The sequence below is a fragment of the Poecilia latipinna genome, unplaced genomic scaffold (genome assembly GCF_001443285.1).
Source record: "Poecilia latipinna isolate Pla-1442-1.1 unplaced genomic scaffold, P_latipinna-1.0 Scaffold1532, whole genome shotgun sequence".
Lineage (NCBI taxonomy): Eukaryota > Metazoa > Chordata > Actinopteri > Cyprinodontiformes > Poeciliidae > Poecilia > Poecilia latipinna.
The window spans coordinates 71,532-143,620 of NW_015114148.1; the positions used below are offsets into that span (position 1 = coordinate 71,532).

General features: G+C 40.8%; 1 protein-coding gene across 1 annotated transcript; it reads right to left on the reverse strand.

Annotated features, from left to right (window-relative positions):
• Positions 1-3,552: 3,552 nt before the first annotated feature.
• ldlrad4b (low density lipoprotein receptor class A domain containing 4b) lies at positions 3,553-40,605 on the reverse strand. The gene is made up of 4 exons (XM_015058318.1): positions 40,147-40,605; positions 11,876-12,030; positions 9,930-9,980; positions 3,553-4,909 (listed from the first exon to the last, which is right to left on the reverse strand). The coding sequence occupies exons 1-4, from the start codon at positions 40,238-40,240 to the stop codon at positions 4,307-4,309; spliced, it is 903 nt and encodes a 300-aa protein (XP_014913804.1). The 5' UTR covers positions 40,241-40,605; the 3' UTR covers positions 3,553-4,306.
• Between the last annotated feature and the right edge of the window lie 31,484 nt (positions 40,606-72,089).

A 72,089-nucleotide genomic window follows, 5' to 3' on the forward strand; every position in this document is an offset into this window, starting at 1 on the left:
GAGCCAAACGTCCCTCTTTGTGATGTCAGAACTGAAAATCTAGCTTTAGCTTAACCTTCCTGCGGTCTTAAGAGACGGGGCCATTTGAACCCCACAAGCTTTTCGCACTTTTACAAGTTTTTTTTTCTGTGTGTGGTTTTGGGAACTGACGGTCTGACAGCTTCTCCACTGTCCGACCGTGTCATCTGCCGCGGTCCTCCTGAGCATCGTGCTAAGACCATGGGAGGGTTAAAAAACACAATGTGGAGGAACAAGTGGACTTCCAGGCACATTTTCTGTTTTAGTTTGATATTTCTAATTCACTCTCACTGCATCTGTACTGCTCAAGTCGCACTAAACTGTAAAGAGACTGCATCAAGAGGCAGCAGCCCTTGGCTGAACTCCAGGGAAGTTAAGGCGTCACTGCACCTGGAAATGTGTCTGTTCCATCTCTACCCAACCCAAATCAATGTTGGGGGTTAAACAGTGTCAAAATTCATTTAGCCTCTTTATATTCCATATTCTCCGACCCGTCCAACAGATCTCAAGCACAAAGTTCTAGTTGGTAAAAAAAAAAGAAGTCGTAGTCAAAAGTCTGGTTCTCATTACTGATATAAATTTGTTATAAAAGTATTACTGATTGCACTTTAAAAATTAGGTATCTTTATGTTATTAAAGGTAAAGTTTAAACAGTAATGATTTCTTGGTTAATGTCAAGTTGTCATAACAAATACATTTTGAATAATGTCAACTTTGTATTAAAAGTGTCATAATTTACCGAATGACACTTTATGACAACAGTCATAAATATTCATGAAGGCTTATTCATGTTCATGACAGGTCATCTTTATCTGTCATCTTTATGACAGTGTCATGACAGTCTTATTCATCCCCCTTCAAATAAAGTGTTACCGTTTCTTCTAACTGGAAGTAATACTATTAACTGGTCAATAACACCAGACGAGAAATTCTAAGATGATTTGATTGCGGTAATGCCAACAGAGATTTTTCTAGTGATTCAAAACAGCTGAGTTTGCCAAATGTTTGTAGGTAGAAACATGCAGAGATCCACTAACATTTCCTTCATTCAGAGCAGGGGGGGGGGGGCACACACTGTCTTGATGTGTTCTGTTTAATCTTTTTGTCTGAGCCATTTAAACTCAGTTTTTTGGCCCTCTCCCCTTCTTGGTTGAATGAAAACAACTAAGTTTGCCAGCAGCATGAATCACTCACTTGTAGGAATGGAAAACAATAAAATGCGATGTCAAGATAAAAGTAGCCTAATCTGTCAAAAAAGAAGAAACACTGTAATGCACGCCATATAGCCCAATCTGCATACATTATTTTAAATAGGGATGTATCAAAAGTGACACCAAAAATGTATAGAATAATACTGATGTTCCACAATGTTCCCTACTGTTAGATAGAAACATGTATGCAAAGAGAAGCAAGAATAGCTTATTTGTCATTTCCACCAGTAGTAACATCAGGCTGTTGATAACGTGACTTGTGTGATGTGAAAAAAACTACTTCTATTACAGTTTTGTAAAATACATATATTCTGATACGGTTGAAAAACCACTTCATCCTAGCGCTAAAACTTTTTATTGAAAAACCTGAGTTTTTTCAGAATTAGTGTTTCCATTATGAGAATTTATTTACATAATTTCAATTTGCGCATTTTTTATGGTCAATGGAAACGCAGCTTGTGTGATACTAGATTGAGCAAATTAGATAAATATGACGTGATCTGAGAACTGGTATTTGATCTCGTGAGTCATGTCTTCTCTGTCGCTGCAAATCTGAATTTATTTCCACCAGATCTGAGTGGGTTGGAATGGTCAGAAAATAAATTTGTCATGAGATTTGTTGACACCTTGCCGGAGCTTGAAACTGAATCTGAAGCTAACTTTGTGAATGTTACTGGAACCTGTTGCGTCTCTTTGGCTACTGACCCTCGACCATTCCTGGGTTTTTAAGAAGTGCTTTTCTGAATTCAAACAGAAGAAAACAAACAAACATGTAGTTAAATGTTTAAAACTCCCAAGCAGTCAGATCAGAAATCACTCAGCTGTACGCACATGCACACATACCATACCCATGCAGGAGCTTTAAGTGCTTTTCAGTGTTGCCTAGGGTCTGAGCAACGAACACGCTGACACACTCGTACTGCAAGGAGGAGACTGCATCAGCATGCTGCCAAACGACGACTCCACTCCAGTCTCAGCTTTAAAGGGCTTGGCTGACTCTGCATCATCTTTGCACACAAATGGCAGGATGGTCGATGAGCAGTTTATCTTTGCAGGGCGGAAGTGGAGGGGGAAGAAGGTGCACTGAAATGTGCTGAAGTGAGATAGAGCAAGCGCAACAGCAGAGATTGAAGGCAACAATGAGGTGAAAAAAAGGCTAGATTTTCTAGTTTATCAAAAAGGACCCTCTGGTAGCCCTTTGACTTCAACCACAGTCAGTTTTTTTTGTGGAATCCTTATTTAAGCGATCTTTACTTGATCTTTTTGTTGTGTATATGTGGGTCGTTGCTGATGTGAAGACGGAGCGTTGAGCCTTCTATTGGTTGGCAGAACTGCGGGAGGGTTCTGAGATCCGTGTGGCAGAATGCACTGTGTGGGTCGACAAAGAAAAGGGTCAGGTGCTCAGAGAACAGGACAGGTTTGGAGAGAAGAACCTCTTTTGACCAAGACGCCAAATAAAACCTAACACACGATGTTACCCATGGAGTTGAAACACAATTTTAAAAGGGCGGTATTGTGTGTTTTTCAGTGCCATTTTATAGCACAATCCAGTAACTATGTTACCTTCAGTTCCTATAAAATTGTTGTACATATCAAATATGACTTAAAAGAAATTTGACTTTTTTAACTTAACACCTTGAAATTGGGCCTTTGTCTCTTTAAAAACTCCTGCCCTTTCTGAAACTCCACCTTCAGGAAGTCATCACACCATGGCTCATCTATTAACCCTTTAACAAAGTTTTTACCAATAATGAACTCAGGAAATATGCAGTTCTACAAAATGTTTGCTAACTGCTGATGGCTAGTCTGAAGGAGCCGAGTTGGGGAATCGGCTGCTCTGTGAGGCGGAACCTCTGAAACTGGGGAGAGCTTTGTCCTTGAAGGCAGAGCTAGGTCAACCCTGGAAATTTGACTAGCTTAATGGTTGCCATGGAGATTAAAGAATTTCTTAAACATATATGAAAGAATCAAGGCAACAATCCAGGTATGGTTTTGGTGAGGGAATAACATTACAGCATGATGTAAAGCTCGATTATACATAATACTGCCCCTTTAAGCTTGGCTTAAATTGTTAGTCAGTTCAATGTCTGACTTTAAGAAGCATCACTGCTTGGTCACAAGACAGATTTCTCTCCCCGATTAGGAAGCAGACGTAAAGCAGTACACGGTTATTCTCTTACTAAGTTTCAGTGTGCCTGTTGTGTGAACAGATGTTTTAGGCTGGGTTCAAGGATTTCTTGCGCTTTTCAGAAAAGGATGGAGATAAGCTTATACTTGTTAGTTTTTGTTCAATTTTTTTCTCGTTTTTTTCAGTTTGTTTTTCTTTTTTGACAACTTTGGAGCGAGTCTTCAGTCAGTCATTCAGTCAGTCCATCTTTGAAAAGAAACCCTTGACTAAAAAAAACAAAAAAACAACAAAAAGCAAAGAGTAACCCTGCAACAAAAATAAAATGAAAACACAAACATCAGCATCACATGACATCATGTCCCTCCTCTCTTACGACAAAAGAGATAGTGCAACTTTTAGGGAACTTTTCTTTTTGTTGTGTTGTGAATGTTAGAAGATGTTATTTGCCCTCTTTGCTTTGCTTCCTTGTGAACCTTGGCACTAAGATTTGGGTTTGTGAGTCTTTAGTTTTGTTTTTTGTTGTGTTCTCTGTATGTCCTGGGTTCTCAGTTCTCGCGTTGTGCACAGATCCCGGTCCGAAAAGCAAATCAAAAAGACAAAAGAAAAAAGGAACTTTCTCCTCAATCCCCATGGTAGAGATTTCATAGAATGCAAAAAACCCAAAGGCTGTGCTAGCTAGAGTTTTTCTCTCTCTCTCCAAGAGAAGGAGGAAATAAAAATTCCCCAGCGGTGCCGGCTGGATAGAAAGTGAAATGAAATCAACTCTGGGTTTCTCCTTCCTTGTTTTGCTGTAGCTCGGGTCGAGATTTGTTTGTGCGTGGGAGTGTGGAGAGAGGACATGAGAGCGACAGAGCGATACAGAGGCCGATACTTCCATGTCAGCCGTAAACATAGGAGACGGTGCTGAGTCCGGGGTGCTTGGCCCCCGCCTGCCCCACTCCCCCTTTCCTCACACCAGGTCCTCTGGTTGGCCATCCTTGGCCTTGGCAGGTACTATTGTGCTTTCTGATTGGCCCTGCTGCTGGATCGTCCTGCTCCCCAGTCCCCCCGGATCCTCCGGTCTCCCTATTCTCTGGTTATTGCTGTGCTGGTGTAAAAAGAACGTGGAGCCTGGGAAATGGCCCATCACCTCACTGTATGCCGGCGGGGGCCCCTCCATGCGCCCGTGGCTGCAGGAGTTAGCCACGCTGATGCCAGAGTTACTGCTGGGTGGCCTTGGGCCCCCTCCTCCCAGGCCTCCCCCACCTCCCCCGGCCCCGACCAGGCCGCCGCCGTTCCCTATGTCGATCAAGTCACTGTCGTAGATGGTCCGGTTGGGCGGCGCCCTCACTGACTCCCGGTTCAGCTCCATTTGCTGCTCAGGGTCGCGGAGCTGCAGCGTGCAGGGCCCCTGGTACGGCGGGGGCTCCTCGCCGTCTGACAACGATATGGTGGGCGGCAGGTCGATCTGGTGCTGCATGTAGGGGTAGGTGGGCTGGAAGCGGCTGAAGCGGTCGCGCTGCATGAAGGAGGGAGCGGTGAAGCGATCCCTGGCCTGGGGAGCGTATAATACCTGGATCAGAGAGAAACATACAAGGAAAACAAAGCATTAAGAGGAGGAGGGACACCAATAACATAAAAACAAGCAAAAAACATACAAAGAAATTAACTCAAATGTCTGAGTTTTACTCATTCAGAACCTCTAAAACAAGAATCTATAAATGACCAAAGGAACTTTTGTTTGTTTAGACACATTGAAACGTGACATCACAAACCAAAGTTCCCGGCCTCCAGCAGGATCTGCTTGCTGACCATGAATACTATTGGTTAAAAAAAAAAAAAAAAAGTAGTTGTCAAAGGTATAAGAGTATCACATTTCAGAGGTCAGTGAGGGAAGTAAGTCAGTTATGCAAGCTTGACTAACAATCAGAGAGGTCTAGGCAAAATGAACCTCATCCTGTTGGACTGCTATTCCTATTGTTGGTTGACAACAGAGCAAATGTTCTGTCTTTCTGAATTCTTTCTTCCAGGGCAGCATACTCAACGCTCTATAAATGTCAGGGTCAGATTTGCTTTATGACTGTAAATCAGAAAATTTAAAGTCATAAATCAAATCCCAGGCTTTACAATTCGGGGGGGAAGCAATACAGCTGACCCCATGCATATTGACGGAGACCCCCTCAACTTTTCTTTGGAATGTGTTATCAAATTATTTGCAGAAAATAAGTTAGTTCACTGATTTATTTGGTAGAGCATATCTGAAATATATGATAGAAAATTCAGCTTCGGAAGCAGATAATCCAGGAGCGCCAATCATCTTTTTGACATCCTTTGGCTCTATCCCCAAGCAGAAATAAAGACTGTGGATGTTAGTTCATGCAGTGGTGTTAAGGGTTTCATTGTGCGTATAATACACATTTTTGTCAATTTGGAGTTTAAACTATACAGACAGGAAGTTCTGAACAATTTTAGAGGAGGTCTCAAATATTTGTGGATTTTAGCTGTTTGCGGGTGGCTGCGGTCCCTAAGCCCCACAAATTCCGGTGGTCCACTGCAATAAAGTAAGTGTATGTCGCAATGAAGGTCTGTGATTAAAAAAAAAGCACAACTACTACACTAAAAAATGGTAAATACTTTTTACTTTTTTTATTCATTGCAAACAGAGTCCAGACAATGAGAACTCATCATGAGAACAACATCCAAGGAAATAAATCCATTAGGTCTGTCTCAACATGGTTTTATTCAAAAAGTATCATTTAGTGCTTTGTTATAGAATTTCTTTAAAGTCCCAAAACACTTCTAGCAGCAAAACAACAAACACTGCCAAATATATTACTGGCTGAGATAATGGTGCTATTTTATAGCTCAGCCTCTCAAGATCATTTTTTGTCTTATTTTTGTTAACTGCTTAAATACAGATGCAGGCTCAATGGCTTTGATGTAAACGATGGTGGATCATCGTGATGTACCTCCACACAGACCAGTGAGCTACCAGTTAGTGGTTACAGATGTTTTAGCTTGATTACAGGAGAGGAAGGAAATCCCTCACTCAAACAGGACAACCATCACAAATTAGTTTATCTGCCAGCTTTTGTTCTTCACTTCAATTAACTCCTCAGACTGGAACGTCATGATCCATGTGTTCATATCTAACATTTCTATCCAGCCCCACTCCCTGCTGCTGCAGCAACTCATTATCAGAGGGAACTTATTTCAATTAGGGACTGTGTCTCTAATCATCAACCCCCACTGACAAAGCGGTCTGGGTGAAGAGAACAATAGGCTTGGAAACAGAAGCTGGGGGAGAGAAGGGGAGAGAGGATCTGGGCAGCTGAAATGGAGAGACTGACTGAAGCACAGAAAGAGTCAATCTGAAAGGATTTAAAAAGAAAGGCTGCTGAGATAAGGATGGAGAGAAAGGAGAAGGGAATAAAAAGAGCCATGGAGAGGGCCAGACAGGAAAAAAAAAAAAAAACAGAAGAGAAAGTGGAGACGGAAAGATAGAAAGACAGAGGGGGGAGAAAGGTGTAGAGCTGATGGAGGGAGCAGAGCGCAGCGGAGCAGGGCAGCTCTCAGACGGCTGTCTAGACAGTGTCAGGGGAGGTGTTGCTGATTAATGACGCACCAGAATCCACTGCCCCCACCCCATCCCCTCCTCAGCCCAAACTGCCACACACACAAACACACACACACACACACACACACAGATTCAGACAGCATCCCTGCATCTACCAGCCACCCACACTCACTGGCTGTGTCTCCCTCTGTGTTTGTCTCTGCATGGCCTTTTCCTCTCCAGCTGCTTCAGCACCAACACTGTTTCCACCTACCGTCACTCTCTTCCTCTTCAGCCACTGGTTTCTCTCAAACCCCACTTCCTGTCACTTCCCATTCTCGTTTCTTGTGTCTTTCCTCTAAGGTTCTCACTGAGGGAGAGCTGCAGCTTTAGATCTGATGTGTATGTGGAAGCACATTAGGACCATTTTAACTCATCGCTCCAATGACACTATGCGTCACGTGTTTCTCTTTTTACCTCTCCAACTCCCTCTTCTCACCTGGACTCAAACTCTTTCACCAGGCAAACAATCATTAAGTTAACCAGTCATGGCAAGTATGCTGGTATTAGTTTACATATCTGTACCCATGAATCCTTGAGAACATGCCAGCTTTGATCATGTCTGATGTACGGTGCCAGGCTTGCCCGGTGTGGCATATGAGCTCCATTCCTGGACGATCAAATATTTACAAGCAGCCAGAATGCAAATGTCAGGCTCCTTGTACCTCAACTGTATTCCTGTGAGCGTTGAACATTTACAGAAGGCCGCGAGCCAAGAAAAGTCGGCAAGGAAACAAAATAAAGAGCTGAGAGCAGATACTGAGAAGATTTGCTGAACAAAAGCATTCTGATTAGATAACAGACCCACTGGAGCAGTTTCAGATTTGCTTTTAAGTATACTACATTGGGCACCTGGTATTTGCGGGGGTTGGGGACCACAGCCACCTGCAAAAAGTCTAAAATCCGTTGATACTTGAGAATCCCTCTAAAAATTCTCATAATTTCATGTTTTAATAGTTCACACAACAAATATTCCTGAGTATGCTTTAATACATATGTTGGAAATCATTTTAATCTTACAGCAGAGCCAACAACAACAGTCTTCCTTAATTCATTCTTGGGGTTTCAGCCAATAAGCACCAAGGAAACTAAACTGAAGTCCTTGATTGGCTGCTTTGTGAACATGTCTGATATTGCAGTGTTGCTGCAAAATGAAATGCAGAAATTTGGGAAAATGTGAATGGGTCAGTTTGTGTCAATTTTCATGGAAATTAGTCTTTAAATAATTCATTTTTCTAGTATTGATTATATCAAGATATTGATTATTTGAAAAAAAAAGAAAAAAAAACATGAATATGGAAAAAAAACAGATTTTGGACTGTAATGACTGTTCTGATTGGCTGAAGACAGACAGGCAGGGTGATGTAGACGTGTAAGATCAATATGACGAATATTTCATTTTGGTCAAAATATGACTTGGTGAATTATGTTGTGAGGCTGACGATATAAGGTGTCGGAACGAACGGATTACTTTTTTCCACTTTGATGATGAGGATTAGTTAACTGGCCCAGGGAAGCTGGTGGGCAGACGGTGAGACTCAAACATCTTATGTTTGTTTTCTACTTTCAGTTCCAGTCATCTTGCATGTAATTGCCACTATAGCTCTTTAAAACACTTGCAGTGTTTTAAAGAGTATATATAGTACTATATGTATATATGTAAACAATATATGTACATTGTTTGAGTACTAATGTACTCAAACAATAACTCAAAGTTATTGTTTGAGTACATCTTTCAAACTGAGTCATTCATCTGCCGTTAATCAGCTGAGAGACATTACTCTTAGGTGTGGTGGCCGACACAGTTCCAGAATTAAACAGGGAGTCAGAGCTCTGAGAATATTGAGCGTGAACATCAGCACTTCAGTGTCGGTGTTAATCGCTGAATGTACTTTGAAGCGATTAAGTTCAAGGCATAAATAAAAACACTCAACCTTGCAGTTGTTGTTGTAATGCTCGACATTTACAGGTTCCATTGGAGTACATCTAGAGCACATTTCTTCATACATCTACTGCATGTGTCTACCTTGAAGTTGCAAACAGATTCCCTGGTAGTGAGATTAAAGCATTTAAAAGGAACCATTTGATCAGACATGTTAATGTTTGGCTGTTTCACAGCAGTTTTATTCTAAAGCACAACCAACTAGGGGTGGGGGACAAAATCTGTTTTTTGATCAATCCAAATGCTTACCTGAACGATCCTGACTGGATTAACAAAGACCAAAACTCGGTTGTCATTAATATTAGTACCAAAACCTAATTTAGAGGAACGCCAAAATAAACGCACAAGTCTAACAGTAGAGGGAGAAATGTCTTTTGCCAAAGACAAAAGAGAGAATCTGACATCACTCCATTTTTGTTTAGCCTTTGTAATGAATGAAGTAGCGCTCAGTGTCTTCTTCAGATGTTTCTGTTGTTTTCTTCAGTGGTTCGTGGTGCAACGCCCCCAAAGGCGAGGGGGAGTGTGTATGCAGTATGTATGTGGGGCCATTATGTCAATAATTGATACATAATTGTGTCATGGAACATAATTCATATGGAACAATGAAGTGTCTGAAGATTATTGATTTTCTTCCAAGTAGAGGTGATGTCTTGTTGTCTTTTTTCTCCTTATTTTGTATGTTGTGCTTTTGATTTTGGAAAAAGAGAAAAACTCTACATATATACATGTATTACAACTTTTGTTTTATTCTGACATTTTTGCAAGATTTAAAAAATAAAAAACAAAAAAATAACCATTGCAATTATTTGACCTTCCATGCATTCCCCAAACTAACCTGGCAAATACAGAGCTGAAATGAGTTTTCCTCAAAACGTTATGACAAGAAACATGTTAAAGTTATTTCAAGACAACTTCTTGTTTTTGAAATAGATATTTTATGAAATATTCTATTTTTCAATGTAACATTTGAGTCATGCTCATGATGTGCAGGAGTCAGCACTGTGTCTAACATGACGACCAGAGTGGTGGTCTTACCTCTGAGGCACCTTGTCGGGATCCGCTGTCTGAAGGCCAGAGACAGCCATCCTAAAGACAGGAAAACAACACAGGTCAAGCTGCTGGCTCACCGATCAGGAGCTTGAACGTTTAGCTGTTGACAGCTGTTAGATTTTCTGAGCAAATACTATGCAAATTGTATACTACTGATGATTTATGACTTGTGCAGCACTTTGGTCAACTTATGTAGTTGTAAGTGCGCTCTATAACATAAACTTTGACCTGACTTTGACTTCTGCCTATGTTTTTTATGTTCAAATCAGTCCTGAATTAAACCAGATACATTTAATCTGATCTAACTTCAGTCAGAAAAAAAGATGTATGTAAACTTTTGGTTTCCTTTTTTTCTTTACACATCCCCACTTTGAAAATGCTCTGCAGGTTTGAAACAGAGCTAATATCTCCACATCACAACCCAAGCTAATGAGAATGCTGTAGCCCAGTTGATTCAGCTGAGCCAGTTTGAACTGGAGAATGTTTGGCTGCCAATATTTCACAGCTGTGTTGTTAAAAAACAATATAGAGACCGGTTCCACCCAAACCAATTCAGCAAATTCACTTAACAGACTGCAGCAAAGCTGCTACCAGTGTAAAACTGGGACAAAAGCTCTAACTGGGATAAAAAGATTCATTTAGCTGCACTGTACTTTACTGGGAACATACTGGTAAGGCTATGTTTGTCCTGTTTCACAAATACAGAAATGTACTAACACAATGACTGCACAGGAACACTCAGTGAGAACAGATGAGCAGACAGCCAGACAAAAAGGGCCTCACTCACCATCAGCTTGGATCAAAACGACGGCACAGACTAGACTCTACTCTACCAAACCTACAGCAGCTAGGGGGAAATAGTCCTCAGAATGAGGAATCGTTTTACAAATTCAGCACTGGAATGAAATAAATGTGACCTCAAGTGAATGTCATAATGCTGTTACACATTCACTTAAGCTAATTCTGTCCAAAGTGACATTCCTCTCTATATGATTTGGAGGATTATAGAGAAACATTTTATCTTAGTGGTCCTTTAGATAGTGTCTTCTATAAAGGATCTAATATTTTTGTTCGCTTTGCACCAAGCCCCAAAAGAACATTTCAATCTGGACTTTAAATAGGCCACTGCAACACCTTGACTCTTTGTATTTTCAGCCATTTTGTTTTAGACTTGTTTCTGAGTTTGGGATCACTGATGATCCAGTGAGTCAATCTTCAACAGGCCCAAACCATTACCCCACTACCATCACTGTGCTGCAGTATTTAGAGTAGTTTGTGCTCTTAAGTTATGTATAGTTCTTTTCACTGTTGTGAATTATTGTCAAACATCTCCACTGATTTACTGTGTCTAAAAGAAATTGTTAAAGGCATTATTTACTTGAGTGCAAGACCAATTAAAAGTTTTTTTTATTTTGTTCCTGGTAACACTTCCAAACAAGCCATCCATGTTTTTCTTACATGTTCTTAGTGTACTGTAATGAATTTTAACCCTGAAGGCCTCGCTGAAATGATCAAATAGGACATATTTCCACTGTTATCACCAAGCCACATCATCGAATCACATATCTAAGTCTAATCTATGTTACAGAGTAAACACAAATAAAACATGCTTTATCTGTGGCATTGTTCATTAAAATGGCACATTTCTGATGTATTCAAATTAAATACGATCGGTTCACTTAATGATATTATATTAGGGATTAGGTAATGCATTCAGCAAGTACTTTTACTTTTAATACCTAAGTATTTTTAAAAGCCAGTACCTTTTACTTTTACTTAAGTACAAATGTTAATGTGGTAGTTTTACTTTTACTTGAGTACATTTTTGTGTGTGTATTTGTACTTTTACTTAAGTACATTTTTTGAGTAGTTTCTCCACCACTGGTAAAGATCAGCAGGTTAGCTGTAGAGTGAGAAGCAGCGGTCCTGACCTGCTGCAGGGCGTGGTCGTGCCTGCGGGCCTGGCTCTGCCGTGTTATGAAGGACCAGGTGGAGAGCTTGTAGTGGTTGAGCAGGCAGATGATCACCACCACCATCACTGTCATCACCACGATGATGATGACAATCTGAACAAACTCCAGTTCAGCTGCACAAAGACACAGAGAGAGGGAAGAGATTAGAACTAAATATTTGGTGATGATCTTTGAGTTGCTGATGGGACACCATTCTCCCAGGCCAGGTGTGACATTTACAGGACAAGCTTAAGAGAAACATTTTTTTGGCAGTCCGGACACACGGTACATTCTGACGGATAGTTTGTATCAAGTCATTCTGATAACTTTTGTTTCACAAGAAAACTGATGCATGCCCTCTTGTCTGCTAAACATGCTAAAGCAGAATCTCTACAACTCTTAACTGGTGCTAAGTGAAAGCTCCACAGCACACGGATTTACTTGAAATTAGTGCTAAATGCGTCAACTTGTTGGGAAAAATGGGGCTGGATCTTGTTGCAGCAATCATCTTCCTCCAGTGAGGCTGCCTGTTCAGAACAACAGCTGAACACTTTGGGGACTCAATTTCAATTCACAGATATAGACAGTAAAACAAAAAAGCTTTTTAACCATAAAAATAAGTCAGTGTTGTATCTCTATATTTTGATTTCACAGATGCAGCACACTATAGACTACCATTTTCACTTTGAATCCTACTCTGGAAAAGTGCTGTAGCATTTGTTTACCAGCAGGGGGTAGCACAGGTCAAACTCAGTAATAGTGTGTATGTGTGTGTGTGCGTGTGCGTGTGCGTGTGTGTGTGTGTGTGTGTGTGTGTGTGTACTCATGTATGTTACCTATTTTGGACCTTTTCTGGCATATTCTCAAACTTTCTGGAGACAGAGGGGCCTCATGGGGCCACATGGGGTCACATGGTGCCCAAAGCCCAGTCTTAGTGAAATGAACCGCCTAATTTAGGGTTAGATTATAGGCATGGTGCAAATTAATGTTTGAGGTCAGGGTTAGGAATATACAGGTAATGGTTAGCATAAATTAAGCATAACTTCAGTTTCTAAAATAAATAAGTCCTGATATGGGTAGAAACACAAACCGGGACTGCATGATTAGTTTAGTAATTGACTATTCTATTAATTATTCTGATGACATATTGATTAATCAAATCAATTAATTTAACCACTTACTCTTGTTTTACACAATATTAAAAATACATTAAAAATGCAAGCAATTTGATTCCTTTTTTTAAATAAGAAAATAAACATTTTATTATCTCAAATGCAGTAACAGCAATCCTCAAGTGAACACTTGATCATCTAAAGAAAAAGATGCATCTGCAGCTAAAAAATATTTCTAACATCAACATGTGAAAAGCCCTTTCTGCTTGACTTATTGTCAATACAGAGCAGAGCTGATCTGCTAATTATTTTCTGGATAAACCAATTTATAATTGAGTAGCAAAAGGTGCTTAATAGGAGATTTTTATTTATTTAACAGAATATGAACCAAGTGAAGCAAAACTGCCATTTGAGGAATTCTGAGTAGAACAAATTTACAGACAAAGAAGGGTATAATAATAATAATAATAATAATAATAATAATAATAACTATTATTATTATTATCATCATCATAAATGAAAAAATATATATTTTCTGTACCATTTTGTCTTAATTACTGACTTTCTTTAATCAAATTACTAAATTAGTTGACTGTTATTTCAGTAATTAATTAATCACAATGCATCCGATTTATCGATTCAGATCTAATGAAAATTGTGTTTGTGTGTATGTGTGTGTACATTCAGAAAGACTTCACAGGGGAGAGCTCCAACCCAGAGATCTGAAAGTGCAGTGACTGTCCCACCATACAGTGGTTCTTTTGTCAGAATGCTGAATGACTGTGTGTGCACATGTGTGCATGTGTGCATGTGTGTGTGTGTGTGTGTGTGTGTGTGTGTGTGTGTGTGTGTGTGTGTGTGTGTGTGTGTGTGTGTGCGTGCGAGAAACATTGTGTGCGAGAAACATTTTATCTTTATCTGTGCGAGTGTGTGTCAAACAGGCAACACACACATCTGGGATGACCTTCCCAATCAGGGTAGAACTGCCCACCAGTCAAGTCTGCATTTTGTCATTTTCAACTGGTTTGTGATTTGCCTCACTTGCCTGCTGCCTCTTCATCCACATTCCCTCCAACGGTTCCCATCCATTCTCTATCATCTTCCTCACTCCACAATCTTCATCAGTTGCCTTTCATCCTTCTCTTGCCTACAATCTCTCCTTCAGTTTCTCTTTCTACCAGTTTCTCTCCTTTGCCTCACTTTGACCTCATCTTAGCCTGCAGTCTGATCTCTGACTCACACTCTGACTCCCTTCTGGAAACTGCATTTCAAGTGACTTTCTTTGTGTCTCTGTGTGGATGACACATTTCACATGCAGCAATCTGACTTACTAAGGCTTCATTCTAGTGCATATTTTCTCCAAAAAACACATTTCTTGAGCACATCATCCACAGTCCACCAGGAAAGCTTTAGCAACATAGTTTGAAGTTTTGAAAAACTGGCAACAATTCAGTTGAAACATAATGCGACCCAAAAACGTGCCTGCATTCTTCAACAAGAGCTGTAGGGGAAGGTCTGGCAGGAATAAAACCAGCCACACTGAAGTAGGAGGAAAAATGCGATAAAAACCAACCACAGACAAAACGCTTAGGAATGTGGTACCATGTGGAAACCAGCAACACGAGATCTCACATCTGTCTTTTAGTGGAGAAGCAAATGTTGAGCAACTGAAAATACTGGATCAGAATATGATTTCCTTAACTTTCAGAAGAGCAAACTCACTGACAAATAGATGAATAAAACTTTAGATGATCCTGCGAAGCCTTGAGGAACAGGACTTGATCCGGAAGTTCAGAAAACTCATAACTGTCACTACCTGGTTTCTTCAGGTTGAAGCCCCATAAACAACTGGGTGCTAATGCCCAAATGAATCTTTTCTCCAGCAAACGAACTGCTTCATTCACAAAGAAATAATGTAAGACTGTTCACAATAAGGTCAGATGTTTTCAAAGTCCTTCGATGAAACAAAGTCTAGCTGGTTGCAATACTAAATTCAATTTTAACTTAGTTGCCAAGTCTAAACAGCAAATACACAGAAAACTAATGGAAAATGTCCTTTTATTAAACACTAGTCGGTGTTAATTTTTACTTCAGGGTCAGGTTTAGAAAAGAAAAAAACTTCAGCCAAATGTTTTCACATATAACCTAGACAGCGCTTTGAAAAAGTATTTGCAGAGGTGTGAAATAATTAATCGTATTAGTCGTGATGAATTGATTATTGAAATTATCGTCAACCAATTTAGAAATTGAAGAAAGATTAACTGGAGTGCACCGACTCAAAAAAAGGCCAGCTACCTAAAGAATGATATATTTAAAGCCATAATTAAGCCAAAACTGTAAAGAAAATATGGATAAAAAGATAAAAACAACAACAACAAAAAAAAACAGGTAGATGTTTTACCTGGTTCAAATTCTGCAAAATAAATAAAGTCTGAGTAAGCACTTTGTGTTATTCATTTATTAATCAGCTAATCCAAAATATAATCACCATATCAGTCCTACAGTTCTGTATTGATGCTAAGTCAAGCAGAAGAACTGATCTTTTCACATGTTGATGTTAGAAGTGTTGTGTTGGCTGTAGATGCATGTTTTGTTACAAATCACACATTCACTAAAGGAATCCTGTAATTTAAATTTAGGCAATTAAATGTCTATTTTCAAATTTATGAAAGGAATTGAATTATTGTTGTATTTGCATATTCTAATGTATTATTACTAAGACTGCATAAGAAAGGCTTTGATGAAAAATCTGCATAATGTACCAATTCTTTATCCAATTAATTGTCAGAATGATAGATTAATTGATAGCAAAAAAAAACAAAAAAACAGTAATAGCTCTACTTGTAATTTGAAAATAAAAAAACAACATGCATGTAAAGCCAAAAGTGATTAGTATAGGTATTGTGTGAAAATGTTATCAGTTTGTCACCATCAGTGTTACAATCACCGTTGGTAGCAGTAGTATTTGTGGAGTTTTTTATCATTTTATCACACTTAGAAAGTCTTCAGTATTAAATATGTGGCATGAATAAATTACAGCCTGCAGCCCGAACACACAATGAACACTGCATTCACTGTGCTGTTATTAGAGAAGATGGTATTGTAAGCGGCTTTAATTAGCTTTATGCTATTTGAAGTTCAGAGCGCTTTATATCTAGATAAGGATGTTATTATAAAAGGTTTGCAGTATTGATGCTATAAATAGAGCCATAGACCATCATGTTATTGTTTTAGCCATTCTGTTCGGTGTAATCAGAGCCTCTGTTGTAATGTTAGCAATCACAGCTAAGCAGTTAAGAGATGAACTAGAGTAACTGCATGTTAGTGAGTTCCAAACAGAAGTGTCCTGCTGCTGCTGTAGTTTCCCTCAGCATTTAGTGGAAACAAAACATCTTCAGAAAGTCTTCCTTCTGCACTTGGAAAGTCCAAAGTTCTCTCTGATAGTTTCCATATCTCTGCTCCGAGAATGTATGTGTAGACCGAAGTGTGGGGACATTAAAGGCCGTCACTCAGCCACAGAGGTGATGGGGGAAAGAAAGGTGAACTGAATTATAACTTCATGTCCACATTTCTCAACAGCAATTAGGTATACGGCTCATTCCACAGTGTAGTAAATAACTCATCTGAAACAACTTTAAGTTGGCTAAAATGCTGCACAGTGTTTGGTACTGTGTGTGAGGGTTCCCTCTGATGTAGAAAAACATTTTCTATAAAAGTTACATTTATCAGGTTTAATGATACACCATCCATATACTTACACTGCAACTAGGATATAAAATAAATACAACAGAAAATGTTAAATGTTTTGTTGGCAGATTACTTGTTGCCACCAGCAGCCTGGGATGGTGAGTTTGTCCTGGCAGCCACAGGAAGGAGACAGAGAGAGGTTTACTCAGACAGCACCATGCTGAGGAACCAAGCTAACCTGTGAGCCGACTCTTTAAACATCACATACTCTTCTGGTGCTGTAAAATCCTGTCTGAAGCCCAAAGTACTTCTGAAATTTAGCTACTAATTTGTTTGTTTGTTTGTTTACCTCCTGCAGGTTACTGTTCAAGCAAAATAAGTTACCTGACTTAGCTAACAGCTTGCTCTCTGAATGTCAGCGAGGAAGAAACCATGAAGAGGGGTGAGGCTGATAGAACAGAAGGAAATGTGAGGAGGAGGAGGAGGAGGAGGAGGAAGAAAGATGAGGCCTGTGCTGCTGAAGTTCAGAAGATGCAGAACACCATGCATGGAGAACAGTGTGCGCTTACAGTCTGCATTACCAGCAGCAGTCTGATGTTATTACTACTGTAATCTGCTTGTCAAAACAATATCAACTAACTGTCTGCAGCCTCCTTTTTCCTTAAGCGGGCTGAATCATTTGGATTGAAAATCTGCCTCCCCTTTTCACGGTTTCCTCTGCTTTGGTCAGGGGAAACGGGGACCAACTGGTTATGTCTTTGTGAGATCTTTACACAGAAATGCTAAAAATTTACTGGAAGCAGTTCATATGATTACATATGATTACTCATCTGGAAGCAAAACTCTGTAAACACCTCCTCTGAAACTTCTCCACATTCTGACAGTACAAAGTACAACATAAATGAAATGAAATGGAAAAAAAAAGGCTTTACAAAAATGACGCTTAAAAGTGTGAAACACATTTGTATTAAGTTGACACTGAAGAACCTTGTTTCATTCCATTGACAGCTGGGAGTCTTTTAGGGCATGTCTGCACCATCTTTACTCATTCCTCTTTGCAAAACAGATACAGAGCATCTCCAATCACTTTTCAAGTCATGTCACAAAATCTCAATTAGATTTAGGTTTGGACACAGGCTAGCTCACCCTTCCACATGAATATAAAGTCTTAGGATGTATTCCCACCAGTTCTGTTTAATCTGCTGTAGTTGAAGTCTAGTTGATTTGCCCACAAAGTCTGGTTTGTTTGAGCAGGTGTGAATGGATAGCTGAACTCTGATGCGGAGCAAAAAAGCAAACTGTGGTCTGCCCGAAACCTATTCTCTGTTCGATTGAAGTGAACTCTGGTGTGGTTACAACCAAAACAAACGCACACCTGAGGTTTCCGACCAGGTTCTTTGTATTTTTGTGTTTCTTGGTAGTCGTAAATCTGACGCACAAGCAACATCCACAAACAGCGATGGACGGCATAGCCATTTTCTTAACCCACTGGAGGTTAATTTTTGCTTCAAAAAACAATATGATGGAATGCTGTGAAAGATTACTGTTGAGTTCAAATTGTGCTAAAAGCAGCCTAAAATAGCGTATGAATGATAAACATGTAGCAGCAGCAGACGTCCCCAACGCTAACGTCTGCGTCCACAGAGTATTTAGCACTATGTACCAAGCTGATGGTAGAATAATCTATGTAACAGATTCAAATCAACAAATACTTTTGTTGTTGAGCTGATACATCTAGTCAATAAATTTGCAGCAAAAGAAGTTTTAAATTGAAAATGTTGCTTTTTTTCCTCGATATGTATAGTTTTCAATTAAAATACAATTAATTGCGGTTAATTACAAACCCTGAAATTAACTTGATTAAAATTTTTTAATTGAGTCCCACCACTAAAAATAACTTATGAAATTTATTTTAAAAACGTTTATAAACTAAACGTTAAATTCCCTTATGAAAACCTAGACACTTTCTCAACTTACTATATACTGAATATGATGTGGAAATTAAATAGTGGAAATAAGTTATGAGCACAAGCATGAGGTTTCCAATCTCTTCTCCAAAATGTAAAAATGCTTCAGTGGTGACCGTCCATACTGTGAACAAAGCCTCATGTATTGTTTGCCCTATTGAGTTTTGACATTTTCTGTATAATTTGTACTTTTAACTACAAATTAGAACTAGAATCAACAGCCAATGATGGTTAATAACAATATAACAACCAGAAAATACAATCCCCAGCAGCCCTTGCTGTGCCAGCCTAAAATGTCAGAATGTTTTAATGCCTTAGTAACTTTTTTTCTCAACAAAGTCTAGCAGCACATTAAAAAAGAGAAAAACAATTGAATTAAATAATGTGCAATTAGAGGCTGAAAGATCATCACACAGAGACAGTGATCCAATGATTGTTCTGCGAGTCAGTGTGAGTGTGTGTGTGTGTGTGTGTGTATTATAAAGAGAGATTAAAAAAAGGGGCCAGCAAGAAGTCAGACAGTTCAGCTGACCTGCTGGTGAAAACCTCCTGTCAGACACATGGCAAACATCAGCAACAATATCAGGGCATAGCTCTGTCTGAAGACACTCTGAAACTGAATCAAAACGTAAGTCTGTGATGGCAGAGGCCTCCTGTAATACATGAGTCCTTTAAATAAGCTCAATTGATTATATGATGATCTCAAACTATTGTATAGGAAAAGATTCAAATGCCTCAACAGATTTAACAAATTAAAATGTAAGCATATGGGTGGAGCCAGTGGGAAGATTTAGGTCGCATTCACATCAGCCCCGTTTAGACCGCTTTTATTCAACTCCGGTCCTTTTGGCTACAAAGTCTGGTTGGTTTGGGGATGCGGAATCGAACTCTGATGTGGACCAAAAAAGCAAACTCTGGTCCACTTAAAAATCCAGGTCTGGGCTTGGATGAAGTCAACACTTCTACGGTTTGAATGGACATATTAATGCCAAGTGGACCGGAGACCGCTTCAAAACCAAGAAGTTAACAGCGCAGGGCATTGTGGGTAAATGTAATCAAAAAAATAAAACACATGAGTCTAGCGATAAAAAGGAGAAATGGTTCATGGGCTTTGGCCAAAGAGAAAAGAGAAATCCTACAATCGCTAAGATCTCATCCCACCCCATTTTTGCTTACATTTCATGAAGAAGAAAGTTGCGCTCAGTGACTTCTTCAGAGGTTTCTATGTCATTTCCTTCAGTGGTTCTTGGTGCAGCGCCACCACAGGTGAGGAGGCGAAAAGGTTTGGATGGTTCGACACGGTCCAATGTGAAAGAGAACCACAGCAGCTAAAAGTGGAACAAATGTTGCATGTTTGGTCCCCAATCGAACAGAGTCTATGGGACTATCAGGGATGAAAGCACCCAGAGAAACAGGGTAGGAATTCAGCATCTATAGATCAGAAAATACATATTTAATACCACTCAGGAATCAAAAATGTGTTTCCTCTCGAAATACACAAAGTATTGAAAATAAAACACCAAGATGAAGGTCAGGAAAGTGATGACGATAATGATGCGGTGAGTCGCAGTTTGAAGTGAGTGAACCGGCTCAGCCTCAGTCTGGCTATGTGCAGATTCCTTCCTGCTGGTAACCAGACAGTTAATGCCAGGGAAAACTTCCTTCTGTGAATAATGAGGGCATGCACACTTACTCTGTTTGGCCCTGAAACAAGAATCAGGCTAATGGCCATCTATGGAGACTGCGCTCACTCAGCTGGGGCCTCTAACATTGTTATTGCTCAATAAACTTCACATCTGAGATGGGCTGACCTTAGACGCTTTGGTAAAGGAATCAGGGGTGTCTGGTTTAGTTTGCACACTGTAAACGTTGCTTTATCTGCAGCTAGCAGGCTGCGTTCTGAGATGCAGGTTTGAAAGCAGATTTAGCTGACAGCCAGGAGGAAGAGCACGCTAGCTGCTTGCTAATTTGGACTAGGAGCCTTCCTTCTACCAGCAAAAAGGAAATGCCATCCCTCTAAGCTTCAGCTGTCAGGAACCTGTGTGGCTGGACAAAAAAAAAAAAAAAAAAAAAAAAAAAAAACACTTTATATAATCTAAAAGAGGAAAAACTCCCATTCTGACTGGCTGCTGCCTTGGGAGGCCACAGGACAACAGGAAGCAGCTTAGGAATGACACAAAACTTTATCTAAAGATGAGCTTCTGTCTTGAGTTCAGATTGGATTTCTGCATACAACACAACCCACTCATCAAAACCCCGCAGCTGCCTCATTTCCTCTGTTGCCGTTTACAGTTTCCTGCTGCTCTCCAGATCTCAGTCATGAGCAAAAAGAGAAAAAAAAAGAAAAACTGTTACATTCTCAGCCACACCTGGCAATCCAGAGCGCACTTGGCTGTAAAACGCAGCACTTTTGCAGATGTGATGGGTGGCGGGGGCGCCCGTGTCCCTGTGCCTTATAACGCCTGGGTTTTCACGTTGAGCCGCCGTGTGTGTGCGTGTGTGTGTGTTTGTGCGTGTGCATTTCGGTGATAGCTTGTGCATTGATGTGTGTTGAGCAAAAAGAGAAGGAAGATGAGCGAATAGAGGGCGCTTTGTTTGCTCCGACTCGCTCGTCCTTCTCCTGCTGCCCAGATAGAGGCCTGCTGAGTTCACAGCCTGCTGCCCACCACACTGGGCCCACACACACGCGCACGCACACACTTCTACACAGAACCCTGTCTGCTGCCACTGCCGTTGCCATGGGAACCCCTGGGCACGGTGCCGTGATCAACAAGGCCCGGAGCTGCTGGGGCGCCATGGCAGCGACCTGGCTGGCACACACACACACACACACACACACACACACACACACACACACACACACACAAGTATGCTGTGGCACAGAGAAAGATGGAAAGGGACAGACTTGAAAAGGCTGGAAGGAGGAAGAGTTCTCAGTAATGAGGAGACAGAAAGAGTTGGTCGAAAAGGAAGAAATGATGCAACAAACACACGCTGAGTTCTGCGACGTCTAGACGGTGGTGAAACCCAGGCCAATCCGGATGGATGTGCTACAGCCGCCGCCGAGGCGGCGCTCTGCTACAGTCGGCCAGCCCTCTCTGTGGAAACAAGTGAACTAGTTTAGTTGTGATTAACCCCAAGAAGAGGGCTGCCCACTTGTGCGTGTGCGTCTTCCACCCATTAGACAAGCAGCTCAGAGTCAGGGAAAGAGAAGGAGACGGTGAGGACAAAAAGGTAGGGTGGATGTAATGAGTGAGAAGAACGGAGAGACGGCGACAAAGAGTGGAGGAGAAGAAGAGAGCAAGCAAGCGAGCGAGGTGCCAGACGGGCTGTGGGGACTTAGGGCAACAAGAGAAAAAACAATTACAGCTCTGCAGCTCCGTCTCTTTCCCCCCTCCGTCTATCCAGACCTTCTTCTCGTGCTCACACAGCACAGGGGACACACACACAGCACCAGCTCTAGGCTGTCTGGATTACAGAACACACTGCCTCTGACTAGTTCTCGCTCGATGACAACACATCCATTTTGTCATTAGTGAACTAAAAAATGGAGCTGGATTCAGGGCGCCAAAGGATTTAGACTAACCAGCTGAAGGCTGTTGAAAATATTCAAAGAATTCTGCCATTATCATCTCAAGCTGTTATGATCCATCAGAGTGGAGTTAAAGCATTACTCTGATTACATAGTTTGCTACTCACATCCTAGGTGTACAAAGGAGTGTTACAGGTGTACAGGAGATCCTTCCATTCCAACTCAAGAACCATCAACCCGATAAGTGTTTATATCCTTGTTGTTGCAGATTTATTTATTTTTTGTCATTTATTGTATATAGTTTTTTTTTTTTAATGTTCATATATTAGTGATGGGACTCAAACATTTTCAGTGGAGGGTCTCTGACTAATTGATATTAATCCTGTTTTTTAGTCAAAAACCACATCTCAACCAAATAAAGTTTTGCTACATTGTTGAATAAATAGACATATGAGCTCAATAACAAAGATATTTTATTGTTTTTAATCTGTTATTTAGGTTATTCATCCATAAGATTGGTGCAAAGTTTTACTCTAATCATTCAGCTTTCCAGAGTTTCAGAATCCCTGCTCATTCATGGAACTTCTTCAGAAATGTGGACTGATGATGTTAGCATTGGGAGACGTTTATGCTGCTGTTACATTGAGATGCTATTTTAAGCTTAAATAGATTCACTTTAGCACAACTAGAAAATTGAAAAAAGCAAAAAATGAACCATCAGTACACCAAGAAAAGTAGCTTCATCATCCATGGCTGTTGTCTTTGAGTGACTGGTGTGTCAAACTTGAGTACCATAAACAAGCAAATTTAGAAGGTTCTGGTAGTTTAAACATTAAAAAAAAAAGAAGTGATCAATCACATCAACATTTTTAATTCGTCAAAATACGTGTAGTTAATTAATCCAGATGAACATGTTAAAGTCCTGGCCCGAGGAAGTTTCTGTGTTCTGTGTTTCTGTTTAAAAATTGCTAAAAGCAATTAATTATGTTAAAATGTTCAATTAACTTGGTTTTTTAAGCAAAAATTGGGCCAGTGAAAGGGCCTTTGTCATTCATTGCTTTGTTTGCAGATGCTCCTTGTGCGTCAGATTTACGGGTGTACCAGAAACATAAACAAAGGTTCCAGCTTGAAACATTTTATGTAAAAAAAACAAACAAAAAAACAAAAAAAAAAACAAATGCAATCGATTGCATTAAAATTTTAGTAACACTTTATTTAAAGGGGGTTGAATAAGACTGACATGACACTGTCATAAACATGACATATCACATGTCATGAACATGAATAAGTCTTCATGAATATTTATGACTGTTGTCATAAAGCGTCATTCGGTAAATTATGACACTTTTAATACAAAGTTGACATTATTTAAAATGTCTTTGTTATGACAACTTGACATTAACCAAGAAATACGCTTTATGACAACAGTCATAAATATTCATGAAGGCTTATTGATGTTCATGACAGGAGTTATGTCATGTTTATGAAAGTGTCATGACAGTCTTATTCAACCCCCTTCAAATAAAGTGTTACCAAACTTTTTAATCTAAGTAATTAGTGAATCGAAATAAATATGCTAAATTTCCAGCCATATCAAATACACATTCACATTTTGTACATTTTTGAATTAACCTACTCTGTTGCACATTCCTGTGGACTGGAATACAGAACTACACAGTAATTTGAAATATTTCCCAAGTTACTTACAGTATTTTGCTTCTTATTGAGTTTTCATACGTCTTTGTGTGAATCTACTTGCTCTTGTTGCCTGTCGCAGAAATTTCCACATGAGGGACAATAATATTTCTATTCTCAGATTCCAACAGACCAGCTCGGCCATTTTATCCACCACATGAATCCCTCATTCTGCATACCAGCACGTCGTCTCTTCTACCCCTTTCTCAAACAAAGCTGAACTTTGATTACTGCTGATGGGGCCCATAATGATCAGACCAAACGCTGAGGCGGCAATAAATGGTTACTTTGGCTGGTGAGGAGGCCTGACGTAGTCGTATCATCTCCAGTTGCATGAATATAACATTAATAAGACAGGGAAAAGGCTAGGCTGTGATAACATATCATGAATATTACAGTGTCGTCTAATATTATCAATATTCCAGTGCTGTAATATTCATGAAGAGCTGTAAAAGGGGAGAGGGGGGCAGTATTAAAGAATTCATTGGCTGAGCTGTCACATGCTCTTGGTCTGCAGTTTCTCAGGTGAATGTGTGACTGGTGGACATGATCAGAGCCAGACAGGAGAGTGTCTGAAACACCAACCCCCCCCCATCCCACTCCTCTGCCATGAAGCCAGACTGACTGCACTCTGAATGTCTGAACCAGACTGGAGGGTCAGACTGATGTCAGGGTCAAAGTGCACACGCGCTAGTGTGCGTGTGTATGTGTGCGTGTGTGTGTGTAGGATGGTAATCAGGGTCAGCTGGGGTCGCTGTGCAGGAGGGCGTTGGAGGAGAATGTGTGTGTTTACAATTAGAGCTCTGTATGCAGCAGGATGGCGAGCTGCTGAAATGTAAACCGCAGTCTGATGGAACATAAAGCTGTTTAGTAATTGGAGACAATTCATCTTCTCTGTGTGCAGAAAGTTCCATCAGCTGCAGGAAGAGTAGACTGGTCTCTCCTACTGGAGGCACTGAGTCACATTTTGGACTGCTGCTCATTTCACCACTCCGTACTTATGCGGTTCTGGTTGCTTTCCACCCAAAAAACATCCAACTATGTCGCAATGAGCAATTATTCAATTAATCAATTAATAGCTTGAAAATTTTCCATTCTTATGACTAATATTTTTTTGATGGGCAATTTCATTTACGGAGTCGTCCGATTAGTTTTTTTTATTTTTTTTTTTATGATTTTGGTTTTGTGTGTGTGTGTGTTTTTGGTTGTTTTTAAAAAAATTTAAATTAAAAGATTTTCTGTGAAAACCACGTGTCACTTCCAAATTGTGCACAACTCCGAGTCGGCCAATCATATGAAGTCCCAACTGAATTTTGTTGTTGTAAAGAATCAAAGCTCCAGGGGTGTGAATACGTTTGTAAGAAAGTTTAATCATCTACATTTGGTGGACAGTTTTCTTTGGACTGTTTGAGCTCACGAGTTTTACATCTAAGATAAACTTCAGAGGAGTGGCTAAGTATCAGGCCTAGTCAAGCTGCAGAGCTCCTGTATTTTTGCAGTGTTGCTGCTGGTGAAGGCCAAATGTGAAATTATGATCTGGCAGAACAGAACCAAAAAGAGAGGGGAAAAAAAGAAAAAAGCTAAGCGACACAAAAATAATTTGAAAGCGGCAGCCAATAGCAGCCAGACTGGCACAGAGGCAGAGAGAATTAGCCATGGAAATAGAGAACATAACTCAGACTGGAGGGAGACGGAGAGATTGGCAGAGAGGGGAGACAGGAAGAACGATTGAGGGCGGAGAGAGTGAGGTGCATGGAGGCTGAGGTTCCATGCACCCACTATGCATGCAGGCTTCATGCCTCCTTCCTCAAGATGACGAGGAACTGTGGAAGCAGGAGGAAAAGAGTGGGATGTTGTATCTTCTAACAGGCACATGTTCGTTCTGTGAAACAGGAACCCCTCCAGCCCCCCCTCCATTCCTCTCCAGTTACCACACACCTCCACTCTCGGATTCATGGCGCAACTCTGAAACAGGTTTTCAACATCAGGGGGGTGAGCAGACACCTCACAGACGTAGGCTGCATGCTGCATATGTGCTGCAAACCCTGGGTGGCTGCTGTGAGTGGCTGAAGCTAGACGGCAGGAGAGGCTGTGGGTGGAACATGGGAACGGACCAGAGCCGAGCCGTCTCCTGGAGTAACGGGGAGGTACTGGGATCACACCAGACAGGCTGCTGCTGGGACAGCGGGGGGAGTTTAAACCAGCTTTAACTAAAGCTACATGATCAGGTATTAACTAAGGCTGTCAACTTTAACGCATGAGATTAATCACACGTTAATAGTACATAGCGCAGTGAAATCAAACTACCTATCTTGACCTAAAAGCCTCTCTCCATCAGAGGGTTATCTAGTTCACAGTAGCTATACACACACAGAGTGACTAACTACAGCAAAAGATGAAACTTTTCCATGACAGCAGCAAAGGCTGAATATTTTTCAACTTTCTCATGTTGCGTCGCTAGCCCTCGTGTGCATATCTATGTGTACGAGCTCAAAGTTGCATGAATTAGGCTGGACGCCGGGCTGGATGAGGACAGAAGAGTTACCTCATCGCACAAGTTCTGTAGGAAATGAATGGAGGGGCATTTCTAAATGAATGTTTAAAACTAAATTACTTCCTTTAAACCTTCCTGAATACAAAAACCCTGGACAACTGAGAACATTCAGACATGTTTGGTCAATTAAACATTTTTAGAAAACGTGCACACAGTGGCAGTTTTTTATATGGGCAGTTGCCCAGGGCAGCATCAGAAAGGGGTGGGGCCAAACTTTGACCTTCGTTGAAAAAGGTTTGAATATGAACTGTTTGAAACAGTTCAGAAAGATCGGTTTTTGTGGTTCTAGTTACTCCAAAAGCTAACATGACTTCGTTAATAAACAGGAATCTGTTTTTTTGTATTTCATATTTCTTTTAAGATGATGTTACTTATCTGTAAAAAAAAAAAAAAAAAAAAAATTCTTGCTGTACACGATGAAAAAGTGTCTATATGCATCAACCACCTATGCTTGCACTTTGGACACCCATCCCCTAAACACGACAGTTAAAGTCATCAGCTTTAGTTCACAATCAGCACAAAGCCACGAGAGAAACTTTGATACATTTTCAACATCCAGAATTTATCGTTAGGAAATGAAAAGTTTTAGGTGTCAGAAAAAAATCCCACATTCCCATTAGTTGTAATAACTCTACCATGATACACGCAAAGGTTTTATTTTTGCATCCTTGTCTACAACGTTCCTAACTTCCATTTTAAAGAAAGACGGCCCCTCAGCCGCAGCATATGCTTGTGTGGCAGTTTTTCAGCTATGACTCACTGTCACACTGGCTTTCTCTCCTCCAACGGGGACCGTCTCTCTGACTCTCTATTTTAGTCTGTCCTCTTTCTCTCTCATTATGTCTGTCCCTCTCTGTGTTTGTCACACTCCTCTCACTCTATTCCATCTGCATTTTTTTGGTTCAACCCATCTATCCTTCCCTTTCATCATCCATTGCTCTTCTCCTCCTCCTCCTCTTCTTTCCCTTTCAGCCTCTTCTGTATCCCACCTCTTCTCTTTTCCATTCACTATATATACACACACTTTTGTCATTATTTCTGCCTCTCTCACTTTGAATCCCACCTCCTCCTCCGTCTCCCACTTCTTCCTCCTCTCCCAGTCCCTCCAACTCGGAGATGAAGGGGTGTAAACATGTCTTCCACATGCGGTCTCATTGTGCTGAGCCAACAGAGCAAAACAACCACGCTTAAGTTGCTCAATAGGCTTCGGCAGATGACTAGAACCTCCTCGTCCTGCCGTTAGTCGCTCTTGCTTTTTTTTTTTTTTTTTTTGCGGCCCCTTCGGGTTGAGATGCATAACAACCATGAAGCAATGCCTGGCAGGCAGGATTAGGCAGGAGCGGGACAGAGGCAGAAAGGAGGGGAAGGAACAGAAAAAGAAAGCAAGAGCAAAAAGACAGTGAAAGTGAAGCGGGGATAAAGAGTCTGGGAGGAAAGCAGAAAAGAGGGAGTAGTGTGCAAGTGCTAAGTTCTACAAAGCAAGATTAAGGAATGTATAAGTAGGAGAGGGAAGGGGGGAAAAAAATAGAAAAAGTTTTCCCCTCGCTGGAACACTTTGCCGTGACCGCAAGCTGAACTTTAGAGCGGTGCTGAGCAACAGCTGCCGACAACAGAGAGAACTGCACACACACACACACGCGCACGCGCACACAAAGAAGAAAAGGTAGACAGGCTGGCAAGACCTGGGGTGGGAGGGGTGAAGGAAGCACCCCACACTAATGATAGCGCTGGTTTCTTCACGTGTCGGGATGTTTTAGCGTTGTTGACAGCAACGATACACAGATGAAGCGTGCCAGCGGAACAGAGTGAGTTCAAAACAGAAGGGAAGACCGTTAGAAGGTGAAGAACAACTTGTGTCTTTCTGAGGAAAAAAAAAAAAGCAAACCTGGCACACTCCGGGGGAAAAAGAAAGAAAGAAAGAAAAGAGTCCACCCTGCCAGCCAGACGGTGCAGAAACATGGTGTAAGTGATGCCTCGGCAGCTGACAGCTTCACACAGCTGGCACCGGGGCAGGAACGAAGGGAATTTTACAGCCCCGATGCAGGAATTTACAAGTTGTATATAGGTCATGACATCACTGGCAGAGGGTTTGGTCATGCTGGTCTTTCAGCTGTATTTTGGCGAATGAAAGAATTCTGGAGGCACAAGTTTTGCTGCCCTGTGAAAAGGTGAGGAGAGAGATACTCCATAAAGTGTGAGGTGGGAAGGTAAACCGACCCGTCTGGTTCCGAACGCTTCCCAAACCTCCACAAGTACAAACTCACAGGAACAAAACCAAGACTAGGGGTGAGTTAGCAGCAGCCAGGGAGCACCAAACAGATGTATCGATCAGAAGATCTGCAGCAGGTTGGAGTGACTGCAGGAAAGCAGTTTGATGGAGTGTTCAGGTGGGCTGACCTTGATGCTGCCAAAGAAATCTGTCAACATCAATATTTTTACTCCACACACTGTTTTTAGATTCTCATCTTTATTTTCTTGAAATTTCTACCAGAAAAATCGCAGCTTCCTCTAAACGCTGTGTGTGCAGAGAGTCCTTCATCGCGTCTATGCCTTTAATTCAGTCAGGGGTTTGGTTCCAGTCGTCTGTGTTGCCGTTTCACAAAAAGCCTGCCAGATGTACCGTTTGATAGCTCTATAACGAGAGTGGGGATATAAAAGTCTGGAAGGTTTCATAACGACCCTCAGCAGCCCAGCGACCAGCATTAGAAGCAGCAGGAATGAACCCAGAGGTAGGATTCATGGCTTTAAGCTGCTGATGTAGACACATCAACTGCTCCCCTATTTTCTCCTGCATGTTGGGTTGATTAATTACCTGAACATATAGTGTCAATATGAAGACGTTGAGCAAAAAATCCTAAATGATACATACAGCTAAGTTACAGTTTCTTTTATTACACTTTAACTAAAACACTCATATTCTCTGGAGTTCCACTGAAACAGGCCACTTTAATATCTATATTAAGTAGCAATATTAACATGGGTACGGCCGCTGTTAGTTATTTTTTAACATATCGGCATCGGCCCGACAAAAATAGTAATAATACTACTAATAATAAGTAACAGTAGATATTTATCTCCATCTTATTGCTGTTTGTAAATATCTTTTGGGTAGAGGAGGGGCTGGTCATGTTTGGTCATGTGACAGTGATGCAATGCAGGATGTGGGATTTGTGTTGAACTGAAGGAAAGAGGTAAAGTAGGTGGGAGGTTGGAAGGTATAAATAAAACGGGTAAATATCAACCATCAGCCATAACTGCAATATTAACGTCAGATATCGGTATGGGCCAAAACGTTTCACATCAGTTCATTCCTAATATTAACATATGCCATCTGAATACCCAGCCTTTTCAAGATATTTAAGTTATAAATAAATGTCACTTCATTTTGCTGGATGCAAAGAGCAACATTAAACCAGTCAGTTTTTTGAAAACTAAGCACTGACAGTTACCATAATGTTAGCAATGTGATAGGGCAATCAGCAATGATCTTAGAGAAACAGCAGTTGTAGAGGGTTTTTAAAACTTTTCCAGCTTCACTATTGTACAGTGAGAATGACTACTGACAAGTAGAAAACATTCAAGACTGTAAAACGTCTCTGCTAATATCCCAGAAATGTTTACCCAACTCAGTCTGATGTTGGTATGGTTTTTCCACCCTGTTGGCAATTACTGTACACTGAGGGTGTTATCAGGTGTAGGTGTTGGCTCAGTCAAAGTCCACACCTCAACCTGTCACTGTGGTGGGACTGCAAGAGAGTCAAATGGCTGCAAAACTCAGTCAACTGAAGCAATGTTGTAAAGAACAGTAGACCAAAGTTCTTCTGCAGACACTAAGCAGATTACTCTCTGCAAAGGCCGTTTTGCAAGCAGTGGAATCGTGTTCTGGCCTTACTTGTTATGCTTTACCATGACTGGTGGATCTTTACCAAGTGTATTATTGTATTATTTTTATAACACTACTGTCCTCATCTGGGAATAACACAGAGAAAACCACTAAATGAAGGTTTTCTTGTTTTTTTATTTCTGGACTAGAGCCCAGAAGGCCCAGTTCCTCTTCAGTTCTTAACTGTCCACAATTCAGCATTTAGTTAGTTGTCTTTAAATTAGGGATGCACCCATCCACTGTTTTCATTTCTGATACTGATATTTGCAGTTTAGCATCAGTCAATACCTAAAAACAGTGGTGAATTCACTTAAAGCATGTCTTTCTTGACTTAAATGTACTGAATTACAAATTTATTGATAACCCTGCACCAGTACAGCACACTTAAATACACCAATAGCTTCACAAGCTTGGTCAAACATGTAAAAACAATACAACTTTAATCTGTTCAGTCAGAGCAACTAGAAGCGGAACAGCCAATGGAAAATAAATAATAAAGAAACTGAAAGGGACAAAAACAATAGGTTGACTACCTTAGTAAAAATAAACTAACATATCTTCTTTCATGTGATTGAAAAACTGCAACTAGGAATTCCAAATATAATGTAAAATAGATAAAGTATGATGTGCTCTACAATTAGACTGACTAGATCTGCCCTTATGAATTGAGCACATTGTCATATTTCTTCTTCAATATCAGGACTGCTCTAGATCTTAATATCAAACTGGTGCATCTCTGTTTTAAATGTCACTCAAGTATGATCCACACTGTAATACCTGTTGCCTTTATTTGTTTAAAGCAGAGAATTTTGGCTGGTGTCAAGAGGGCAGAGGTCAGATGGAGGCCATGCTTTAGCACTGACCTCAGGAGACACTTTAAAAACAACACTAATCCCTGGTTCATTGGCTGAATGTTGCTGCAGACTCTGCTGGAGTCCAACAGCGGAAATGTGATCCAGCTCCTTGATATTTAACCACACCGGTTCACGTTTGTGGTCTACTACGGGACGAAAGCTATCCCGACGGTAGTCGGTGAAGTCACCGTTCGGAATCCACACCCACTGCAGACACGGGTGTTTGTGATCCGCTGGGTTAATCTGGCTGACAGATGGGGCAGGCCGTGGGTAAGCAGAGGGTAAGCAGGGGCCGTGTACTGTAATAGTGCTGGGACGGGCACTGGGCCGGGCCAAGCCGGATGCTGTGACTATGACCTATATTAATAATTTACACACAGGATCTCCATGCTGCTCAGACTGGGAGCCCTAATTATCATTAGCAACACTAGCCAGAAGACACACATGCAAGCCTCCAGGAAGCTGTCAGAGAGGGACAAACCCTTCGCCGTCCCTTTCCTCGTCAAGATGTCCCACGCAAAACGACAGAGGAACTGCTACAAAATCTACAACTTCCTTTTACTCAGTGATCAATTATTTCCATGACAACCAGCTTCAGGGTGAACACTAAACTTGTTCCCCACATAACTTTCAAGTCGACATGATTACATAATCACACAGACGGAAAACAGTCAGTTTACCAGGGGCTGCTTTCAGGTGTGGATGCATCTGCAACCAGTACACCAGTCTGTATTTTTGGTGCTGTGTTGGTATACCGAGTATTCAGTGTCAGCACCGTTAACCCTGATGTTCTTTCCAAACATAATGCCGATCCGTAACACTTTGTATAACAAGCATCAGATGCACTTGCCAAGAGGGGAGGAAGAAGAAAAGACTGAGGTGGAAAGAAAGAAATACTGCATTATGGTTGGAGGTTGGGAGTCAGCACAGCAGGCTAGACTAGACCAGACAGCCTCTTATCTTCCTGACCCCCGTCTGAGTCTGTGTATGCATGTGTCCAACAGTGTGTCCCCCTATCCCCAAGCCAGACAATAGGGAAGGCCCTGTTCCTGATTGGGGTCAGCTGGTGGCTGCCGAAGGGTGGAGGAGGAGGTGGTAGCAGAGGGAGATGGGGGTGGGAGGTACATATCAGACACCACTGTCTGACTTGTGTGTCTGGACTTGGACGATGACAGACTTAAAAAAAAGAAAAAACACACACACACACACACACACACACACACACACACACACACACACACACACACACACACACACACACACACATACAGACAGCCAGCCATCTGAATTGCTAATGAAGAGAGAGGAGCGACTAGACAACAACAAGGCTGTGGTTTCTCTTCCTGTCTCCCACATTTGTCCTGAGCCACTTGACTCCCTGCCGTGTGGTTAAACTGGGTCAAATTCTGAAACAAATATATATTAGTGAGATTAATAACTACTCCAGTGCCTTTCTGTGGTTACTGCAGCATACCAACAGAGCGGAATTTATATCTTAGACAATCCCTTTCAGGTTTCAACCAGCTGACCCAAACTGTCAGCCTATGATCAAAGACATCTGGATAGGATGTTTAAGACTTCCAAGGGTCAAGCATGCATTTATCTACAAAATACTACAACCAGCGTTTCACTGAGAAGGAACTCCTGTAATGAGCTCAGCAGATGCGTAGTTCCACCAGGTGTTTGCTAATTGCTGCTGGCTAGTCTGAAGGAGCTTACTGGGGGAGTCGTAGAAGAGGGGGTGGTGCTCTGTGAGGTGGAAGATTNGAAACTTGGAAATTGCAGCTCTGAGGAGGAGCTTTGTCCTTAAAGGAGGTGCTAGGTCCATCCAGGCGTTTTGCATAGCTGAATGGTTGCCATGGAGATGATAGAATTTCTTAAACATGCATAAAAGAATTAAGCCAACAATCCTGGCATGTTTGTGGTGAGGGAATAAAATTATAACATTATGTAAATCTTAAAAATTGGCTGTTTTAAAAACATTTAAAACATTTTCTTTCCCCTTCACAATCATGTTATAATATACCAACTAAAGTTAAAGTTTGTTGTACTGTGGCATAATGTGAAAAGGTTTAAGGGGTATGAACACTTGTGCAAGGCACTCTGTTCTCACTATTAAGAAGTTGCTAAACCATCGGTCTTTCTGTCCGAGTCCAGTCACCCATATTGGGCTATTTGACTGTAAAGGACTCATGCAAAACATTTCCTTGGAAGTGATATGAAAATGGTTGGCTTTTGGTGCCTCTCTAAATTTTTTAAATGCTGCTTAAAACACTCGAGGTTCTGTACTGCTGTAATCACAGAGGCTTCCGAACCGTCCCCACCCCAGCGCCATGCCACTGGAATCTTTTCCATGTAAGCCCCCTAAAATCCAAGGAAAACCCTTCTAACCACTTGAAGAGACATGCTGTTATTCCTCTGTCTGGGTGTTCCAGCTCACATAAACAAACAGATTAACAGAAATGTGACAAACAGCGGGTGGTGCAGCATTTTTTTATTTATTTTTTTATCATTTGGAGCTTGCATTGTTTCATACGATGCACCATTAGTAATTTCAAAGCACGGAGGTTCGCCGAGGCTAATAAACACGCCAACCATTTCATTTGTCTGAATGCTGGGAAAAACTAATCAACAACAAGCAGGGGTGGGGGTGGGGGGAGCTGTCTTTGTACTGTCTGCCAGCATGTCTGCAGAGCAGCATCTTGTTTGACTGTAATAGCTCCAATCCAGGCCCACAAACATGGAGTCAGAAGAAAGGAGCTCTTTAACATCTCAGACAGTCCAACTGTGTGTAAATAGATGCTGACCGAGACATCAGACCTCTACACTCCCTCTACCTCCCCCCCACCTCCAACTTCCACCACCACCACCATCCTCCTCCAACAGCCATCAGTGTCGTTCTCGTCCTTGACGGATGGGCATGTCCTCAAACACACTACAAATACAAATCTGTCCCAGTCCCAAGGGCATTTTGGGAACTCAGGGAGTAGGTCTGGGCCATGGCTGAGAGTGTGTTGGGGGTGCAAAATCTAGACACAAAGGGAGTCCCAGCAGACAGTGATGACACTGGAGTGCTGAGCAGAGAGACCAGAGCTAACCAAGTGCAATTTCTTACATTGAATAGAGTTTAGGCATTGACTAAAGTTAGCCTGAATGGAAAAGTGAGAGTAGGTAAGCTCTGGTGGGGTTCAGAGCTGCCAGGGGTGTCACATCCAGTTCACAAAACACCAACTGACAGTACACAATATAGGAACGTCAAGTTTCTTCCTCTACATTTTTTGGAAAGCCAAACACCTGTATGAAAACACTACATAAGCATCAGCAGTGTTTATAGAAGTCGACCAGTTATTCACAAAACAGAAAAAAACTTGAAAATATCTACTTGAATTAAATCTAATGTAGTAGAACTGTACTGTAGAATCTGTGTTATATTGAACCATGATTGCAATATCACAATTCTAGGGGTCAGCTTGGATTATTTAGTAGGGTATCACACTTTTATGTTTGCCAGTTGGATATGCTATCTGCTCATACCTCATGTTAGCGGCTGATATCCTAAAGCTCATACAGAGAAGTGGGGATGCTGAGTCATGTTAAAGAAAAGAATCATTAAAATGAGGGTTAATTACTATTTCAGTAATATTTTTTTCTGCAATTGAGCATCCCTAGGATTGAGGTATACAAATATTTATCTTATTTTTGTGTTTTGTTTTGTTTTTTTCAAAAGAAATTACAGTTTCAACCAGCAAAAACTTTTCATCACTGTTCCTGTGACTCCAGATAAACTACAAGAGACTAGAGTTTTCTCTATCTGTATGGAGCATAGAATAACACAGTACTGTCCCCTCCCCACCTGTTGCTGCAAACTGCCAGTCAGTTGGCTCACAGAAGACTCCCAAATAACAGTTTTAGTCCAAAACAACACAGACTAGAACCTAGAAAAAGGCTTTACCCAACTCAGACTATTGGGAACTACTACTACTAACATTTGTTGTGTGTTTATTCTATTCTTTGTATTAGTTTATAAGATAAAACAATGACAACTAAATTGAATTAAAAATATTGTTAGAATCAAAATATTGTAATTTTTTTGTAACAGTGTGTAAAATATTTGCTTTGAATAAGAAACATTTAACCATGTTAATAATTTTTGTTTGAAACTTTTCTTTAAATACTGTGAAATAATGGATTTTTTTTTTTCAATTCATCTGGTATTTTCAGCATTGAGGTCTTCATTCAGTCAGAATCTGATCCCAGCCCATATACAATAAGCCCAAAGTTTTCAAACATAACATTAAAAACTAAATATTGATTTTACTCAAGTTAGAACGAAACAACTGTCACTTAAACTCTTTCTGTAAATAATCTCCCCGTCTTGAACATGTTTGCAGAAAAAAAAAAAAAGAATAAAAAGTCACAACTTCCTCAGGCCAACAGTGTGACTCTATGTAACCCCTGAGGACCCAGAAGTGTGGAACTGCGCACCACTACATCCTGATGTTTAACAAGGAACTCCTTATTGCTCAAATTTTATGAACTGCCAACTCATTGCAACAAGCCGTCCGCTCAGGAGATGTGGTGGATTATTTAAGGCTCCAGAGAGACCCACCAAATATGTGCAGAAATCCCCGTGTCCTCAAATTACTTAAAAGAGAAAGGAAATTTTTTTTCTGCAAAAAAACAACAAAAAAAAAAGTCAAAAGCTTCCCTTCACAAAAGGTGCAAAACTTTCCATTCATACCCAAAGTCATAATGAACTTCTCTTAAATAAAAGCTTACCTTAGCTTTAATTAATAATGAAACTGAATAAAAACTTGAGAAGTTACTTTTTTAAACGCACCCAATCAACCCAAACCACAGAGCAAGAATGTTCTCAGAGTACTGAAATGTAGCTTTCTGGCAGGAGACTACAGTAATAAATAGCTCAGGCTGTATGTATCTGGATGGAAATGTCTTATAATACCTCACTGAGTCTCAGGTGGATAATCTGATTGCTGCAGACTTAATGGTTCCATTTGCAGACACAAAGACAGTCATACGTCTAAGAAAGAAAAAAAAAAAAGGCTACCAGGACGCAGGGGGTGAAGGGTGACATGTGTTTACTATAACGCCTAAAGAGATGATGCTGGAAAAAATTTGAAATATGATTTGGTAGACTGCACAATATATTGTTAATTTATCATTAGCGTAACATGCATATCACAAAGAACTGCTAGCGCAGCAGTAACTGCTAGCTAATTATTCAAGTATTTGGCAATCAGCCCCACTATGCAATAATAGATGTTGTGTTTGTTGTTGAGATATAGATTTTGAACTGGTGAAGTCATTAAAGAATTATAACCAAGTGGTTTTATTGCCAAAACAACAATAAAACTCTCGTTTTTGAGATGATTTTTTTTTTCCAGTAGCAAGATGGACAACTCCTTACCTGAACTCTATGTATCCGATAACAGCATACCTGCAAGTTACATCAAATCAAATCTAAGACTTTTTAAGACCTTTAAATTAAATTTAAGACCAAAAAAACATAAATATTGGAGATGGATGGGAGATCCTACTGTATTACAGTCAAGCAAAGCAAAAGCAGTGACACTTCTGGGTTCTGTTTGTGGCCTTTGGCTGCAGCTTTGTGCTTCTCATGCTGCATGAGGTTGGTGGGCAACAGAAGTGAGCCAGTAATGAAACCTCATCCAGCCAACTAGCAATAAATTTACACTTTTGCCAAAAATGTATAAAAGCTAGCTATGTAGCTAGCAAGGGTATATTAGCAGCTAGTTAGTGGTAGCCTGAAGTAACCAAATCTATATACAATGTTTCGCCTCATAGAAAAGTCCTGTGAGAAAAACAACTACGTACAATACAGAAGATTAAATTGTCACGTGAGGACAACATTTATGACCTGACTATTTCAGGCCAACTTACGTTTTGTTAAGAATGCAAGACATTTTAGATACACAAATTCAAGACTTTCTAAGGATACTCAGACACCCTGAATAAACCCAAAGAAAGAAGATAAACACTAATTATTTACCACACAAGTCATATGACTGCAACACTCACCAACATTACTACTGCATGTGTCATACTTCAATAATATCAATGATGCAAAATATTACTGAGTGCTTTTACTTTTTATCTTAAGAAGATGTGAGAGCATTGTTACTTTCCTCACTAAAAATAGTCACAGTCTGAACTAGTGGTGCACAGATAAATCAGCCCCAATTTCCTTCATTTTGGGTGATCGACCGATACATAAATGTGAAGCCACTGCCAACTCAGCAACTTTCTTGTTATATTTAGCAACATTTCAAACAAACAAACAAAAAAAATTATAATAAAAAGAAAAAAATCAATGTTGGACAAAATTTCCATCTGCAGGCTTATTGATCATCATCAGATTTATAACTGATCTTCAATCAGAAAGAAAACTACAATCGGTGCACCCCTAGTTCCCTAGTTGTTTTCCACACAGAAAATGAACCCGTCATAACTGTCGACAATATGGTTTGGGTTTTACCACGCAGGACACTGAAACTGAACAAGTTTCAGTGTCCTCAACACAATCTGTTGAGCTGCACTACCCTGCTGCAAACTTTCTCCACCCAGAGCATTGAGTCAAATCCTACATTTCCTGAATGTCAGTTTACTTTTCCCTCCATCCCAGAGTCCACCAGGATCCACATTACAAAACAACCCTGCTGCACTGTGTTGAGTGTGACATTGCCTGATGGAAATGAAAGGGGCAATTTGCATTAGCTTTAAGTGAAACGCCCTCACAGCATTTCCCTGCAGGGTAACAGAAAGACAAGGCTGTAGAGTCACACAAGGCGATAGAATCAATTCTAGATTAAATGGCTTCAGAGTGGAAAATGTTTGCAGAACATGGGCTTGTAAACTCACCCTGTGGGCACCGGATGTTCACAAAACACAGCAGCCGGGCATCTAGTTAAAAGCCTTCCCCCCCATCTGACGAGTGAGTGCAAGTTAACAGCAGAGAAAGCGCGCCTACAACTGTTCCGACTTCGAGGCTCCATTACGTTACAACTACAATAAGAACGTAGCAACAGCGAGGGGAAGAACACTTGTTAAAGGGTTCCTGCCTTTCAAATCCTACATGAAAATCCCAACGTGTGGGACGGGGTTCGGTTCCTGGCCGTGACACGCCGTCTGAGCTGTGATCCTTCTGTGTTTGAGGTCTCTTTCAATTCCCCTCTTGTCGAAATAAAAGAGGGAATGCAAAAGCAAGACGGCTCACTCTGGTTTAAAGGAAGGAAGAGAAAAAAAGGGAGGGAGGAAAGAAGAAAAGGAAAAAAAGGAGAGAAGAGCCTGACTGTAGCTCTTTTCTTTAGCCAGATAAATCATCAAAGCATGAGCTGCATTATTCAGCCCTGCAGAGTCTGCATGACAACACAGCCGACAAACAAGAGCTCTTTTCAAACCAGACGGCCACTACAGTAGGGCAGAGCTATTTCCAACCACTTGTGAATGGAGCTCCCTCCGACTAGTGAGACGTTGGGGACGAGCAAACTTAGTGAAAAATCAGCCGCCTGTCGTTTATCTCTGAGAACACACACACACACACACACACGTGTGTTAACCCAAAATGCTGCAGGATTTGCTTTTCTGTTTCATGTTGGCACAGTAGTCAATCAACACAATCTTCATGAACCTCCCATCCTCCCATCCATCCATCCTCCCATCCATCCATCCATCCATCAATCCATCCATCCCTTGGTGAGCTAATTAGGCGCCCTGTTGTATCACATAGTCCAAGCCCGGCTATGTGTATTTTTCCTGGCTAGCATCACCGTGGAGCCACAGAATAGTGGAACACCGTCCTTTCTACCACACACACACACACACACACACACACACACACACACACACACACACAAGTAAGCAAACACACTTCTTGGTTACAATGTGGCGTCAGCACAACCACACTCAGCTGCCAGATCTAAATCTAATATCCTGTGTTCATCTCATGTTGCCCAGCTCTGGCCTCAGCACCTATGGAAATTACACATCACAGTAACTCTGTCCGTCTGTCTGTCTGTAGACTGTCAGTGGGTCTGTCTGTCTGTCTGTCTGTCAGTAAGTACATACGCCTGTCTGGCTTAGGAGGTGTCTGTGCCTCTCTGTTTATATCTTTGTCGGTACTTGTCTGGCTGACTGGTTATGAATCCACCCGCCTTGTCTGCTCTGTCTGCTATGTGGTCCTCTACTGTTTGTTTGTCTTTGTCTGTCAGTGAATCTGCCACACTGCCAACAAATACCCCCATCCCATGGCTGTCTGTCTGTCTGTCCCCTGTATTGCTAGCAGCCCTGTCTGCTCTCCTAAACGCCCCTGCCTCGGCCATAAAGAGGAACATCTGCAGTGGATCAAGCAGGCAGCCAGCAGCAGGGCAGAGCTGATAATGATAGTTTCTCTCTGGGCTACTCGGGAGAGCAGACAGACATAACATACCATTCCAGCGTTTCCTGTCTGCGCTGACAGGCAAACTATTTAACCCTCTGTGGTCATTCCTCCTCAGCATATGCGCTGCTGCTTGGAGGACAAGGAATACTTCTAGAAAACTACAATAAAACTATAGCAACTCGTTAAAGTAACCCCGAATGTTACTATTTCAACCATAAGCCAGCCATTACATGTTTAGAGCCTTTATTCTTCGACAGCGTCTTTAATATAGCAGACTATGTCACTTTCGTTGAAATACACGCATTGAAAACAGTAGGTTTGCATTAAGTTAGCGAAAAGTTTGCTCCAGACAGCGTAAACAAACTGCAGCTCCTTAAAGAGGACTTATAGGTTTAATGAGAGGAATTTTCAACCCACCGCGTAGCTGTTAAAGATTAAGTCTAACATGTTGTCCTTCTGTGGCTACACAAAACGCATTAAGCACTAAAGTCTCTCGGAAGCTTTTTAAGGTCAGGAGACCGTGAGAGGAGCAGCGAATGTTACTCACATATCTCCATTCCCTGTGGTTGGGAAGCGGTGCAGTTGCAGGAGCAGGTGACATTGGAGTTGCCAGGGCCGCCAGGGGCCGTTACGTTTTGCATGGGGCTGGGCAGACCGGGACACCGCTCCGGGGAGAGAGCCGCCGCCACCTCCGCCGCCGCCGTCGGGACACCCCGACGGAGAAACAACAGGAGGAAAAACTTCCAGGCAGCGGCAGCACGCAGTCTGCCGCTACGAGTAAACTCCCCCGACAGCCTTCGCACTTAGTGTCACACGTCTCGTCTCACGCCATGTTTCTTCCAGGGCGGCTCGGACGGAGAACTGGAGCTAAAATTCGGGTTCGAGCCATCGCTTAACGCATTCTGGCACCAGCTCTTCTTTCCCTTCCTCCGCTGCTGAGGGCAGCTGTCCTTCCTCTGTTAGTGCGGAGCAGACACAGAGGGTTCTGGCCCCGCCCACAACAGACAGATTTTCACTGGGACCAATCACATTTCTGCAAGGGAGGGACTCAATGGCTCAGAAGCCGCTACCTTCAAGTACTGAAAAGAAGTCAGAATTTTGACATAGTTAAGAAAAAGCATCCCTAAACAAAAAATAAAATAAAATCACTGCAGCATGACTCATTATGGCAAAGAATTTTTTTTTACATATATTTTTCATGTTTGCTTAGGTGATGAAAGATATATTTAAATAATAACTATTTAAGCAGAAATTGGTTGTTTAATAAAGTCTAGGCTTGTGTGACAACCTGGCATGCTCTATTATTGTCGCAACGTTCATGCAATTATAACCCAATATCAAAAGCAACCCAATGTGTGCTGCTGACATTCATCACTACACTATGCAGGAATGCGCGAAGAGTACGTGAAAGCACCACCAGGGTAACGCTAGTTCTCCTGAGGATGTCTGGGTGAAGGGGCATGTTTGTGTGCCTTAGCCATTTTTTTTTTCTTTTTTTTTTTTTTTCAAAAGTGTAAGTATTTGTATTGGTGTGAGTGTGTGTCAGTGCTTGGGGTTGTGGGAAGGTTGACCTGACACAGAAAACCGGCAGACGGCCGGGTCACAACTGACAATGGCTGTGTGAGAGCAGAACAGGGGAGATGAGGAGGGGGAAGGAGAACTAGTTGGTCTGGTGTGTTATTTAGAGAGGGTGGGGAGAGCGTTTCAAGTTTCAATCCCTTGTTACGGCAGACCACAGCCAATGGAGACGCTTGTTTTAGGGATCTAACCTTGAGGTGACCCCCTCTGGCCCCCACCAGTGCTGGTCTTGCGGTTCAGTGGCACATGTGCAGCTGAGAGGGAAGAATCTTCACCAAAACACAGTCCCTGCTAATGTAACCAAACGAAAAAGCACAAGTCTGAACCAAAAATATTTAAACTCAATCATCAATCTGGAGTTTGCAGTCTGAAAAAAAAAAAAAAAAATAGGTCAGCCATATCAGCAGAAAGGCTCTGGATCAAAGGGTACCCAAACTACAATCCAGAGAAAACATGAAGAGCTGTCAAAGAGTTCGACCAATGGAATAACATAATATTCTCACCAACATCAACCTTAAAATCAAACATGGCTGCCATGCATTTGAAATGATTTATTTCTGCACTAAAAATAAATCAGTTTATCAACTCGTCTGGTAGTTTATGTATTTTTACTCAACTATATTGACACCTTCCTATCGCGAACATGTTTCTGGTTTGAATGCAAAACTTGCTGAGATTAAATTTGGTTTTAGATTGCAATTCTCTCAGTAATTAGTAAATCACAGTTTTCATCTTCTTTTAAATGAAAAACAGTTAACAACACAATCCAAACATTGAAACATGGTGGTGGAACATCATCCTGAGGTCATGTTCTTCATAGGCGGAGACTGAGAAAGATGACCAGTGCAAATCATAAGTAAATTCTTAAATGAGACCTGTTGGAGTCTCCCAGACATTTTAGACTTTGATACAGCTTTATGTTTCAGTAGAACAATGACCATAAGAATATAACAAAAAACAATACTGCAGTTTAAGAGCGAACCAATGTATGTCCCAGAATGTCCCAGTTTCAAGACCAAGCCAGATTATTTCAATTAAGAATTGTTAAACATAAATCATGTCCATCTAACTAGAAGGAGAACATTATTTCATACACATAGTGCTCAGATTTTAGGAAATGTGGAAAAGCCGCTCAGAGAAGGAGCAGTAACCAACGACAAGAAAAAAAGGAAATGGAACTTTGTGAAGGGGAAACGAGAAGAAAAAGTCAACACCTCCAACAGATGTTCAGCATTAAGTGCTGCAACACTTTGCCAAGTTCCATATCCAATTATGAAAAAGAAATGTTCCTTGACTGTAGCTTCCAGTGAAATTCCACATTCCTCAATGAGTGCAACACCTTTGGTAAAGGGAAGAAAGGCACAGGGAACAGTGGCACACTATTCAGACACCTGGCACCTGTCAGCATTTCAGTGAAGCGACAACCTGACATGCTGCCACTTTGTCCGCTGAAAAAGCAAATACCAAATCCATGCACTTTGCTTTTTTTTTTCTTTCCACGTCTTTAGGCTGAGGTCACGCAAATCCTAGACAAGCTCTCATCCGCAGACACATTCAGACAGCCATCGATTCTCCCTCACACAACCCACCTCCATTCCCTCACAAACACTTGCATCGACACACACGTGGCCGCACAAACATGCACAGTCTGTCTGGAGCGTCAATTCAGTCCCCCAGGGAGCACGTAGGGTGACACCACTAACAGGCCAGACCAGACTAGACAGCCAGCAGACAGATAAATACTAGGCACGACTGAATACCAAATGCACTCCAGTCTACCAGATCCCCTCCCATCCCCCCTGCCTACAGTCTGCACATGCACACACACACACACACACACACACACACACAGAGCCTCTCTGTGTGTCTCCTGGGAAGTGTCTGTCTCATCGTGTATTTGAGGAACGCTAACTTTAGGTTGATGGGTCTATCACGCTCGGCACGTGTGCCTGCGTCTATTTTAGGAGCAGTGAGTGGGGTTTCCTTTCTACTGATGCCTACTCAGAAGTTCACTTCGAGCCTTAACGCTCTTGTTTCAGATTCATTCAGATCAAAGCTGCTCATGCAACGCAACCTTCAAATCTTTTTTTTTTTTTTTTTTTTTTACAGAGTTACAAACAGGCAGCGAGGAAAAAACAGCGTCATCATGAGATGTACATGCTGGTGCAGCTATTGATAGTACGGAAATCGAGACTCTATTTGAAGTCACGGAGGCCTGTCATGTACAAATGTGTGCATTCAGTTGTATAGTACAACTGAATGCTGGAAGGTTTATGTCTGATGTTAGAGAAGAGACAGTGAATGCAGAAAAAATGATTTGAGGTCCATGTGGGGAAAATTAAAAAAGCAACACAACTATAAAATTCAAAAACGCACCCTTTTCCAGTGCAGTTTCCCCATGTAAACCTGTAACTGTTAAGCTAGACACCACTTCATAGCGCCATCTTGTGGCTGATATTTAAAAAGGTCTGTTAAATGCACCATCCTGGAGTGAACAAAACTGTTTCACTGACTGCTTTAGTTCACCTCCCATTTAGGCCAGGTTAATCCCTTTTCTTTCTGAACTGTCTCCTGATTCAGCTTTGAGTTATAAACACTCCATAGACATGCAGAGAAACAGAACACAGGCTTGTTCATGGAGATATGAAAATATTTTAAAAATGAAGGTTAAATATCAAATACTGTTCTAGACTTCCAGGATGGCGTGGTTAGGGAAGTCACAGGGACTCAGTAGTGTGAAAAAGTATTTGTAAATTTAAAGATTTCTTCCATGTTTTCTTTTATACCTCACTAAATGTTTTAGATTTAATGTTTTTTTCTTGTAGACTTGATCAACTTGTTGTAACTGATGGATCCTTAAGCGTTTAAGGAGAATGTCCAACTTTTTACTCGGGCGCATTTGGGTTATGCAGAAGAATGATAATTGAAGCAAACCTCTAAATGTCTAACTAAAACAAAGGAAATTTTGGATTGTGAGGGAGCATCATGACCTATGACTGCGGTGAAAGACAAACCATTTGAGGTGCAACAGGAAAGTTGTTGGTCAAGGAGAAAGGATGGGAGGTCTGATTGGCTGGGGGCAGGAGGATGCTGAGGTTGTACCTGAACTTAGCTTATTCAAGACTGAGTTCAAGTACCCGACCACACATCTTTTACTGTTCTGCTGGAGCCAGCTCTCCATCTACTTCCTGCATGCCTCCTTGTTACCTCTAAATTTTGCTTTAAGCTGCTTTTGCATACTTCACAAAAATTCCCTCCGGGTTCGTCGTTGGGAGAGCACCTCACTGTTCTGGTGAGAATGGTGCTGTTCACAGAGGTGCTTAGATTCAGTCATGTTACAAAGAACTTTAAAAAGGCCATGCATATCACTGTTCCTATTGTACCTTTTTTGCCACACTTTTTCCTCATACTGACCTTTGCCTTCATACACTTGGATTCAACTCTCTCTTCAGCTCCATGACTGCATATGTAGCGTCACTGTAACATAACATGTATGCATCTAATTATATTTTCTGTAATATTCAAATTTTGAGAAAAAAAGGCTTGGAATATATGACTCTGAATCTATGTAATGTATGAGTTTCACTTTCTGAGTTGGATGTAGGCCCCAAAATGCTTGGAGCCTACTCCAACCTTGAGCTGATTCTGTGGATGAAAGTAACTCCATGCAAAATAAGCATTTCGATGGATGCTGAATTTACAAATCCCAATAGAATTGGCAAGAAAGACCTGTAAGACATAGGCAAAGTGGCAATAAGCAGTAGATAGTGACTGATTACAGACATGGTAAAATGTTATGCAACAGTAAATGTACAATGTTGGTTTGTAATCTTCAACAGAGCTAACAAAATACCTTAGAATCACAAAAGAACTCACTGAACCTCTCCTGGACCCAACCGTCATGTGATGCGCACTACAGAGGCAGTTAGGCTTGAGGACAATCCATTTTGCCTGGAACGCAACATTTTCAGCAGACCTATAGCTCTGACTTCCTTGTGACCTCTATGTGTACTAAGTATGTCATTACAAATGTCAGAACAAAAAGAAGGAGATGACTCAGTCTTCATACTAGATCAAGAACAGGACTCATGAATTCACCGCGAGGCATTTCAGCCGCTGACAAGCTGGCAATAACAGACAATAAAAGGATGCGTTTGTTTTAAGCATCCAGTGGAACCTGCCATCTTGAGCAAAGTACCGGTGAACAGAAAGGCCTCTCCAGTCACAAAGCAGAGCGGAGAGCTGCGCTCGATGAAAAACAACTGGCACGCCACATCACATTTGCTGCTTCTTGCCCTTGTCTGGCTGCAGCGCCGTGTCATATCCTGTCCGCACAGGTGCACCAGCTGTCTGGCTTCCCAACTCTGTTATTGCCGCACACAAACACACACCTCTCTTCCACCCCTGTCATTTAAAAAAAAAAAAAAAAGCACCCCTCCTCGCCTCGCTTGCTGCCGCAGGCACCACTGCAATGACACTACAGCATTTACCTAAAGGTTGTTTTGTATCTGTGTGTGCCAGAGACGGTCGGGCTTGAAGAAAGACCAAAGAGAGAAAAATGCAAGAGTGCATGGAAGAATGACTGAATTCGAGACGTAGCCAGACAGACACAGGTTGAGGAGACTGACTTAGTGAATGAATAAATCAAGAGCAGAGCAGAAAAAGTAACAGAGATGATGAGGGAGACGGGGGAATACAAGAAGCAAGGAAAGAAGGAGGTAAAACAGCAAGAGAGGACAACAGGAGATGGAAAGAAGTAAGGAAGGAAAGGAAATAATTGTAAGGAAGAGAGAGAAAGCAGGGCACAGCCGATTAAAACAAAGAGAAAAGAACCTAGAGACAGCGACAGTGAAGAAGAGTAGATAATCAGCAGGTATTGAGCTCTCTTCACCCCTGCGGTAGGGCCCTGCAGAGCATTGTAATGGGCTGTCTGCCCAGCTGGGGCGATGAGCTCATGTCTGGCTTTTAATGCCAATCTCCTAAACTGGCACACGGCAAAGCTCAGTGAGAGCCGATGCAACACTGCACCTCCGCTGCCCAGCCGCCGCGAGGAAAGAGTCAGAGGGACACTGAGGAGAACGACAAGCGAGGGAGGAGTGAAGGTAAGAGCCAGGGAGGACGAAGGTGTGCTCCCGAAAGCCACTTACGTCACCATGCTGATAAGAGCTTCAACCAGACGGCAATAATCACACAGCCGCTGAGACGGCGGCTGCAAATGTGTGTGTGTGTAAAAGTGAAGGCTATAGAGAGAGAGAGAGAGAGCAAAAAAAGGGAGAGCTAATGTGCGTGTGTTTTTATGCAGCCATAAACAGCCATGATTATAGAGTGCGGATGGGACAGGTTATAGCTTCCTGCTGTTAGGAGGACATACATTGCTGAACACATACCGGTAATAAAAGGAAAAGCAGGAATGATTCAAGAGTGCGCACACACACCTGTGTGTGTTTGTGTGGTTCTTTGATGTCTTTTAAATGCCCAAATTTGAACTACTACACAATTGAGCAGAGAGCTGACTTACTTGCAAAGTAGAGGCTCTGTTGAACATCAGTGTTTGTGAGGTTTGTCAGAAACATTACCACCCCAATGCAAGTGTTTGCTTTTACTCCATGTGACAGTTATTCTCACTGCAGGCATTCGGAGCAGCCATTATCCATGTTTCTCTTGTCCCCAGGTTGGCTGCTCAGCCAGGGGATTCAGAAGAGGAGCACCTTCAATCCAGTAAGCATCTGAAGCTCAAAGCATCTACTTCACTTTGTTTAAAAAGCGGTGTGAGAAGCTCAATACAGAATTAATTTAATGCTAATTTAATCTAATGAGATAGGATGTATTTATTCTACTGCAGCCATACATGGGAGTTGGGTGGTTAATAACTACACCAAGGCTGCTTTCCCCCCGATTGTCCAAGCCTTCGCTTAACCTGTTTTCCCAAAATTGCAGCATTTGTTATATTTTCAGTTTCACACGGCATTGTGTCAAACAAATCAAATTCTTTGAAAAACCTGTTTCCCCTCCTTGCCTGTGGTGGCGCTGCACCAAGAAGCACTGCAAGAAATGACAGGGAAACCTCTGAAGAAGTCACTGAGTGCAACTTCCTTCTTCATGAACAAAAGTGGAGCATCAGATTTTAGCGGTTGTATGATTTCTCTTTGGTCTTTGTTAAAACACCATGAACCATTTCTCCCAGTAGTTCTAGACATTGCATTTGTTTTGGTTATATTTACCCAGATTGCCCTGCACTACAGTTCACTTCCTGGTTATGTAGCAATATCCAGTCCACTTGGTATTCACATTTGCTCTCACACCAGACCAGAGTTCACTTCATCCGAACCCAGACATAGGTGTTTAGGCAAACCAGAGTTAGTTTTTTTTTTTTTTTTTTCTGTCCTCATCAAAGTTCGATTGTGCATTCACACCTTCCCAAATGAAACAGACTTTCTAGGCAAACGGACTAAGGTTGAATAAAGCATACTCAACAGGGCTGGTGTGAATGCACCCTAAATCTCTTGACTACTATAAACATTTTGGCCTCCATGTTTTGGGTTTCAACTGCATGGACTGGCATTTGAGACAAAATAAACGACACATAAGTGCCATAACTATTTGATTACCCATCTGCATCCTTACATTTAGGTGTTCCAGTCTCTTCAATGGCCACAGGTATATTTAACTCAGTACCTATGAATGCAGACTAACAACAAACATTTATGAAAGAAAGAAGGTTGAGGGATTCCAGTGCAGTGAAGTGATGGGATGCATCCGGTCCAATAAGTCAGGTTGTGAAATTTCCTCCCTATGCTTAAAATATAACTTTCTGCAGAACCAATAACTACATTCCTTCAAACTTTACATGGTCTTCAGTTTAACTCAAGAACAAGAGTGATTCATTAAAAAGGATTTTCATAGCCAAGCAGCTGCATCCTAATCTTTCATCATCAAGTAAAATGCAAAGCACATGGTGAATTGATGTAAAATATGCTACCAGTGATTTCTAGAGCAGTGGATACATGTTCTTTGGAGAGCAAATCATGTTTCTCTGTCAGGCAATCAAATGGACCAGTTTGGATTGGGCAGTTACCAGTAGAATGGTACTAGACAGACTGCACTGTGTCAAGTATTAGCGTTGGCTTAGACGAGATTATGACGGTTTATCAGGAGTTACAACCAGTTCCTTTGTTCAAAATGAAAGGAACTCTTAATGCTTTCAGTACACTGAAATATCTTGCAATATTTCATGCATGAGTACTTTGTAGGTAAAGTCTGAGGATGCTATCCTTCCTGTTCCAATATGAGTGTGTACCATTGCATAATAACACGAGGTTCATGAAGTTGAGTGAAGTTGGTGTGGAAATGTTTATTTTACATAAGTATTAGTTTGTCTAAAATCAATGATACATGAAGAACCTACCACTCCATACTGACCAAATTAAACAATGTCTCCAATGTCTCAGGGCGTCCCCATGTTGAAATCCCAGCTTCTCTGTCTTTGGTAAGGGAATATTGTTACCTCAGGAGTGACATCCGAGGTAACTGGAAAGTAGTGTAACACTCCATGCTTATTCTTAAAGCAGCAGTGTCCCCTGCTGTTGTGACTGTTGACTGAGTCAATGTAACTTTTCATTTCGTGAATGTGACAGGCTGATGACCCTGGAGTGGATGTTTGTTCTGGACTTCTCTGTAATGAAGTCCAGTTTGCCACTGGCTCCACTATTGTGGTAAGAAGGACTGATGTTTGCAAGAAACTCCTCCTTTGAGCTGCAGTTTCCAAGGTTTGGAGCTTCAGCCTCACAGAGCAGCAATCCCCTGTGGCTCCTCCACTCAGCTCCTTCAGACTGTCCAGCAGTAATTAGCAAACATCTGATGCTACTGCACATTGCTGAGCTTGCAACACTGGTAAAAAGGGTTAATAGAGGAGCCATGTTGTGATGACTTCCCAAAGGTGCAGTTTACTGTAAGAGGAGAAGTTTTAAAAGGGGCAAAGGCCCAATTCCAAGGTGTTAGATTACAAAGTCAAATTTATTTTAAGTCATATTTGATACATAAAGCATTTTTATAACAACTGAAGTTAACAGAGTTATCAGATTGTGCTATAAAATGGCACTATGTGCCTGGAAAATATATAATACTGTCCCCTTCAATAAAGTCAGTGATGCAACCAGGAATCCATCTTGAGATATTATGTTTTTGTAGAGAATATATGCCTTGGCACATGAAGGCAACCAGCTTCTCTAAAAAAAGAGGAATTAAACTGCCAGGCATGTGATTAATTTAGTGCTTAGCTACATGTTTTTTTTCCCCCAACAACCAGGTTAACTCACTCACACTGAACTTTTTAATCACAAAACCAAAACTGAACTTTGTTGTCTGTCCTCATGTTTATCATCAGTCATGTACTTATTAGCAGTGTCTGCCAACCTTCTTCACTCTAAACACACAGTGCACAGCTATTACTTTTGCAGTGCCGCACTTTCCTAATTAAAAACAGGATAATTATCCACTCCTGGGCTCACATATTTTGAAAGCAGTACGTTGTACTTTGTTTTTCAGCACCCAATATCCTTCAGTGGCAGTTTAAAAAAACACAATAATTAAATGTGTTCAGCTGCTGCATTTTATGCAAGTGAATTATTCAAAATTATACTTTATCCAAAAGTGAATTATAGTTTTTTCTGAGGCAATAATTTAACATTGATTATAAATATGAATTTGTTTCAAATCAATGTAATCTCTTTTTATCCTCTCTATTGACGGGTTAGGTTTATCTTCTGTGACCAAACATTTTACATTTGGAGGAAAAAGGTGGATGCTTAAAAGTCTGAGAACCCCATCCAACTGTGTAGAACAAGACTGGCTGCATCATGGAACAACGAGTACAACTTCACATAATAGATGGCATCATGAGGAAAGAACATTGCGTGGATGTAGTGAAGCAACATCAGTCAGGAGGTTAAGCTTGGGAGGTCTTAAATAATTCATGAACATAAAACTAAATTAGTTATTATTAGTAGTTTTGGAGTAACCAACAAGCCCCAGATTTTAAAATTTCAGCAAAAAGTTGAGGAAAATGTTGGGAAGGATATGATATCCACATGGGCAGCTCTAGGCAGGGACCCAGGATAATCCAGTTGTTGATCATGTGACTCATGCGATGAGAAAAAAGTGTTTCCATTGCAGTTTTATGAAATAAACCAATTTTGATGCCATTCTTACCAATGAGGTATGAACTGGTATAGTAACTAATGGATCTCCTTGATCAATTTCATTTTTTCACATCTGAGAATGTTGCAAGCTACAGTAAACTACTGTAGGGTTTGCACTGAAAACATAATACAAACATTTGTATTGCCTTTCTAATACAAATCTGAGCAAATCTTTGTCAATATTCCGCTAATATCAAAATAAACCAATGTCGCAACTGTGGTGTTTTCATCAAGTGACAAATGCAATCAAAATCACAGGTGAATCAGTTTGTTCACAGAATAAGTTATTAAAAAACATGCAGCACCACAATCCTCCAACTCCCTGTCGTTTTCTTCTTCACAGTCTGTGCCAGTGGTGACATCCAGTTGTTGATCATGTGACTCATGGGTTGACAAAAGAGTGTTTCCATTGCAGTTTTGCTAAATAAACCAATTCTGATGCAGCCTAATAAAACCTATCTCTTCGAGGTGGCAAAACTTTTAATCAAAAATGTGAATTTTTATAACAATTGTGTTTCAATTGAATGAATTTACTTTAGAAAATGGCATATTGCTCAATTATATGGTCAATGGAAACATAGCTTCTGAGGGCAGCAGGTGTGGAACAGACAGAAACTCATGTGAATATTTAACTAAACCTGCAACACTGAGGAACACAATAAAATCATTACATTAGGTGAGAGATGCTGGACTCAGAGCAACAGCTAACAGATGGACAGTAGTGGGAACATGTTGCAGCGCCCCAGACCTGCTACCACCCCAGCAGAACTTCGTGACATGTAGGTTCGCACGGCCCGTGTGCTAACACTGCCTACACTAACACAGCTGCTTCCAATGGACTCCTGCCTGAACTGGTTTGGTTTATTCATAGCTGGTATCATGCCACATGGCTTTATTAGCTCCCGCTTTGGCCATATAGCTCATAAACATCAACCTGTGCCTGCTTGCACCAGCACAGTCAGCATCACTGCCATCCTCCGGCTCTACAGCAGGACAAAGAAGGAAACAGCTTGTACCAGCGAACGTCCCTGCTTCACAGCTTGGTTTGCTAGAGTAGGTGCCACTCCCCACCCACCCGTCTCCACCCCCATCCCCCTCTCCGGCTTTCTGTTGCGGTGGTGGCAAGCAGGACTATGGGGAGTCAACAGATCATCCCACAACAGCTTGTAACCGCAGCGTTGACTGCTGAGGTGCTAAAACCGAAAGCAAGGCTCGGTGACAACATTAACGCTGCATCAAGTCAGCAGTGGCAGATAAATCGTCTGACAGGGTGGAATTAGCAACAAAAATGATGCTTATTTCATCCATGACTCCATATGTGAGGTATGCTGACAGATGCCACCATGCTTAGCCATAACCTGATCAGACTGTAACATCTTATTCAAAGCAGGAAAAAAAACTCTTAGATGTAAATATTCAATATGGAGGTTTATTCATAAATTATAGACTTAGGAGACAAAGATAAAGAATTATTGTGGTGGTTTGAGCACCAGCTGGAGTTAGGAAGGTAACTCCAGAAGAACAATTGACTTGGATGGTGAGAAAACTATATACATCTTTGATACTAGCAATTTACTGCAAGTGTTGAGCTCTTTGAAGAGTGACCAAAAGGTTTACACTTCAATAAGCTGCCCAACAAAACATAATGTATTTTACAGAGAATGCAAAGAGAGTCCAGACCACTGTAGGTGTGATATCACTGACCATATGATTGCGCAATTTGACATTTTGAAAATAATTTTGCTTAATGGAAACATGCTCATTTTGAAAAAGCTCTCTTTTGTAGATGAAAAGTTTTGGAGTTGGGATGTGATGTTTTTTTGTATTGAAATTAATTTATTTTGTAAAACTGACAACAGACGTTGACAAACTCTCGACACACACATAGAGATCAAACCAAATTAAAACACTCGTGATATCATGTGTAAGAAATTGGAATGAAGCCGGAAAGTTTTGAACACGCTTTAGAAAAATGCACTCTTGACAATGGCAATTTCTACACTTGTATTATATGGAGGAACTGAGGAAGTGAGGTCTCATTTTGATCCATTTTTTTCACAAAAACTGTCTTCTATTCTGGAAGGTTCCTTGTATGAACTCTGACATTCCTTTCCTCCCACAGACTTTCAGCTGAATACAAGTAATTTGATTTAAAGAGCCACCCAACAGTTTAACTTTCGTTTTCTGAAAGAGTTGCCTCAGCTGCATGTTTGGGACTAATGTCTTGCTTAGAAATTCACTCTCATTGCAGAATCTTTCATATCTAGATAATTTGTACATTTCTTTATCCATCCTTCTCTCAGATAAATGAAACCTGCCAGCACTGCATACTTTAATTACACACAATGGTGTACACACATTAAAAATGTATTAAATGATTTTGAACTGATGTACAAAATCATTTATGTGAAGACCTATTGTTTCTCCAATCATAGTGTGCACAATGTCATCCAAAATGTCAGTTTTGGCCAAAATTTAACACATTTTATTTTCTCAGATTTTAGTGGTTTCTTCTACAGGAAACAGGCTTTAACATATTTTTCTTCACCAGTGGAGTCATGTGCGGTGAGTGTGTCACGCAGGTGTAGTGCATTGCTTTTTGTTTTCTGTATTCTGTACTTGACATATAGGTGGTCCCCATCATACAGGGTGTAGAGATGCATAAAGTTGTCATCAATTGGTAAAATGACAAGGCCTACCAGACATTTATAATCCTGTGTATTGTGATCTTCATAAGACACAGAACATTCTGCAGCCATCTGTTAAACTCCTGTTTCACTCCTGTTGCCACCACATATTTCCTTTGCTGCCATTCTGGACTGCTGATTTTAAATTAAAAAACTAAAATACCAACAAGTATATCCTCATCCAACTCCTCTAGGGGTTTCACTTGTGTTTTCAGCGAGAGTAAAGTGCTTCTTTGCCATAGGAACAGTCTAAACCTAATATAAATAGTTAGCTGGAGAGCTAATCCAAAGACTGGCACAATAGCTTGTCAGTGTAAAGCTAACATTGACCCTCTAGTCAGACTTGGTATTCATGTGTGCTGGCTGATTCAGATCCAGGTAGATGAGGAGTTTGACCATTCACACCTGGCTTTAAAATCCATATTGAGAAATCAGATTTCAGTTGCATGAGAATGATCAGGTAGTTGTATCACATGCTGGGACGACAGCTGAGCAATAAACAAGACATCAACAAAGCTGGGATTCATGGGAGGCATATTTTAGGGAGTAACTTTGACTTCAGACTCTTTATGAGAATAATATAGCATGTAACAGATAGAATATGAGAGAAGAACGGAAGAATAAATAATGTAGGACTTTACAGAGGTCAGAATCAGTGCAAAGACTCTAGATTTTACGACTGCATACAAGGAATAGCAATGTTCAACTGATGCAGACAGAAGCATCTCAGAGCATCTCTGAAGGTGACCTGCATATGTAGCCACTCCCAAGTAGGCGGGGCTTGTCCCTCCAACAGCTGAGTAAGATGCTGACGTCTCCTCTGATGGCTCATACATGATGAGTTCTAGCTTCATGGCTGAATTATGAATATACTTCCTACATGGCGTTGAATGGCTCAGTTGGTAGAGTGTGTGCTCCATGCGCAGAGGCTACAGTCCAGGTTGTCCTGGGTTTGATTCCCAGGCTCAGGCCATTTGCTGCATGTCTTCTCTATCAAATCTATTTCCTGTCTCTCTATTGTTCAATAAAAGCTGCTAGTGCCAAAAACTTCTTAAAAAAACGTCAATGTAACTGTATAGATCTGTCACTCCCATAATTTTCAATGACCGCGTGAAAAACCTTATTCACATGATTGTAATTAGTGATGCACCGCTTGCAGTTTTCTGGCCAATCTCTCACCGATTTTTAAAAAGCCTGACCTGTTGATTCAGTTTTGGGCTGATACTGTTTTTTGGGGGGGTTTTTCATTTGAAATGTTGCTAAATATAGCAAGAAAGTCACTGAATTGGTAACAGTGGGATGACTATTATTAACTAGAGATGTTCAGAAATGATCTGGTGGGATGTCTGTTGGACAAACCTGGCAGAACATTGGCAGAATATTGAAAAGTTCTGAACGCATTTGCAATAAAAACGCTGCTAGTAAAGCTCACATAGCATACAAAAATTTGCCAAAACTTTTGTCTATAGTAGCAGGATGGAAGCTGGTATCATTTTTGCAGAAAAGGCGAACGTGGCTCACTGCAAATTGTGAAGATGATTTACTGTCACAGTCCCCAACTCTCGAGTAAAATAAGTCCCCTGACCTGAGATCAGACAGCTTTATCTTTCACTGCACCTTCTGCATAAAGGATGCTCTCTGAACCCATATTGGTATTCCATAATTCTCTCTAGAATCAAATAGAACTCTGCAGATGATGTCAAATTAAAATACAGGGAGAAGAAAAACTTGACAGTGACAGCGCTGTCTTTTTGTCACCAGCTCATGATGCGTGACAAACAGAGCTTGCTGTCACTCTGCCTCTCTACATGGGACATTGTGCCCAGAGCTCATTCGTCTCGTGAGCTGAATCGGCCCTTATTAGACTAACGCTGTGTGGGTTGAAGGGTGTGGCTTTCTGCCACAAGGTCTATTTCTCTCAGAGGAGCAGCATCGTCAGCCTCTGTTCTTCGGTTTTCTGTTGGAAGCACTCACTCAATCTTGTGTCTAAATCAGCTTTGACTGACATGTTTCTCTAGATCTAAAACATATCAAACACATTCCACAAAAAATAAAAAATAAATAAGATAAAACAAAAATCAAGGTGGAACAAACAATCCACGCAGTCGGGAGCAGAGAGCTGGAGATGCTTGGAGAGATGGGTCGGGAAAATGGGTTCTGCTGCAATTTAGCCAAACTTGTCTGATTTGTGTGTGTGCTTGTTGTCTGCCTGGTGACACCCTGTGAGAGGCTGCTTCCTCAGAGAGTGATTGGTTTGCTAGCAAGGCAGTCTGTCCGTGCAGGTGGGAAAGCTGCCCATATCATCATCTCATTTTCTGTCTGCTTTAACCACTGTCCACTTCCCGTCATTTACCATTTCCCAGACAGCTAATCAAGCCACTCTCTCAGTCAGCTCCATGTTTCACGCTCCAATTTATCTCTGATGTTTATCTCACTGTGATCCCACCTTCCCTTTTTATTTACTCGTTTTCCCTTCTGATTTAGAATATTTTTAATAAATGAAGAGGAAGCAAAAATCAGGATCATTTACATGAAATGTTATCAACTTCAAAAAGAACAGCTCTATGCAACCACACAGCAAGGCTTAAGGAATGTAGATGTAATTATTTTAAATCAGATCTAAGTCTCATCTAATCTCAAAGCTGCAGTTTTTCTCTTTTTTTTTACATATTTGTTAAAACTGTCATCATGTGATAGAATAATATGAGACAGTTCCTCCACCTCCAACCAATCAGAGCCAGGAGGAGGGGCTTAGCGCTGTCAATCACTTCATGTTCTCGCTGTTAAATGTGCTAATGGCAGAGAAACAACTTACAGTTCCAGGAAAACACTTTATCCAAAATCATCAGTGGCCATGCTAACTAGCCTGAGCATTAATAGCAGACGTTGCTGTCTGTAGAGCCTGTCAGAGGTGAAGCTTTATTTCTGAATTTTCTGTTGGCAAGCAGAAAGTAACTGTGCGTCATATAATATAACTGTGATTTCATGGAGGGAAAGTAATTATATGCGCAATAATGGCAAAGCTTTCATCATTTTTAATTAGAACAAATCTGTTTTACAGCAGCACCAGTCAAACCACTTTGAAGATCTTTCGTTTTTGGCAGAGCTTTATTATCCTCAATGAGTGCAGAGCTCAAAGAATGAGAATCTTTGGCAGTATGCAGTATTTTTTGCAGATGTGGTCGAAGCATTTGGGCATGTCATTATAGGAATGTTATCAATTCTGACACATTGGACAATTTATGTATGCACTGTTCAGCCAAAAACTCATTCTTGTTTAATCTTCTGATGATTAATGTTAAAGTTTGCTTGAGTAATGTACGTCCAAAAAATTACCCAAAAAGTATTCAATTCAGTTAATATTTATTTGACAAGATAAATGCAAGAAAACATTCTGTAAAACTATTCAATAACCAAGTGATATCTCTCATGTCATGTTGGTTCATTTCCATTGGAAACTTCTTTGGTTGTTGTCGTTTCTATATGAAAATGAGCACAAACTGAACATTCAGCTCCATGATGATGTCTGCATATTTGTTACGCAGTAACAGAAGTCCCAATTTCCTCCCTAAAACTGTTTTTTGCACTAATATCTAATGATGTGTGAGGTCACCAAAGTCCACTGATGTCAATTTTGAGTTCATTGAGCCGATCTGACATCTGCTTTTTGACTTGATGCATTATGACACAAAAGGTTCTTTCTCTTTGCAAACAGAAGTACAAAATTCTGAGTTTCAAACTGAAAAATAAACTGAAATTCCAAATAGAGACATTAGATTTGTCAAGCAAGGTAAACATAAAATCCAACATCTGTACTTTATATATAAAACACAGCAATAGCAGAGTTTAGAAATCAGCCTGGCCATTCTTCATATGCAGTTTCACTTGATTCTCATCTCACTTCACTGCTCCATCTGGGATTTCTCCCATTCAGGAAGATTTCTCAATCAGTGAACAGAAGGAGTTTTGTAAGATCCAAGCAAGTCTGACATTATTACCAAGTGTAATCCAAGGCATTGGAGCGAGTGGTGTTAAAGACCGTGGACTCTATAGCAGTGGAGAGCTGTTCTCTGGAGGGATGAACACTGTGGTATCTCGCAACCAAATGGACAAGTCTGGAATTAAAGCTACAATATGTAACTTCTATAAAAGATATATATTTTTACACATTTGTGAAACTATCACAACACATTGCATGTTGTGATAGTTTGGCTCCTCTGCCTTCTCCCAGTCCTAACTAGAAACAACCAATCAGAGCCAGGAGTCAGGTCTTAGCGCTGTCAATCATCCTCCGTGTGGTGCCATTCATCGCACCTCCCTCTCCCACTCTTTGCTCTCTGCTACTGCAGCTAGCACAGCCTGTTCTAAATGCTAAGGCTAGTTAGCATGGCCACAGATAATCAGTTCTCCGGTAACTGGAAGCTGTTTCTCCGCCATCAGCACATTGACCAGTCAGTACACAACACTGACTGACAGCGCTAAGCCCCTCCTCCTGGTTGATTTGTTGTTTTTGGTTAGGAGCGATGAATTTCTTCAGACAGTAATAGCAGCACAGAGAGGAGGAGATCAAACTTTCACAGATTATCTGTCTCATACTGTGATAGTTTTAACAAATATGAAAAAAGCATTAGTTTCTTTATAAAAGTTATATACTGCAGTCTGAAAAAAGCAGCTTGTTAAAACCCTATGCACCATATCTTCAGCTTTGTGTTTTCCCTAAACTCCAAAAGACAACCAACATTTCTACCCTTGTAAACAGGAGTACTACAATAATATCTCAATGTAAGTTAGAGATCGTAATAAGGTTTCTGAGTTCTTCAGGGATCTGGGTTTTTTCTGAAGTTTCAGCAATAGTATTCTTAAGATTTTTTATTTTATTTTCTGTTTTGCAAAGGACGATTACCCAACCCTTCAAAGTATCCAACAAGGTGGTCAATTGCAGTAAAAAAAGAATGAAATAAAAAAATAATTACAAGACGCTGTTGTTTCTTTGAGTCTTTCAAGCTTTTCATCCCTCACCATTTTCATCTCTCATTTATCTCTCCATCTGTAGCTCCTCTCTGTAGGAGGTTCACCTCAATCATAGTCTCAGAACAACCCCCATTTACCCTGCACAGCGTAGGGAAAACAACCATCCAGGAACACACACACACACACACACACACACACACACACACACACACACACACACACACACACATTCATTATCAGCTTTACTCCGTCTTGAAGACATACAGGCTACACACAAACCCAAACACTCCAAACATGAACGTGGCCACATTAATTACATAAGCGGTGGGGGTTTTCCTCCCTGCCATGTCCACTGCAGGCCCTGAGATATTTAATAAACCTGTCACTGCCACGACTCCCCGCTACAACCCGGACTTAATGAGATACACCACAACACACTCATGCAGATGGAGAGGAAGTCCAGCCACAGAGGTTTGTCACATGGAGCGAATTTGGAAGACCATTTGAAAAAAAAAAAACAAAACAAAAAAACAAAACTAAAAATCTCTAATCTTCCATGAAGATGTCCAAACCATGTGGATGCAGTTTTATGAAAACCCAAACATGAATCTTTGAGGTCCCTTCATACAATTTCACAAAAGGAAAGTCTGACTTTTACCAGGAGTGTTGCGCTATTTGCACAAATCTTTCATGTATTTTCACTCATGGAATGAGAATGTTTCAGAGCTCATTCATTGCACTTACGAAGGGCTTAGAAATATTTTAACTTCAATGTGAACAGCAGGAGCACCATGCAGAGAGTTGCAGCACATGAGGAATGTAATCAGCATTAGGGGTGATCCACTGATGATAAAATAATGTGTTTGGTTCTAATTACAAGAAACAGCAACATGAATTATGTTTTTGTCATTACTCTGGAACTGGAGGATGTGGGGGGATTATATCTTTTGTATCACAAAAAAGTTATAAACTGACAGTAAAAGTGAAACATTAACTCTGCATGCAGCAGCATAAATTGCTGAAGCAGACACATTTTGCGTCCAGTAATGGCCAGAATGATGTCACTCCTCTGGTTCACTGTGTTTGGTTTTAAAGGACTAGAACAGGGGTGGCCAAGTCCAGTCCTCGAGAGCCACCATCCTGCAAGTTTTAGAAGTATCCTTACTCCAACAGACCGGGATCAGCTCTACAGAGGCCTGATAACGAGCCAGTCATTTGATTCAGGTGTGTTGAAGCAGGGATGCATAAGAAACTTGCAGGATGGCGGCTCTCGAGGACTGGACTTGGCCACCCCTGGACTAGAAAGACATGATGTGATGGAAAAGTTGCCAAGCACTTAACACTGCAGCATATTCAACCTGATCACCAGGTAGACCAGGCTAACACAGGTTGTGGAATATGTCACATAATTCTGCTGTGTCAGCAGACGGGGCTCAGACGCGGCGTGCGTTACCACAGAATCGATGCAATTGCTGCAGAACAAACAAAACAGCTGAATCTCGTTCTCTGCTTTGACGAAGAGTCATTCACATTGGAATGCTGGATGCCTGAGTTTCATCCGCAGTTGGAAAGTTGTACCTTAAACAGAGCTGAAAAATATAAAGAATAGAAATTGAGGTCTTGAGGCGCCACAAGGCTGTGGGTCATTAGCTGCATGTCTTCCCTTTCCATCTCTGCCCTTATTCCTTTCCAGCTACTGTTAAAAAAGGCCAGTAGTGAAAGAAAAACTTTTAAAAAAATTGTCTTTCAAATATCCATGTTTGCAATTCTGCTAACAGAAAAAACTGCTTGGATTAAATATTTGTCAGATTGTCCTGTTTCAGCTGCAATGCATTAAACCTCTGCTTTCTAACCATATTTTTGTCAAATCAGATGAACTTTCACTTTAAGAGTAAGATCAGAATGTTCTACACAATGTGTTCACAGACAATAATTTTAAAATTTTGGAGTTCCCATTTGAATCTGATAGAGAATATGTTGAGGAGAATAAAGATTAGAAAAACAGCAAGCAGGCTTTCTAGATCATCACTAAAGGTAAACTGGCAAAACAGCAGCAGAAAACCATGAAAAGCTGGTCAGTTTGACTGCTGTAATGCTAATCCAGATTGTTCCAGTGATTATTAAGAAATGTATTTTTTTAATTAAAATATAAATAAAAACAGCAAATCACTTTTTCTAACTCAGTTTACAATGCATTACTATCTTTAGAAATGTGTCTACATCTTTTACTATCATAACCAAACTTATTTGATGAGAGAAAAAATGTATGAATCAAAATCTGCCAGGGGTAAGATCAATTCTAGCCTTCACTGCATTTCTAAGATGCGGATGATCTTATTGTTCCACAAAATCCACCTAATTTTAGGCAAATGCACCAGAATACATGGCAAGATCTGAAACAGTTTGGCAGCAGCTTAACTTATCCACGTTCTAGCTTGACCAATTAAAACCATAGAAAAGATGTATCTCCATTTTTGGGAGATTTAAGCATTCAACATGACAAAAACAAACAGCTATCTCATCCTCAGATCATTAAAAAGGTTCTATGTCCCGGCATCTTCTGGGCCTTTGAGTTGTTGCAATGATTTACAGAAAAAGGAATGAAAACATTTTCATCAGCCTCTCCTTGCAGGACTTAAGTCCTCTGACTCCTTTTGTCCACTTCGAAAGAAGAAAATAAGAAAATAAATGGCAAAGTACAGTAAGGAAGTCAATGAAAGAAGTAAAATGATGTTGAGCCTTGATGGATAACTGAAGTGCCACATTGCTTCATTGTATTATTCCTCATAGATCCATAGAAATGGTGGCAATTTCTACAGTTGGCCTTGCATCCCCAGAAAAACAACATTAAGGAGCGTCAAAATCCAATTTCTTGGAAATTAGTAAAAATATTTTGAAATGTTGAAGCCCATCTGTGAAAACTCTGCTCACATCCACACCTACCTGATGTGGTTTTGTGGTCACATTGCTGTGTTACGTTAAGGGCCTGTGATGTTTGGTTCACTGTTTAAAGTAATTCTCAATGTTTCCATTTGGGTGTTGACATCCTAAGAAAATATTATGTATTCAGGAGGGACTTTATGGAAGGAATTCATCCTGTGATGATCATATGGCAGTATAAACACACTCTGTGAAGTTATAGACTAGATGGTTTATGAATGAATTTGGGGTTGCTAACCATTTGCACAAAATTCTGATTACAGTCGCATGATTCAATAGTATGAACGGCCGTGCAAAAAAAAATAAAAAATTCTGCAAAAATTCAGAATTGAGCATCAAGACCTTCTGTGTGAACATAGCCTCAGAGATTTCATTTCAAAAGTTCCTTTGTTGTACTCCTGAAGACTTTGCTCAGATAACAGAAGTCTACCCGGCAGCAGGTCATCACAGCCGGACCAAGAACTGAGGAACAAAGTTTGTGAAACAAAGGAATATAAACTTCAGCTGGTAAAAACTCTGCTTCAGAATCCAGGCGCGGATTAAACAGGAGCGTTAATATTCATCAGTGTAGATAGATTTCAAAATGGGGTACTGGTGTTCTGTCAGATACCCTAGAGAAAGACGAGTGGAGAAACATGGCTGAATCGTGTTCTGTGTATACAGGGTGGAACAACTGATATCAAAAACACAGAGACTGACAAAAAAACTCAGAAAGCACCCACACTGTACAACAAGTCAGAGAAATCCCAGTCAGCCTTCATCTGTCATACACCAAAGCCCTGTGTGTACTCAGAGCTACTGCAAGCCGTGTCAGGCTTCTGTGTGTCTTAACCTCAGCATGTGCACATGTGGGAGCAACAGACTACTGAACCAAGTGGGGGAGGATATAGGTCCTGTGTGTGTGTGTCTGTGTGTGTAAGTACCTAATTTTAGAACCACTTAAGGTTCTTTCCTGATATAATCACTAAAGACAGGCAGTTTTTATGGGCACCTTGTCCAGTTCTAGTGTATGTTTTGGGGTTACAGTTTAGGGTCAGGCCTAAAGACAAAATGTATCAGGAACTCTGTAGTTTGCCACATCATTGGACACATATGGAAGAGCACCGATGCAACACAGATCACAGGACTTCCACTGTGAATGATTTTATCAGAAGCTTTGGCACTCGAAAAAACAAAACAAAACAGAATATAACAAGTTCTAATAAATATCATTTGAACATGAGGGATGTTAATCCAACCACTAGAAAATATTCATGCACATATTTGGTGGCTCTGGTCCACTTCCTTCACAGCGTCCCCCAGCTTTAAAACAAGCAGCCACACCCTGCCGTGATTTCATTGAGAATTGTGAAATTTTGTCCTGAAAAATATATCTGGACTACGAAGGAGAAGGAGGGCCAAATAGACTTTTTTTTTTCTTTTTGCAAGAATAAAGTCATAATATCAGCAGAGTAAAGGTGCAATAGTGCCAGAAGAAGGTTGTAAAACTACAAGAAAAAAAAATTACAAGTAAAAAGTCATTTTAATGAGAAAAAGTTTCAATAGAGTTATCAACATCTAACATGACCAGCCCAGGAAGTCCTTGTGCTCAATCGTTTCTGTCCTGTTACTGATAATAATTTGATGCTGATGTGTTAACCCCTTATGCCTCCCCTCAAAAAAGTCAAAGTAAAAACTGAACTACTCATGAATTTTGACCAGAGAAACCACACAGCTTGTATTTCAATTTGAAATATAATATTTTGTATTCCAATGCAAGCAATAAGCACAGTACGGTGTTTGTCTTTATTTTGTTTTAAAACTTTTTCAGATCTTTCCAGATATAATCACTCACCTTGTGAAGACTGGTAGTCCTCATGAAGATCAAAGCTGGTTCTAAAGTGGTGGAATGTAAATTTGGTGTTAGAGTTTGAGGATAAGTGTGAAATAAGCTGAGGTTTGTGTTAAACAAGCAATGGTTATGGTTATGGCTAGGGTTAGGGTTAGGCCTCACAGAGGAAGTCAATACGATGTCCTTATAAAGACAGAAATACAAGCTGTGTGTGTGTGTGTGTGTGTGTGTGTGTGTGTGTGTGTGTAGGCGTGCGTGTGTTTTCATCCAGACAAGGTTTTAGAGTGATGATAGGATTAGATTAGACTGAGTGTAGCAACCAGGCCACCGTACGTCTGAACCCTCTTCTCAGCCACTCTTGGGATTAAGGTAGAGCTTCACACACAAACACACACATTTTCCCCCCACTTTAATTGTGTAAACACAAAGCATACTGGACTATGGATCGAAACTGTGTTTCACGACCACACACACACTCCAACGTAAGCAGACATTACATACAGGCACAGACATGAAAACACACTCACCTCCCCCCCTTCCCTCCTCCCCCCCCACCCTGCTCCTGGATTTGTAAAGAAACACACACGAACACTCTTTCCCACAAATTCAGAGATGCACACACACACGCACGCACACAGCCAGGCACAATAACCTGATGAATTCTGCCTCTCTGTTTTTCTCCCATCGAACTAAACCCCATATCCCCTAACTACCACCTCGTGGTTTGCACAAACCCGCTCGCAAACAAATCACCCAGCCACCTACCTGCACACACTCCAATCCTGAGGCCCACCCAGAGGTGGCAGGCACCGTACCACACAGTCAGCCTGTCTCCTAAAACTGTTTTCTCCTCAATCAACCTAGCAGGGTCAGTTTGTCATGCAAATGCAGCCCTGGCTTGCCTCCTTTTGTATCCTTGACAGATTAGCGTGTGTTTTTGTAGGTAAGTGTTGTATCTGTTGGATAGTTTTTCTTCATGTCTTTTTCTTTTAAGCTTTTCCAGTAATCCACAGAGAGAGCGTGACGATGTACCTTTTTTTCCCCTGCTAGTCCACAAAGTCTATCTATCATTGTCCTACTGTTTGGTCTCCCTCTGGTCTTCCCTGACCATGAACAGTGCCAAAAAGGTCTCAAACATTTCCACATTTAGAAACATTACAAAACAAACCCAAACTAATTTCATTGGGATGTTAGACCAACACAAAATAATGATTACCTATGAAGTAGAAAGGTAATAATAAAGGAGTCTTTGATTTTTCGTTTTAACAAATAAAATCTGAAAATTGTGGTGTGCGTTTTGTATTCAGTCCCTTTAATCAATCAATAAAGTTTACTTGCATAAAACGGCATAAACACATCACACAGTCAACAATTGTGAAAATCAATAAGATTACTTTTTGACAAGTGCCAAATAATCATAATTCAAAGTTGTTTTGAAACAAATCTGTTCCAGATTTAAGGTGAATAGAAGCTCAATAATTTAGCTCACCAACATTAGTGTTGCACACTAATGGTGCAGCTACATTGTAGCCACAGCTGCCCCAGGGCAGGGCAGTCCGACAGAAACTAGGCTGTCATGCATGAGCACCTCCAGGCCTTGTGACCACCACCATCAGGCAAGAAGGGCGAAGGGTCTTACCCAAGGACACAACGATGGAGACGGACAGTGAGGGATCATACCACCATTACCATTGTCACCTCAATGTCTAAAGCAAAGTTTGATTGTAAAACACTATCCAAAACTGACAATCTTATGGTAATGTAGGATATTTGATGTACCTGGTAACAGAAGGCAATGGAAAAAGCAGAACTGAAAACCTTCACAGTCATCCATCTATAATAACAGAGGAGTCTTAATCTGAGAAGAGGCTCAAGTTAAATGTGAAAAGGCTGTAGAAATCCACAGCTTGGTTTGATAGGATAGCTACTAGCCATGCACTCCAACAAGTTCCATTTGCAGTTTGCCAGTAGGGGACATATTAAATGTGAAAGAAGAAGGGAAGGTGCTGTCTGGCCAGATGAAACCTAAAATTGGATTCGTTGGCCTACATACAAAATGATATGTGTGGTAGAAAACGAATACTGCATGTGATCCTGAATATCTCTACATCTACAACACGTTAATGGCTGCATCATGACCTGAGGATGCAGGGAAGATATTCAGAGGTGAGGGAAAGATGGATGCAGTTAGATACAGGGACGTTCTTGAAGGAAGTCTTTTAGAGGCTGAAAAAGACTTAAGACACTGGAAAAGGTCCACTGTCCAGAAGGACAACTACACTAAACCTACAGCCAGAGATGATTTACACTCATGATACAGTACAGTAAATTACAGTAAAGAAACAGTACATGACTTTTTGCCTAATATTAGCCATATGTGCCATAATTTTGTGCTAGTGATCTGACAATGACACGATGTATGGAGCTTAAAGTATTCAGGTTATACTTTAAGCCCCGTATAACCTGAATGAAAAATGAGAAAATATCAAAGAAAACAAACTTTAGCTTGTTTTTGACACAATCAGAAAAGGGAACAAACAAGTAATCATTTCAGTGATGTTTTGTGTTAACTTGGAAGTGTTTGTAAAAATCATAATCACACTGGTCCCACTGCTCCTGCATTACTAAAGAAATCCATTAAAGACTTCATGTGTTTTACTGTAAACACACCCACTGAACACAAGTAGTGTGCACAGCTTTATTAAATCAAAGTTGTGATATATGGTTTAAACTTTAAACCAAATGTCTACATATGAGTAAAAAAAGTAATCATTGTAATAGGAAGTGGAACTAAACCTTAGCTGCTTCTCAAAGTAACAGTTGTGAAAAGCTAAAGCAATCAACCCAAATAGGAATACTTTGCTAAGCAAGGTGACCTCATTGCTGTATGTGTGTGTGAAGTACCCAATGATAAACAGACCGGGAATTTAGTTAGAACACCGGCTGTCGCAGCTCATGTTAGAAGCATCAACAGTTTTACATGGATTTCTATTTACACTCTTAATTAGCCATCTACACACTTTATGAAGACCACACACACACACACACACACACACACACACACACACACACACACACACACTACAATGATATTTTTCCTGATTTTAATAGTGATTTAATGGGTAAAACTGGAGATTTTGGTCCTCTGGGTGACTTACACTCAGCAGTGTGCCTTAATACATCTGTACACAAAACAAGAGGCTCGAATCTAAAACTGACACTCTATTAGTTGGTGTGTATTTAGAGTCCCAGTACAGTAAAAGACCCAAATTAAAATATTCTTTGAATTTATATAACTGTAAACACAGTTATATACTTATGTATGTATCTTCTTTTTTAATCAGACTAATTGCTCTCATGGCACAAAATTATGCCATCTCAATGTACGGCTGTTGCAGGAAGGGAATTTCCAAAAGATGATGTGGAGGAGGGGGATCAGCAGTGCTTTATGTACAGTGGGAGTGGCAGCCATTATAATTTAAAACCTTATAATCCTTTAGAATACTGTACAGGTCCAACTTGGAGTCCAAGCATGTTTGTTAGAAGAAAAATACATTTTGGAAATCAGAAGTCAGAGAACAGTTGGGGTGAGATGGCTCCTGCAGAACTTCAGATCCACTCTGCATTTGTGTTTTCCAGTCATCCATTTGCTGTGGTAACAGCCTATAAAATATTAAGGTTATGCCATCCTGTTGCCAGGATGAAACATAAAAACTGTTACTAGTTTTTATCCTTACCAACAGTGTTCCTTATGAAGCAGTGTAGCATTTGACAATGGGTTAACCCACAATTCTTTATTGCTTCTAATATGTTGTTCCCTCTATGGTGAAATCATGTACTATTGGGTCCTTTTATTCTCCCAGGTTCCTCAAGCTTATGTGCCATTAAGCTTTACAATCAATTTATCTACAGTTGTGGCCGAAGTCATTGGCAGTTATGTTGTGCTTTGCAACCTTTCTGGCTTCAGATTGTATACAAAAATATCCACCTCAGTTTTGGCTTTAACTCATTGTGAAGTACTGTGTTAACTTAAAAAACATTTTCTAGTTTTGTTCTACATCAGACACATTTGTGCAGAGATACCATTTTATGATTGGTATTGCACAGTAATCTGCCTGATGGGAAACGGTTTTCAAAACGAACTGCTTTGTATGCAACACAGAGAACCAGTGCAACATGTTGCAAAAACTATGTTTTTTTCTCCAGAGGGAGAAGAAGCATGCTAAAATCCATTCAGTTTGTGGGAAATAACAGAATTTGTCACAAGAAATGTAGGTAATCAGTAAGCTCCACTATGAAATCCCAGGTGTCCGCAGACAGTTACCTTATCTTTAGTGGCCTTATTTTTGTCATAGTCATTTCATAAGCAAAGATAAAGCTGTGAAAGAGTTTCTCGGGCATCATTCTATCAATCTAATTAGTAGACTGATTCTTAGAAAAGAAGGAGAGATTTGCTTGAGCTCATTAACTTTGTGTGTTAGTAATGCCTTTATTTAAAGAACTGAGCCACTATCATTGTTAGGTATGAAAATGGACATATATGCAAGGAAAAGTTTTGCTAAAAATTCAGAAGATCACATGCTGAGAAGAAGACGACAGGATGTCCAGAAGTGTCCAACTAGCTCTACTGAATCCTGTTACATCAACATAAGGCCTGCTTATGAAGGGCAGCAGGTGGGAGCGAGCACAGCTGCATGTAAGGTGAGGTAAAGACTTTGGGACTATGGCCCTTGGACAGGAAGAGCAGCAGAGCTGCAGTGGAAACCTTTAACCATGGCTACAGGTTTACTGAAAATGTCAAACATGGCAACAGCTTCAGTGAAATGACGGCAAGTTTTCATTAAGCCTCTGGAACAATCTGCATCCTCTCCCCCATTCATCCGCTGACTGTGCCGAGTCTGGCATTAAGAAGAGCTTTTGATGAAACTAGCTGTGTGATCATTCCATTTTGGTGCCACTTCAAGGGTCTGTGTAAAATTAGCTTGACAGTTAGATGAAAACGTGTCTTTGGTTATTCTTTCACTCTCTATTAGCGCTGCCTGTTTTCACTTCTCTCCACTCCGTATGTTAACATCCCCACCGACCCAAATGTCTTCTGATTCCCTCATCTATCCACCTGTCTTCTCATCCTCTTTGCTCTCTTGACTATTCCATCCTCTTTTTGCCCCCATCCCCTCCAATGCTTTCCTCTTTTATCAGCCTCCTCTTTCTTCACTCGGCCATCTATCTACTTCCCCCTGTGTCAGTGCATTACAGAGCAGTCAGAGCCAATTGTGTCCCAGTCAGCAGCACAGGTCAGGTAATGAATCTCTCCCCTCTGGTGCCTGGTGACACAGAGCTCTTTTATCACCTGGCTCAGTGGGAGCAGGACAGAGTGGGGTGGACATTTGTCTGCGTGGGTCTGGGTTACTACGCCAAGACCACCATACAGGCACTTGATCAGCCTGCAATGTGGGCTAGAACACCGTAGAGTGGAGCATGGAGGTAGCTGGGTCAAAGAATGCAGATGATTTATATGCAGTGCTGAGGAAAAAGTATTCACCCCCTTGGAAGCTTTTGTTTTACCCTTTTATTGTGTTTACAAAATCAATCATCATCAACCAGATGATAATCAAACAAAAGACGAGATTGCATAAATATGCACCGCCTTTAAAGTGACAAAGGACCAGACAATTTGTCCTAGTAGTCTCATGATAGATACATTTCCATCCAATAGTCATGTGAGTTTAGAGCAAACTTTTAATATGTCACCAAAAAAAGAAAAACATTTAAAAAGAGTAAAGCAGCTGAGGGTGTTTACACCGATTAGAGATTCTTTACTCATTTTATAAAAAGGCTGGGAGATAGGAATTTGAAAATAAAATTTGTCGTGTCCTTGCTCTTATGAACCTAATGTCATGTATCATTTAGTCTTGTGAGACGTTCAGTATCGTTACAGTGAGACATGAATGAAGGAAGATATTTCAAGTCCCAGTGCTTTTGTAGAGCTGCTGGCCATATTGGTCCAGGTGAGTTTTTCTGGCTCTTAGAACCAGATACTGTACTGCAGCGCAGCAGCACTGAGCAGCAAGAGAGAAGAGATGGTTCAGGTAGAGTTCATAAGATTCTTTCATTTTAACCCGAAGACAAGAAACATTAAGAAAGAAAGAATGAACTTCTTTCTTGAGACTATGTAACAAAAACTTTTCCTTAAAGTTCCTTAAAGAATTTTCTTTTTTGTTATCTTTTTAGGAGACAGAGAATGCCTGGTTTGCTTTTAATAAACTCAGAAGTTTTCATTACAATAATGTCAACACAGTTCTGCTTTATCATCGTTTTGCATGACAGAAAAAAGTCAGAGAAGAGAGGTGTGAGACGGAACGCATAAAAGACCAAGAAGAATGTAGAGAGAAGGTGGACATACAGGCAGTTGAGATGCCCAAGCAGCTTCTGTTGCTGCGCTTTGCAGCAGTGGTTTCCTCAATGAGTTCACATAACTAAGCAATGTCAGGAATTAACGCTGCAAATGAAGGAGAGGAGGGACAGAGGAAGGTGGATGAAGTGGCAGGACAGAACAGGAGGGAAGGTGAGGAAGAAAGAAAAAAGAGGCACATCGAATGTTGAAGATGAACCTGGAGTATCAGTTGCTACAGTAACGCGGATCGTCCCGTGGTTATTTCGTTTGCTCAAGCTGAACATTACACTGTGCTTAAACTGTTTATCAAAGTCAGTGGCTGCATTTTTTTTTACTCCCTCTGCCAGTTGATTCAGTGACAGTGAGGACGGTGGGCTCAGCAGAGACGTTCCATTTAACATACAGAGTTGTGAAATATTGATTTACTTCTTTATGAAAAATTTTAGCTATTTTTGTCACACTTAGGTGTTTCACACAAAAGAATTTTTAACATCAAACAAAAATAACCTGAGAAAAGGCAAAAAGCAGCTTTCACATGACAATTTCACTCAAAGCTGCAGTATGTGACTTTAATAAAAAGTATTTCTCTTGAAACTGGTATGGTACGAGACAGATAATCTGTGAAAAATCAAGCTGCTGGGAGCTCCCAGTGCTCCCATAGAGCTTCTGAGTGCTAACTACCAATCAGAGAAAGGAAGCGGGTCTGTGCACTGCCTATCTATCACCCGACATTTTTCTGTAACTGTAAGTTGTTTCTCTGCCATTAGCACATTGAGCAACAAATACATGAGGATGATTGACAGTACTAAGACCCGCCTCTTGGCTCTGATTGGTCATAAGTGGTGCATTTATTCAAACAGCAACAACAGCTCTGCTTGGAGGAGGAGATCCATCTTTTCACAGATTATCTGTCTCATGTTTTACAGCCATATGGTGACAATTTTAGCAAATATGTGATAAACATATTTTTATAAAAGTCACATATTACAGCTTTAGAGGAAACAAACTGTCAAAACTGACCTGGCCCCTGGAGAAAAAACAGATAATCATATACATAATTTTGTTTCTGATCTGGTTTTGAGTTCCTTTAGATTGGTGTATGGCAGCTTTACCATTCTATAAATGGAAATCATCCTTTGAAAACCAAAAACCAGAAGCTTTCAAGTGGAATAAAAAATAAAGAAAATAACAGAAAAAGTTGTCTAGAGGGTGGAAAGTAGTTTTTCATGGCACTGTGAGTCACATCTGCAGGAAAAAGAAACTTCTGCAGCTGTAGAGCATCACAGTCTCTGCTACTGTGCTTTTCTAAAAGTCTGATTGCTGGTTTTGTTTAAAGGAAAAGTTATGCTACCACACCACATAGCAACTTCCTCCCTTGCAGTTTGGGTTTATTTACTCAAGGTCATTATCAGTTTGACAGAGTAGGTTCATTTGCTTCAGGTTTATTGACCTTGTGATTACAACAGTTTCTACTTCGATTCACGTCACGGCTGCTGCTCAAAGAAGTCTCAGTTTCATTTATTTTTCTTTGCAATAAACTTATTACTGGAAGAGCAAAAAAGGACAGTGGTTGATTTTTAAACTTTTGCTGTGGTAGGTAAGATCCAGGGATAATGTCAGCTTCACATGTAAGCATCACCCCATCACCAGCATCAACGCACCCTTAATTAATAATAATACATGCTACTTGTAATGCACTTTATATTTAAACAAATCTCAAAGTGCTACATGACGAAAGAAGAGCTAAAAAATACAACTCAAAAAAGAGCATAAAAGACTAGAACAAAAACAAATGAGATAATCAACGCACAGCAGAAGAACTCCTGTTAACTACAAACAGGAAACTAGGGCAATTCACACAGGCTCATCAAAAATGGATAAAATGGACATTCAGAAAAACTTACATCTCACCTCAGAGCTGGCCTGAGCCATTCTGGTGTCCTAAACATAACCATGATTATCCTCAGCTAGCTCCGTAGATACGCCGCTACGGCTGTCTGAGGACAAACTCACCACTTCTCTTTGCTCTGCTGTATTCTCCTCCTGTCCAATCTGTAGTGTGGCCGTTGCCTTGCCACGCAATTTCACTCGATTTTCATCTCCCTTCAGTGCGTCGTCTGGGATTTCTCCCATTGGCCTGGATTTCTCAAGTAGAATTTCTAGTGGGCCTATCGGAGAACAGTGGGGCCTCTGGATGAAGCAAAGCTAGAACAATGAGCTGGTTTTTACCTGATTTGCTTTATTTGCTGTTTGTTCAACTTTTCATTTTGTTTTCTTTCTTAAACTCACACGTGAACAAGCTTATTCAAGTGTGATTTAAATTCCTTATTTAATGGAAACATGGCAACAGTGACATTGTTTGTTGTTGTTTTTTTACATTAGCGGTATACAGACAAAGTTTTGCGCACATTTGAGAAACGCAGCTGGTGAGTCAATCGCCTTTTCGCCCAGTTTTACTTCATCGCTCTTCATTCCAGCTAAATCCATAACTAGATTCCTCTGTGCTGCTCTCATCATTCTCCCTCATCTTCTCCATTCAGTTTTTTTCTTCCTCTCCTGCCACTCTGGACATCCCTCTTCTTCCTCCTCTTCTCAATCCCCCCATTCGCCCCCCCCCAAGTCCCTCTCCTCGCTCTGCCTCTCTGCTGGTGCAGTTAGCAATGATTACTCATCCTGGATGGCTGAGTCTCAGCCTCTGTGCCCTTCCTGTCTGCGTTGCCTGCAGTGTGTGTGTGTGTCTCACAGATTGGTACGAGGGCAGTGCGTCACACCTTCTTGTGTGAAATGAGTGATGAATAAATGACTGTATAATTCAATCTGAGCGCGGTCAATATGCAGAGGCTGAATATTTAAAAGCCTGTAAGCCAGTGGAGCCGTCAGCAGAGCCGGCCG

Coding starts and splice junctions, on each gene's coding strand:
- ldlrad4b (XM_015058318.1), bottom strand. CDS start 40,240: ATGCAAAACGTAACGGCCCCTGGCGGCCCTGGCAACTCCAATGTCACC. Junction 9,981..11,875: donor ACGACCACGCCCTGCAGCAG/GTCAGGACCGCT, acceptor TCCTGTCTTTAG/GATGGCTGTCTCTGGCCTTC. Junction 4,910..9,929: donor CCCGACAAGGTGCCTCAGAG/GTAAGACCACCA, acceptor TCTCTGATCCAG/GTATTATACGCTCCCCAGGC.